At 42.9% G+C, this 72,089-nt stretch overlaps 1 protein-coding gene and 1 non-coding gene across 3 annotated transcripts; one reads left to right on the top strand and one right to left on the bottom strand.

Moving 5' to 3' along the window:
- The first annotated feature begins 25,755 nt into the window (after window positions 1–25,755).
- trnag-ucc (transfer RNA glycine (anticodon UCC)) lies at window positions 25,756–25,827 on the top strand. Its single transcript has one exon. It is a non-coding gene; the product is annotated as a tRNA-Gly (tRNA).
- Window positions 25,828–27,219: 1,392 nt separating this feature from the next.
- On the bottom strand, window positions 27,220–60,409 carry jcada (junctional cadherin 5 associated a). Of its 2 annotated transcripts, none has more exons than XM_053860366.1 (5): window positions 60,308–60,409; window positions 42,326–42,844; window positions 34,893–35,813; window positions 30,912–34,585; window positions 27,220–30,088 (listed from the first exon to the last, which is right to left on the bottom strand). In XM_053860366.1, the coding sequence occupies exons 2-5, from the start codon at window positions 42,700–42,702 to the stop codon at window positions 30,054–30,056; spliced, it is 5,007 nt and encodes a 1,668-aa protein (XP_053716341.1). In that variant the 5' UTR covers window positions 42,703–42,844; window positions 60,308–60,409; the 3' UTR covers window positions 27,220–30,053. The 2 variants fall into 2 exon arrangements, with proteins under 2 accessions (XP_053716341.1, XP_053716342.1); XM_053860367.1 differs by lacking the exon at window positions 60,308–60,409 and adding an exon at window positions 60,071–60,176.
- Between the last annotated feature and the right edge of the window lie 11,680 nt (window positions 60,410–72,089).

Below are 72,089 nucleotides of genomic sequence, written 5' to 3'. Positions count from 1 at the left end.
CAGAATGAAAGACAAGAATTTATTTTTTATTTATTTTTTACATTATTTATTGGCAGTGTTTCTACAGACTGTCCTTTGCGACGATGCTTATTTTTGGGAAAAAGTCTGGAGAACGGCCAAATGTCTTACAGATTCATCTTGTGAATATTTATAATCTGCCTCTGAAGTTTTGTTTGTGAACTTGTTGGGTGCTGCCAGCATACATCAGCGCCGTGAGATAACAAGGAAGCTCAGATTCCCGCAGCGCATACTTCAGTGTCTAGACTCCCGACAAACGTGATATCTGCTCTGACATCTGACGTGGTCCGAGCTGTCTGTTTTCTCATACGCAGCCTGTTTAGGTACCGGAGGCTGGCACTCACCCGGCAGGAGGCCCGGGACGCCCCTGAGGTGGGAGGTGTGAAGGAGCCTCTGTTGCGACCCCCTGACCCTTTCCTGTCTCAGGACCTTCCGTCAGGTTTTGGTCAAAGGTTGTTTCTTCCTTGATAAACTCCCGGTGCGCCGCCAGAGTGGAGATTAGCCGCCCTTTGATAGATTAGCCTCCGGCAGGAAGCGGTAGGAATGAGCCGTAGGCTGTAAAACTGGATCGTGTTTTATATTTTATTAGTTTTCCGGCAGCTCTGATTTGTGCCTGTTGAAATGACTGCCAATATCCAGCTATTACATGGAATTGAATTAACATGAACAGGGCTCAGCCTTGCCAAAACCATCAGAGTGGAGCAGCGGCAGTGAGCCAACACCACATCAGAGCTGTCAAAGCTCACTCCCATCTCCTTCACGTTCTGCAGAGGTGATATATGGATCATGTTTCAGTCCCCTGCAACTGCCTTGGATAAACAAGGTCCGCTTATTACAGCGACCATCAGACCAGAGACCTCAACTGCGTATAGGTATTGCTCTTCAACGTTGAGGATGGATTATGTATATTTATTAATTTTTATTTATGAAAAAAGTTTGTTATGATTTGTTATGATTAGTACTATTATTACTATAGTACGATTATTACTATTATTATTATTATCATAATTCAGTGCAACGCAATAAAGCAATAAAACAAAATGTAAAATCCTAAGAAAAAAATTCATTTACCAGTAATTTCTTTTAATCATAATCCATAATAGTAAATCAAAATTGAAACTGTAAATTTAATTATTGTTGGCTAAAAATAAATGATGCCAATCATAACCATTTTCTTTTTAAGTAGTGACAATATTGGAAGTTAACTACGAGCAAAAAAAAAAAAAAAAAGATTTAAGGTTGTTTTGTTTAACTTTTATTTATGTAGTTACTGTTGTCATTGTTCTGTGAAAGACGAAACGTAACGTAAAAATCCTCAGAAGAAGTTTTATTTATCAGCAGTGATTTCTTTTTGTAACAATTCAAAATAGAAGAAACTCACATTTGAAATTATAAATGAAATTATTGTTTGCTACCTGACAGAAAAAAAAATCTTCATGATGCATTGTACAGTTTCACCAATCACAAGGGGCGGCAGATAAATAACAACAACAATAATAAAAATAATAGGTTAGAATGTTAGGAGGATATTAGACAACTGTACGCCTAAAAAGTGAGTTGTTATCAGTCAGATAAAGGTGGAGGTTCACGGTGTGTTTCAGGTCTCCTCTGGCAGATTGATCCAGAGTTGAGGAGCCCCGACAGAAGTCACCTCTAGACTTAGGGAGACCTGGCAGAGACACCTGAGACACATCTGAGTGTCCTGGATGGCTGGTCGGGTGTCAGCCAAAGTGCCAGTATCTGGTTCCCCTAGCAACCAACAACAGGTAAAGTTTTGGTTGTAAAACTTGGACTGACCGTTGGACAGTTGCCATCAAGATTGCTTCCACGAATGGCGATCTATTCCATTACTGGATATGATGTCTGACACAAAAGCAAAAACAAAGTCTGACAAATACCAAATATGTCAATATGAATGCAATCATTTCCTTCAGCCTCCTGGAGAGCTCATTTCTGAACACAGTGGCAAAATGTGAGGTAAGCTGAGTAAACATACAAAACTCAAATCTAACCACAAAAGACTTGCTTGGGAAAAGAATAAATTCCAAAGCCAAGGAATTTGAGCAAAAAAAAAAGACAAGTGAATCCAACTGGCTGCAGTAACGTATGCGTAATACATAATTCATGACAGCACATTACCAGAGGAAAATTGCACCGGCACCATTAATGTCAACTGCGGCAACATATAAAACGCCAAACCTTCAGGTTGAGTTTTTATGTTAATCTCTTGACATCCCTGTGTTGAGAAACACAGCAAGTGAGTTGGACGTGAATGGGACAATAAGAGCAGAAGCCAAACCAAAAACTGGCCATGGATGGATCAACTCTTGCGCCGAAAAGTTCGCTGGATTTCAAACAAATCTGAGAAAAGAGAGATGATCATCTATGCGTGTCCTTGTTGGAGACACAACAATGGCAAACACATGACCTCATTTTTTTTTTAAATCCAAGTTAAAGCCCAGATACTTACAATACATAATGCTTGTGCTTCTCGGAACAATAGATCTTTTGCCCCCAATGGCAACAGAGAGAAATGTCCACCCCCCTTCTTCTCCTGTCAGCTCTCACTCCTGCCACTCTCAGCAACTCGACAGAGATCGGAAGTTTATCTGGGACTCTGTAACTGATTTTAAACCCTCAGCCTCATCAAAGGCCACTTATGTCTTCAGCAGAGGACCCCAGGCCCTTAATGAGTTGACCCCTGTGGCCTGAGAGTGTGAGGGTCCCTCTGTCTCCTTCAGCTCCTGCCATGAAGCAGCCATTTACTGTAACAAGTCACTTCCCCTTCCACAAGCAGTGGAAATGAACATTGACCCATTTCTTTTTTTGTCTCCCTTTCACTTCATTCTTTTTATATTTGGCACCAGGGGGCGTAGCTGCGAGAGAGCGCACTGGGGTCCCTACCCTCACAGAGGTCAACAATAGAACTCAGTGGGGTGACTATTTAAAAACAGCCACTAAACTACAGTTGAATAGCAGAGTTAATTTGTTGAGTTCTGGTTCAGTACTACATGTATATAAAGTCAAAGTAGTGTTCTGACGCCCAGAATGAAGCCTTCTGATTGGTCCAGCAAACTATCACCAGTTTACGCTACGTTTCTCTTGAGTCGCCTGTATGGTCAGTTTTACATTTGTTATTTTGTTGAGAGCAGTGAAGGAAAAGCCATAGAAAAGTGAAAGGTCGAGTACTTCACGTTCACGTTCGTGACAACTTCTGTCATCAGAATGGACCAGAACAACATTATGAATCAGATCAGACTGTAGTTTTTGTTTTGTTTTGAATGAAACAACATGAAGTGTGTCATGAGAAGACAACTTTACAGTTATACGAACAGTTTTCACACAGTCCAACACAAGCCAGCCTGAGGCACAGGTGCAGACTGCTGGTTCGGGTTCCGGCAGGCAGTCTGCAGTCCTGACCCCGCCATTAGAAAACACTCCGACGCCATCACGGCGCTACTTCTGTTAGTTCAAAACAGCTTATCAACATTTGTGTCCTCAGTAAAGTGAACTATTTACATGACACTGGCCAGCTGCCAAAATTTTGTTTGACTGACAAGTCAACTAGAAACGTGTTTTTTGCGATTTTTCTGCCACACATTTGTTTTATCTTCATAATTAGACACATTTTATGAAGCAAAATACTGATAGAATTCACAGTCAAATTTGAATGAGCACAACTGGACAGCAGGAGGCAGTTGCCTTTCCTGGTACTTGCTCACACAACACACACTGCAAACAAGGAAGAAAGTTTTGTAGCTCATATGTTACTTCATAACACCAACACAATTCTGATATATAGAGTCAGTCAAAATGACATGCATCAGGAAAAGAAAACCTGCACAAATATCTTGTTTCTATAGATACTTCTACACATATAGAAACCTCTTTTGAGGGTTTTAATGAAATTATCCACACTAGACAGCGAGACCTAAGCAGTAGTTCATCGTACCCCAAAAGCCAATGGGCACTATCATGTATTGTAGAGGCCAAAGGTAACCTGTACCAATCCTGTGGTGTCTGAATAAATTGGATGCTGAGGCATGAATTAAGTTTATTATTTCTTGGGATGTATATCTTGTTTTGACTGAGTGACTCTGTAAACGCCGTGGAGTTCTGTAGCCATGTCTTTGTGCAGTTAGGTTGGTTCTGTTGATGTTTTTATTGTTGTATAGAGCAGGGTTTCTTAACCTTGTTTGATCTTGGGACCCACCTTTCCCCCAAAAAATGGGCCCAGGGCCCATACAAGTAATAGAAGTGATTCATTACTCCTTATTGCATTTGTGATCAACACCCATATTTAATCTACTTATACGTAAACAAACCAAAACCTTGTGAAATGACATGAAACCACGTGATCATCGCAAAGATATTTGTTATGAAAAAGTCCAACCAGCAGCAGAACCAGGTGCAAGTCATGTTCAACAAATTTCCGAAAGAAACAAAAAAAGAAAAAAAAAACTTGATGCAAACTGTTGAGAAAAAAGGAAAAACTGAATAAAATTCTGAATCTAATAAATATAATAAAACCATGTCTAAATATTATACATACAAATAAAATAATATATTTTATTTAACCTCCAAAGAAGCTATATGTGAAGTGTAAATAAAATTATCGCCATAAAATGTTCTAATTAATTTTCAAAAACTGCTTCAACAGGTGCTTTCATGAACAGTTTTTACTGTTGGGGACGGCGACATCACTTTCTTTATCATTTATTCTTTTCAAGAACGTCTCCATAGCTGTTAGCTATCACAGATTTGCAGCTGTCAAGTCAATTCAGTGACACACTACTGCCACCATATGTGGCTAATGTATTAAAACTGAGCGTCTCGCGGCCCAAAAGTGTAAAAAACTTTTAGCGGCCTTCTCGGAGACGCTCGCGGCCCAACCTTGGGCCCCGGCCCTATGGTTAAGAATCACAGAATCTGTCGACATATATATTTCTTTTTATATCCGACTTTGATGTCACTTTTTCAAATGTTGTAGCTTGAATGTGAGAAATGACGTAGAGTTTGGGACCAGTAGTAGCAGACAGTATTACTGTTGACCGACTTAATACTAGAGTCTAAATGAAAAATACAAAAACAAACTGTGAAACACACATTTGATAATTAGGTTGAGTGCAACCACATGTGTTCACGACACTCTCCATGATGTGTGGTGCTAATAGACTCATGTCCACTGCCTCCTGATGGTCTCACCCAGCCACTTTCTGCTATTATTTCACCTCCATCAGCAGCTGTAGACGTGACTCTGTAGCGCCATGACGCCGGATTCTCTGGCTCTTAACTCGATGAAGTCATCACATAGGAAACGCTCTCCCGCTACACAATATAGCGTCTTGTATCACAGCCATATTTCCTCTATCTTTATTGTGATAGTAAAGACTGAAGTGGAATCACAGTGTGGGATAACACCCCTTGGAATAACAAGCCCTGGATTGCTTTACCCTCCGTCCTGCCTCTGTGCAGACATGTTTATATGACATGCTAGTGAGATTTATGTTCTCCCGAGACAGCACTGCCATGACAGAATGCTACCAATAGGAGCTTGTGCGAGAGGCTCTGGACAATGCCACGCTGCCCCTAATGGATGCAAAGGAAAGTTAGCTACAGCTACAGCAGGGAACAGGCTGTGTTCGCCAGCAGATGAAATGTGAGAGGAGATGTCGGAAACTCAGGTGGGTCGCTGCGCACAAGCTAAAAGCATTCACACAAACACACATAGGAGAGTTTTTATGGTTTATGTTGCAAAAGTTGAGGCGCCCCAGCTGCCAAGGCCCCCACTACGGTGACAAGGTCTGGAACATTATCCCCCATTTGTAAAAGAAAGAGTAGGCATGTCCAACAAGTCCCACCTGCCGACCAATTCATCAAGCGCATGTTGAGTTGGGTTGGTTACGACAATGGACACACTGATGCATATGAAGGACGCTTTTCTGCAGTCATTAAATGTAAGTATAGGCAGAACTACATTCCAAATCTTAGAAAGTATATATATATATATATATATATATATATTATTTTTTTCTGTCCCAGAACTGTCCTGCGATCACACATGATCACAGAAGATGACGAAACATCGTAGTAACCAGAGATCGGAACATGTACGTGGACAGAATGATCGCGGTCTGGGTGTGTTTTTTTAATGGCTAAATGTTTTGATCAAATCAATAACTATCAAAACTCTGCCCTTTGCTTCCTTATTTCTCCGCCGGCTCACATCATGATTGGCGAGTAGTTGCTCTCCCCGCACAACCCATTCTTCCATGGCGTAGTATTAGGGGATCAGGAAGAAGACTTTGACGTCCTCTATTGGCACCAAAGACAGACATCCCACAAGAGTGAGATTTGTCAGTATAGCAAAGCCCCTTATATGGCTCTCCTCCTTAGTGATGGTGCTGTCATGAAGTCACTGTGACTGAAACGCAGAACGGTTTGAGGGGCTCTAAAAGGCACTTGACACGTGGTTGAGTCGAAAATGAAAGCTGAGCCATCACATGCCTTACGCACTGATGCCCATGGCGTCATATGCAGCGGAAGGCTCAACGTGATTCAGTTGAAAACCTATTGTGTCACCATGCTACGCTCAAGGCTGCCTTTGGCGTCAGTATTGGACGCAAAGGTCTGGACGCTGATTTTGGCATCAACATCATACGCAGTTGTGATGCTCTCATCACCGACTTATTACACAACAAACACTCTGGTTTTCCCTTTGTATCTCAAACATTTCCACCTTCCATCGAATTCACTTTTCCTTTTATAGAAAGTAATACTTTCATGGAGGTTTCCTGATGAGTCTGTGGATCGGGGGACATTTGTATAGTGACCATAAGACTGTAGTGGTGAGTAAATGCAGGAAGGCCCACTGCGATCAAACTTTTAAATACAAAAGATACACACTCTAGTGGGTAACCTAAAACGAAAGCAGTCACACAGCTCTGAAATTACTTTCATTATTTCCGATCATTTCCGATAAAAATACGAGCGTCATTCTGACAGGTAAATGAATGTTACTTGGAAAGCCATATGTCACGACTCGCCAACATGGTGAGTTGGAGTTCACCTGCAGTTTTCTGCACAGTAGGCACAAGGTCGGATCACTGGTAAATTCCCACTAAAGCAGTGTGAGGCGGCCCCCATCAACACACTGATCCTATTCCTCTCTGGTTAATTTAACAGAATCACAAAATGCCTCTCACACATGTGCAAACACACACAGTGTCCCTCCTGCTCACACACATCTTCTCCCTCCGTATATTTAGATATGTAATCCTGTGGGAAGCGCACAGTGAATGGCTGGGCTCAAAGACCCCCGGCTGTGTGTACAATAAGGGAGACTTATTGAAACAAGGCTGGCACTGAGAGTCCAGCAGTGGGGGGAATTATTTGGAGAGCAGCGGGACACTGGCTAAACTTTGATCAGCACTCGTGCACTGCCTCCCTGTTCTCACTCTCCCAGTCAGTGACTGGCCATTGGACACGGCCCTCCGCCAGGGGTGACCCTGGTGTCATGGCAACGGGAATAAGCTTGTCCCACATGTGCACTGGAGAGATGTGACCAGTATTTATGATATGTACAAGACAGAAGAGTATATTTGCAGTCTTATGACCATCCTGCACACTACACAAACAATCCTTGACAACTGTATACATATACAGTATACATATACTCAAGGGAATTGTGTGATCACTTGCCTCAGTTGAGTCATTATTGCATCAGTAGTGTTATTATTTGTGATCATAACAGTAACTAGAAAGGCATGGAGATAGTGTGTAGTACACCACGGCCCTATCACGTGTCTGTCTGTAAACACAGCACACTATTAAATGGATTTAACAACTTCCACTTTTCCAGAACTCGACTGGGTCACGCAGTGACGGGAAAAATCAATGTCAGAGGGTGGATCTTCACACCCAGAATACACCTGACGTTTGTACCTGAGTCAAGACAAAATGAAGACTTGTTAGCAAGCAGTTCATATAAGCAGCACCCATGCAACATTTTTGGTTTTCTTCTTCAACAGTACAGAAGTAAACCAACAGCATATTTTATTGCATTGCTGTGTAGTAACCTTAATAGACACTATTTTAGGTCAGTCTTGCTCGGACTGGTGGGAGCCACCTCTTGGCCCTTCCATCCTCACTTCCATGATGTAATATGATGACATTGGGAAGTGGAATTTTGCGTCCTACACAAACACTCTCACATCAACACTCACAGACAATAAAATTAAATTTCAAATTGAAAACCGAATCCAACACTGTGTCTTCATAGCAAGCCCCATAGGAAACCATGGCGCAAATGATCCGACCCTCAAATCACCTCTAAGTTTGACTATTGCCTACCAACCCTGCTGCTGGTGCTTTCATGGTATTTAGATTCAAAACACTGGCCAATAGTCGAAGCTACTCAAAGTTTACAATGTGGGAAAAATGACCACACGATGAGTTGAGAAGAGAACCCACATGTAGCAGTGAGCAGGAGACGGTGCTCTGTGTTCAAAAATGCATTTAAACACCCATTCAAAACTTAAGAGTACCATGATAAACAAGACAACACTGTGATATATTTTCATGTAGCACCAAGTCTTATTTGTATAGTAGCTGAGAAACCAAAACTTGCTCAGCTCTAAGTCAGTTTTGCCTGAAAAAAAAAGAGCATGAAGACTAAAACTTCAGTTGTGTATCTCCACGTTTGGGCAGTCACTGACCTTCCAAACAAAAGGGCCCGAATCACAAGGAACCCTGAAAAGGTGAGTCAATGTGGAGAATTTACCATACAATTTGCACATTCTTCTGGATACAAAATGAAGAACTGAAACTGATAGAGAGACGAGACTTTTTTTGAGGGGGGGGCGTCTGTGGCTTCTCCAGTTAAACGTGAATTTCTCTTCAATTTCACTCAAGACTTATGAGCGAGGGTGATTGACACAGGCAGCCGCCATTATCAACCATAACGTCCCTCTGAAAAAGAGCTTCCTCCAGCTTAGCGGTGAAGCTCCTCTTAACCTCCAGGAAAAAAAGACCCCATTGTACAAACTTGACCTTGCGAGTCTTTACCTCTGTAATCACACCCCGTCTTTTGGCTGTGGGGCAAACTCTGGGCTGAGCTTAGCTTGAGTGATACTTATGAGACTGCAGTTAGGAGAGACACTTTACATCTGGGACTTTTCCCACTGACAGAGAGCGAGGAACAGAGGCCGGGGTCAGCGGGTCACAGCACTCTGCGAGCTCCTAGCCCTGGCACCTAAGATAAAAGTCAGCCCAAATAATCCTGTAAAGTGCTCAGACCGGGTAGAAATTCCCCTGAGGGAGGTCTCTGTTAGGGCCGCACGCACTTTGTTCCTCTGGCTACAAAACACAGCACTTGAGTTCACATCTATTAGGCAAATTGGCTATTTGAGCGCTGGTGTAAAGTCGGGAAGGTGGGCGGCACAAGACGGCTTCATCCAAGTCGAAATGCTTCTCAAGTCGGACGCCACTGCTTGACTGATGAGTCACTGGTTTTGGCACGCTGCGTTTCTCTCACCCCTCCATCCAGCCTCCTCCTCTGATCTAGCCTAGATCCATAGTTAGATAAACATTCTCAGACTTATAAAAGCGCGACTTAAGAGGCTAATGGAGCTAAAAGCCCCAATGAAAAGGAACACCGTGCTAATAAACGTCATGTTTTAACAAGATGAACAAACAGAGACCCAATGACACGTCAGCTTTGTTTACTCACTAGCACTTAGAGGACGTGCGGGACGCTTGGTGCCACATGGACTCTTGCGAAACATCCCGTAAAATATCCTGAAAGTGTCAATTAACAGCCGAGTATTTTCTTTTTCCTCCACTGTTCCCATCCCCGCATTGTTGAGCAAGGAGTGCTGAGTGGAGGAGTGCACCCTGTAATTTGGCCGAAGGCTTTGTTACGAGTCATCGCTTGAAATGTGTCTCCCTGAAAAATGGAAAATGCCGCTTAGGATGGGCAATATGGACAAAAAAAGTTATCACGATAAATGTTGTAATTTCAGCGATAACAATAATTATCATGATAAATCCACTTTCATTCTATTCCATGTGTTGCACGCACTACACTACACTCTCTCTTCAAACAGTTTCATGAAAAACTTTGATGAAAATTATGATTTATGTATGTCTAAATATCATAGTTAACCAAGTGTAGAGAGGAGAAATTCAATGCTTCATGTCTCTCGTAGAACCTGGTCATTTTATTTAGGGGTTGAGACGTCTGTCTGCTGTATCTCAATAAATGATCATTTAGTCATATTCTATTCTCGAAATCATGATACAAACTGTCAGTCATTTGTCTTGTGACATTTTCACAATTCTCTCTCCTAAAATGTTTTTTTCTTTGCCTTATTGAAGACTTCATGAATCCTTTGAACATTTTAGAACATTTTAGAATTTGTCAATGTTGTTGATCCTAATGGGGACGAGGAAGAGGACGTCGCCGCCAATACCGGAGCGGAGCTCCGTCCAATATCCAACTATTTTCACCACGGTGTTTCGCTGAGGCACCAGTGCAGTGGGAGACCGACGTGTTGATGTGAACAAAGGCAGACGACCACGTCAGAGAACGTATGAGGACCACTCCATCTAACAAAATAAACACAGATCCAGAGACTCAGAGTCGACCAGTGTCATTATCAATGTTAAAAATAAGTTTAAAACTACCATGGTGAACCAACTGTCAACCAACTGCGGCGTGCTATCGTGGTCTCGGCATGTTCATGTATGCGATTCCAATGCAGCGAGTGAGCCAAATTGTCATCATGGAGGTTGTGTTTGGCGGTATACCGTGTACGATGAATTATCGCCTGTCCCTAATGCCCGCATGACAAAAGAAGTTTAAACTTTATTTTCTATTCTTCCATGTATCGCAATTTATTCATTGAGACGTTAAATGTTATTTTTGTCTCCAACATGCAGAGGCCGGCATCCTCACCACACAATATATATTCTGTAGTAGATCAATTCCCACAAAGAGGTACCAGCTTGACACGGCCTTTGACCCTAGCAGCACGTCTGCAGCCCAAACAACTCACCTCTGTTCCAGCCTCCCTGGCTTTAATTACAAGCTCAAAAAGTAGTTCAAGTTTGATGTGGACAGAAGGGTTTAGAGGGACAGATGGAGCGATGGAGAGGGGGAAGGTTTGAAATGTCGCTGTAGGAACCGGGCGACTATTTGATGTCTGCCAGGCAGACAGGCAGGCTCTGTCACTCGGGTCGACTCGGGCCTCCTTTTAGAGGGGCTCAACTTCAAAGAGACACTCATCTCACTTCTGCTCTCATTCGGTGCCTGAGACCACCAGGAAGGAAACGGAGTGAGGAAAGGGAGAAAGATTGGAGGGTGACACCAGACAAAGAGATAATCAGGAACAGTGAGCAGATGTGTCGGGGGGTCAGAAAGAGGACCTCTGTGAAATTTAGCAAGTTGATGAAGGCTACGCTATCAAAGGAACCTGATCGGGGTTGTGATACAACGGGTAAAGACCAGTGTGTTCACACACACACACACGTTCAGATTTATTATTATGACTTTCCATTCTGATTCTCCCACGTGGAAAACCTCGCCATTCCGGTGTGCCACAGCTTCCTTCCACATCCATCTCTGAAGACTGGCTCTGTCTGCTTCACTGGAGAAGAGTTTCCAGGAGGAAAGAGTAAATGTCAGAAAAACATATCAGACCCACTCTTGAGGTGAGGGTGGCAACTTGTGTCATAGCTCCTAAGCAAGTTCAACTTGAGCACAAGAGTTTCTGTTTAAAACGTTTTCGATGTGAAGAGATTTTAAATCTAAAGTTATTGAAGTGTGTGTAATCCAGTAGTACGCTGTATGGCCACAAGGGAGCCGTACCAAAGCCACAATACATCATTCGGCAGTGGCTTCTTTTATGCCAATCATTCCCGGTGTTACAGTTTAGTCACTGTACACAATGTAACTTTTAAACAGGAAGTAGATTCCAGGGAATTTATTTAATCCTACTAAGCTACACAGTCAACTCATCTGAAATATAATAAATAATTTCCATACTAAATGATGCCAAAGTTTTGCAGACATTATACAGCAGACAGTGCCATCTGGTGGCCTCCATGACTCATGACACTGTTTCATGAAGCCTCATTTACCCATCACTAATCAATAGTAACTGCAATCTTGTTTACCAGCGACATAATAAGCAGCAGACGCTCATTGTAGAAAACTTTTCAGGTGGTTTTGTCAGTGCAGCATTAGCTATGAAACAATGGAGTGAGTTCATCTGTCCAGTATTTGTCAGCAGGTGCTATTTAACTCTCTAGATATTTAACTTAGGAAAAATGTCTGAAAGGTGCCAGATTTGAATTACAAACTGATAACTAAAGGACTTGCAACCTCATTTTATGGCCAAATGACAAATAATTTCCCCAAAATGATGGTTCAGTGACTGAAGACGTTTGAGCCAATCAGAACAAACATAAATAATACAAGATTTATGGTGGATTATTACCTCCAATAATGCATTCACATTCAACCATTCATGTGCAGGTCCATTGCACTGAACTGCTCAAAACCAAAAAGCTGCAAAAGTGCCAATAATTTCACTTTCCTTTCACACATGCTCAATATTCCCCTCAAAAGTTTACCTTTAAAGCACATGTCACACATATAAGAAGTAGGGCTGGGATTCGATTTAAAAAAATAATCTAATTAATTAGAAAATTTGTGATCAATTAATCTCAATTAATCGCAGTTTAATCGTATGAGAATATCTGCCACATTTTTCAATTTGAATGAATTTGGTATATTACTGAATCAAGCGATGGACCCAAACATACATTTAAACAACAAAATATTGTTTATTTTGCATCAGTTTGACAATAGCACAATAAATCACGATGGTTTTTTTATCACCTTATTTAAACTAAAGCTCTTTTAATGTCTTGAAAATATTTGTATAAGAATTTCAATTTTATAAGAATTTCAAGTCCATTCAGAGTAGTGTAAACCCTGGCCATTGTGTAGTGAAAAACATCCCTGAACAAGACCAAACAGATGCTTTTGTTTGCTTTTGCTCAGGGATTCCTCCATGTTTGTTGTTGTTGTTATCATCCTAGCTGCGACGTGTCTTGTGCATCAGTGTGATCAACTGCACTTACAAAGGTTCTGTGTTGTGTGGAGAGAAGAATCGAGAATCGTCGTGCAGTGCAAGTGTTGGAGAAATCATCCTTTGAGCACTGACCCAGTCACGCAAAATCAAAACAAGCCACTGATGTCCCTTCTTCCGAGACGGAAACTCAACGCCCTCCGTAGGCACAGTTACATCCCTCTTGGACAACAAGCTGCCCACACAATGGCTACTTTCTTCAGATGAAAGGGCAGGCAGGGCAGGCTGGCGGGTCGGGGGTGAGAAGAGGACAAGGGGATGACAGTGGTGCTCCGAGTGTGTGTCACTTTCTGGAGCCGGGCAGGAGGGCACCCCTGAGGGACACAGCAAAGGCCTGTGCGTGGAAGACTTTGAATGCAGATTATGTTACACTGTACACGTCTCCCCTGGAGGGAGCAGCTCATTTATATTGTGGACATCATGAATGTTGGGTTTGTTTTCGGGGGTTTAGAAGAACACGGATGTTTTCGCTTCTTGCTCGACACAGCAAGAGTCCGAGAGGTGAGGTTTTATTTTGGACAGAGCAAAGCTTGGGATTAATCACTGTGTAATGTAGAAGTATTTACACTGGCGCAAAGAGCCTGTAGAATAAAATGCTGTGTAGGAAAACACCCGGGTCCCTTCAAGTAATGAGCATATCTGAAGCCCAGGATAAACCCGTATGTGTACACAGTTCAGGCTTGATGTACACAATCTGGAAATTATAGAAGGGTTAAAAGCTTTTTTTTTCCACAAGCGCAAGCAGTCAGAGGTCAGCGATAATAACCCAGAGCAGACTCGGGCCGATGAGGAAAGAAGATAAAGCCTCAGATGGCAAAAGGGAGGCCCGGTCCAGCACAAAACCAACATTATCGGTCCGTTTGCGTCTTTCCCTCTCACTACGCCACACAATGATGGCATTCAGCGCCTTTTTTTTTTTCAAGCAATATCAGTCCTATATGACCAAGGCAGATGTTGACAGACATTCCATGCTGAAAAGGGCATTTTTCCACTCCAGGCATCTCAAGAAATCAAAAGCACTGGTTTATCAAGAAGATACGGCCACATTCCACAGCGTCTCAGTGTGTTGTTCTAAAGTACAGCCAGCGAGACCGGCTGCTTTGCTTTTTAGTCGCAACTTAGAGAGCAGTATGATCCCTTTAGAGCCATCACGTTAAGAAAAAAAGCAAAAAAACAAAGTCAAACCGTAAAAGTTAGTGGAAACATTGTGGTTTTCGACATCAACAAAAAGCCCTTACAGTGACTGGGAAACTTTTAGGAGCGTTGCCTGTGTGGGAAAGTTCAGTTCTCAAAACACTCTCTCTGTTTTTGCTATAATCCTTGACATTTCACCACACTGCCAGTTCGTTCTTTGGGATTATAATCCTATTTTCCACCTCAGCGTGACTTCCCCTTGGTACAGAAATATTAATTAAACTGGCCCACAACCGGAGGAATTATCACATATCAACTTTAACATGCAACCAAGAACATTTGGCTGCAGTTTACCCTCAGCTAATTTAACACTTCAGCAGAAGACCTTTTATACAAATGCCTTGTAATTGTGCATATTTAGGACATATCCAGCAAGTAGTTGGGCTCCGTTGATTCATCATTTGACTGAATTTCCATTTGGACCCTCTTAAATGGGACAATATTCTGCGGCTGAATCAAACCCAAAGATGTGCAAGGCAACGGTACAACTTGGCACAAAATACATAACCACATAACCAACTATTTCAATTGCAACAGCTGCAGCACACTGCCTCTTCCACTGGCTAAAACTATCTCTGCAGAACAGCAGCCTCTCAGTCAAAGTACATTCATGAATCAGACCTGCTTTTAACATACAGTATATGCGTACCACAAAAAAAAGGTGCCAAAAGCCGCTCTGATACAGAACTGTACGAGGTCGATCACAATGAGGTCATGCTACGCAGCACACTAGCTGTGTGAAAATGTCCCGTAGTTTGTTCTCCCAGTCACTTTAATCATAGATGGGGTGACTTGCTCGCACCCAAGTGGACAAACGCTGGTATTTAAATGCTCCAACTGAAGAGGCACACTGTCCTTAAACAAGACGGATGCCTCATTACTAATAGCATTTCAATGGCCCACAGGACGTGACAGAATAACAGAATGTGTCTGTGTTTGGTGGACGTGTCTACATTCTTTTTTCACCGAAGACTGAATGTGTCTACTAAGCGAAAGTTCAGTATAAATTCTTTTGTGCGTGACCCTGACCTTATCCTCGGGGGCCAGCTTCAACTGACACCCGGAGAAAGAGCTTATTAAAGGATGAGGGTTGGGGGTGTGTGTGTGAGAAGATTACCTTACACACCAATGAAATAACCAAGAGAACTACAAATTTTGGAGACATTCATAAAAGAAGTGTTGAATATCTATGCACAGATCGACAGGAGGTAAAAGATATCAGAGCTTGTGTCATAAATACAGTGGCATTAAGAGGACATTTATGCGCATCACAGTAACCCAGTCTGGATGAAACACTTGAGCACGGTAGACACGCGACGATGGGGTGATTTCTTCCAGATTTTCACTTCAACAGTCCATTGGTCTGGAGTGTGTCAAGAACGAATTTGTCTGATCAATAAGGAAGCAAAGGGGGATGTCTATTGATTTGATGACAATGAAAAACTAAATCTTTTAATCCTGCGGAGAAAATTTCATTCTCAATTTCACCAGTTATGACTTTCGGATACAGTGTCCTTATTATCAGAGGCCACTAGATGGCGCTCTTGGTTAGAAATGAAGCAAGGTTCCATTGAATTAGTTGTTCAAGTCCGGACATTCAACAGCAGACAGTGCCATCTGGTGGCCTCTGAAAATTGGCACACTGTTTCATGAAACCTCATCGACCTATCACTAGCTTTCGGGCATCTTTACACCGCACATAACCAAAGACCCATGTGGAATTCCACTGACAGCTTCATACGCAGTTTACAAATTCTAAAACAAGTGACGCTCAACATTGGAAGCAAATGCTCGCTGACCGGAGGACCGGCAGCTCTTTCATGTTTCCCCATGTTTGGACTTACATCGTCCGTATCCCAGCGCATCACCGGAAATGAGTTTTCCCAAAATATACATCCCACTCAGACCCTTCAGGATGTGAGCAAGTCAGTTGACACATTTTAGGACCTTCCCCGCTTCCTCACAGGGGGAAGCTTGACTGGTTCCTGTGTTTCCCCAAGACCCCCACCTCATGGATCTGTTTGTTGGCTCCTCTGCCTGTCTCCTGCTCCTCTGTGGGATGCAGGAACTGACCTTTATCGCAGACGTAATGTATTATGGGAATGGACTGCGGTTGAATAATATAATGCAGCAGGCAGCATGTTCAGCCCTCAGCGAGGCAAGATCAAACGCCAATTCTGGTTCCCAATTTTTCTAGGGTTTTCAGATTTTTCTCAAATCCGTCTCGACTGATTTCTATCAAGACACAACAAAAAGCACCAGTGTGTCTGCGTGACCTGACCTCCACATCCTGTGGAACTGTCAGGAGTGGATGTTAGTCAGTTGTGTGTGCTGACTTTATTCTCTGTGTCCGCTCTGCTGGCCAGGATGTGTTCGACAGGCCTTTTAACTGCAAAAACAAACCCCCAGAGATATTTGGAATTGGTGAACCCATCGAGCAGTTTTGGCCAGTCCCTTCTCTGGAAACACTTGTCTGTGTCATGACAAATGTTGGTACTGTTCAGTTCCAAGGAAAGATGTAGACAGCAATTTTAAGAGTCACAATAGTGACTTTTGTTTGTAACTAATTTAGGTCACCATATAGAAGTTGTGTGATGTTGCAAGTCCATCAGCCCCAGGCTCAAGTCATTGATGCCATTGCAGTCATAATTTTATGTGTTTTATGTAGTTTATGTGAAGCATTTTCATCTTGAGATTCTGTAGTGATGTTGACTCGTGATTTTATTTACTTCACTTTTGCACTTAGTTTTGCAGTATTACGAATATAGTTTCTTCGTTCAGCATTTGTTTTTCACTTCCAGCAAGCAACTATCGAGTCATGTTGTCGATGAGGGGAACTGGTCATTCCTCTGTTGGACTGCGACGTTTAACACAAAGTCTAACTGGACTGACATAACAAACTCGTTTTTATGCACATAATATTTAACAGCATTCTCTGATTTCCCCCCTTAAAATGCTCTTGTAAACATATCACAATATGTGGCTGAACTTACAGCATCGCAGTATATCACAATCTATTGCATCGCCCCTCCTGTATCGGGATACAGGAGTAATAGTAACATCCGACTTACAACCTGCTCGACTTATGTCCACGGCCAGCAGATGCTTATTTTTTTTAATTCAATGTCTGGCACCGCAGCACGTAGCATCCTGGCATCGCTAAGACAGTTACAGCAGCACAGCATCCCAGCATCTCACTCTCACACAGCCATCTACCACTACAGTAGTAGCTATAACCCTTGTGTCGGCTATTTTGAAAAGCATTCGACTTACGTCCAATCTGACTTATGACCGGTTGGTCGGATCCGATCCCGGTTGTAAGTCGGATGTTACTTTTATATTACAAGATACCTGCCAATAAACAAACCTTAGTCCACATAGTACATTGCAGCGTTTCCATGCATGGCGTTCACACATTTGGGCAGTGGCGATGCTGCCGCCATGTTGAAGGGGAGCCACTAGAAAACGGTGGTTCACTAGAACTGTAAAAACGGATCCAAAATGGTGCATTGCTGTGAGCGTGTCTGAGTGGTTGTCTATCGAACGCCTGGTGTCATTCTGTCTCGCACTTCATTGCACTGTTTTTACTGTAGTCATTAGCTACCACCCAAGCAAGAACGTTAACAACCCCTAGAAACAAAATAAAGGAAAAAAGGTCTGACACTCAGTGGAGATGTAAGACAGGCCTGGGAGAAGGGGTACATTACTATCTGTGGGTGGAAGCACCTTAACACCTCACTGTGTCCTGCAACAAACAGAAGACACACTGGACAGGACGTCCATGGTGTTGCCTAAAGTCTTGTCCTATTTGCTTGGACATGCCCCAATGACCTCCACAATCCCATTGCCAGAATAATCGGAATGTGATGAATGACCGAATGAATAAGACTGGATAGCTGCTTTTCTGCCCAATGTTTCCATCTAGCAGCCTGCAGAATCACAGCTGGACAGTTTATCTAATCCAAAAGTAACGTTCCAAGTTACGGGACCGACGCTGTGATAGACAAACCCCAAAATGACTGAATTTTGTCACTTCTCTTGACCAAGCAAACTTGCAAACCCATTTTGTTTAAGGAAACTTAAAAAAAAATTGGTTCCAGAACACTGTCCATCACCAACGAAGTGATATTCATCTCCTGCCACATTCTGCGATTGGTCACAATGATAGATGATAGTGTTTGAAGCCAACGCAGGACCAAGAGGAGAACACTCCACTCCTCTCCCTCCCTCCATTTAAATCGTGATTGACATTGCTCAGACAAGCTCTTTGACTGAAGCCATGCAGTTTCCAATAAAAAGGAAAATACCCTAAAATTAGTAGCATTTAAATAATTGTGGTGGAGCCCGACACAATGAAAGGATGAAGCGCTTGTGGTTTGGCTGGAGAAAGAACACGGTATAAATCTTGGGCTCGGCGGACAGAGACCCCGCTTGTTATGCATGTGTACCCGGAACAATAAGCTCTGTGTGTGCGTGTATGGCGAGGAGTGTGACGCCGAGACCGTGTTCTCCGTCACAGCCTTATGACCTTCCTCATGCTTAAAGAAAAGGCAGAGCCCAGCATTGTGAGGAGAGGTCACGACCCCGCTACAATAGTCACAGCGGTGAATGTGGCACACAGTTTGCAAAGTGTGAGAGAGCGAGGGAGGAGAATAGCTGTGGTCTGACTGCGCAGCGTGCCAAACCTTACCCTGGATACCAGGCCGCCAAAGATGCTGATGAGAGAAAAACTACTGTATTAATTTTAAGAAGTTCAGTGGACGAGAGGTCAGCCAAAGTTCCTTCCACTTAAATACACATGAAAGGCAATGCAGTTCATTTGTCAGTCGGAATACAGTCATTATAAGATTTAAATAAAATAATGATTCTCCTTTTTATTGAATGTGGACTGAGGAAAGACATCAAAGGCCCTGGATGGAATTTTGGGATGTCGATGCACCTTTTATTAAGCCTCATGGAGGGTCGCTAGGTGGCGCTCCAGGCCTCAAAATATCGTGATGCTCGACTCAAATAGTCGAAGAAGCCATTGATTTCCAAGCACAGTGCCATCTAGGGGCTCGGAAATTAGGTCCAGGCTCTATGTTCCCTTCACTATTGAACAAGATCCCAAGATGCACTTGAACCCAACATGGATGTAAAGTTGCATCTCTCCTGACTCAGACTTCGAGTAGCTGATCCTCATTCCAGCTGCATTCAACTGCAGAGTGGCAGAGAATAAAGACAGTCGAATGAAACACGGGGAGGCAACTTGAAGTTATTTTCAAAACTGTGTGAATTAATTTCCGTATGTCCTGCCAGGAATATCTATATTTAAGTGTGTGATCCACGTGAACTAAAAAGATTTCTCCTTACAAAGTGCGCCACCCCGTGGCTGTCAGTCGCACTCAACGATCTGGTCTGAATGAAAACTTATATTTCCTCCCTCCCAGACAGTCGCAGGCTGCTCCTGGCTGGTCATATTAATCTGTTAAAGCAGGGTGGCGGAAAACCGTCAGAGGTGTTTACACTCTGCAGCGTTAGGAATAACATAAATCCTTCCGTAAACCTAATCTGTCTGTGATTGTAAACAGTCTGTCACAGTAATGGCCAGCGAGAACAAATGAGGACCTCATGGAGAGGCCTTGTGTGAAACATCCCCCCCAAGACTTCCACCAGAGCCTCAGCTTCAGATCCGCGTGAGGAAGAACTAGGTAGGAGCCTCACGCTGCTCCTATATGAAAGAAGTGTAGAGGGAAGCATGAACCTCACCCCCTCAAAACCCCCCAGTCGGACGATCTTCAACAGAAGAGGCACAAGCAGAGGCCTGAAACTGAAGCAGGCCTGACCTGGATCTGCATGCCAGATAAGACAGGCAACAGGAAGCAGACAACCCAGAACCCCGCACTCCCTGACGTGACAGAGCCACTATTCATTTTTCAGGAAGAAGGAAAGATAAACAACATCAACAATATCAGATGCGACATAAGAACGTGGAATGAGGGAGAGTGGGCGAGTGGAATCATCAAGGGCGACTTGTGTTTCCTCCTGTGGAATCATGCGGACTCCCGGGTTGTGTCACGACATAGGAACAATATGCTTCTTGAAAACATAAAAGATGGGAATAATGTCGGTTCTTTAAAGTATGTTACCATAACTACAGATAAAAGGGTAAGAAAAAGATCAAAGGATTGCTAAAATTGATGTTCACTAAAATATAGCAGCTAAGGATTCTCTAACTCTCACAATGTCAAGGAAAGTCATCATCCCAGAGGACAAAACTTAAAACACAGTCCAAGTTGCAGGCCAAACGATCTTTATATTTAGAAGTGGTGGGAAGATGTGGTTCCACAAAACAGTCTCCTAATTTTCAAAGGCCACTAGGTGGCACTCACTTCTCCATAAGTGAACAACTACGTCAGTAAAACCTGCCGTCATTTCTGTATTTAGAGCACCATCGAGTGGCCTCTCAGAGTCAGCGCAGTGTTTCGTGAAGCTCCATCAGTGCATCACTGACTTTGACTCTGACTTTGACTGACATGAGATTCTTTTATGATCAAAGTCAAATATCTCTGTGGTTAGTTTCAGAACTTGTTTCAACCTTCCAGTTCAGGGGAATTTCCAGATCAATTCTCCTGTGCTGAAAAGGCGGTAGTAATGGGCTGATGAAGTTTTACAAAATACTCTATGCATTTTTGGCAGCCACTAGATGGCGCTCTAGTGATAAACCGATGGTTTCATATGTACAGTTGTTCAAGGTCAATGACTATAGAGAAGTGTGGAAAGTGAGGACACTGTTTCATGAAGCCCATCGCTCCTCAAAGACAAAGCTCGGTCACCTCCATAGCTAGCTGTGCACCTGAAATGTATTTCAAGTAAATATTCAGTTTGATTTGGGGCAAATAAACTTTTAAAAAGGCTGAATTTGGTCTCCAACCTTGAGTTTTTGAGGATTTTTAAACTTTCTTCCTCACCACCACTTTAGCCTACTCCGATTGAGGACCCCCAAGCTGCCTCAGACCCAGAGTGAAACGTCAAATGTGGACCACCAGCTGGCCCCCATAGTCACTCTAAAGGTTGTGTAGAGGATGCTGTACGACAGGTAGTGAACGACTAACCTCATTATGACTTGCGGGAAGCCATTTTTGGCATCAAAGAAATGTTCCCACTCCACCAAAACATCTCTCATCAACTTAAACTAAACTTTTATGGTGTTGTCATGCAATTTTTTTATGAATAATTTTTGAAATTCCACCCTTCATTTATTAGTTCTTTAAAATCATCCATTAAAAAATGTAACAATCGTACTCCTGTAGCACTGTGGCGCTATTATTGACAGGTGGAAGGTGTCAGCGGTGGAGCAGGTTATTAAGCAGATCACTTATATCACACAACAGTCAAACAAACAATGGCGCTGCAGCCGGAGCCCAGGAGTCAGCGGGACAAAAGGAGTGTGTTGGCGCCACGGCAGCCAAAACACTTGTTGTTGTCACTGCACACATTAATCACTCTATTCTCTTCGGCGTGACACAGAAGCCGCCAACAAAAGCAGGTAAACAGAGATGTCAGTGGAAGAAGAGTCTGTTGGCTCAGCCAAGTCGCACCCACAGCATTCCCAACGGTCTGTGTGTCTAGTTGGGGCGCAGATGAACCAGCGAGGCACCGTGTGTCAGCGCAGAGCAAACACTCCACAGCAGAGCGACAATGGACCACTACACACACGCGAAGGTAAACAAGCACATGAATGTCACTCAAAGGCCAAGTTGCACTCAGAACTGCTTATTCCTTTGGTCCTTGTGGACGGCTGTGGATCTATCCTTGAGAGCAAAGAGCTGGTCGCTTTGGGGGAGCTCTGACCTCCTTTTACAAGTGGTGATGGGCTGATGAAGCTTCATGAAGCCTCATTTTCAGAGCTATATGGATCTCACCGTTCAGAAAAAGAGGGTGCTGTTTCATGAAGCATGATCAACCCATCATTATTTGCAAGAGAATGAAGACCACAAGCATGCCACTATGATTGTTTTCAAGAGTTTCAGAAACTATTGTTTCTCCGGAGCATCCCGCTGGCCTCCACTGAAAGTGAACAGAAGCAGAAAACAACCCTCATCGTGGTCAGAAAGCAAAGTCAGCGAAAGCCACAAACTGAGGCTCCAAAATGGCCCCAGAGATTTTTGTAGGTGTTACCATTTACTGTTCCTTTTGTAACTGTAGGAAAACATTTTGGAGGGAAACAGAGAGCAGCAAACTGGTTTCCCACGTCAAAAAAAAAAAAAACATGTTGTGAGAGAGGCCATAAACATGAGCGTGTTCTATATGAACACGCGTCTAAACGGCTGCTAAGATGGGCGCGTGAGTTGATTTATGACCTTGGACTTTGACAGAACTTGAAGAAAAAACAAATATGCTGCTTCCTCAAACAAATTTCAGTCAACACTGAGACAGTCAACACTGTCGTCGGGTGAGGGCAAATGAACAGACGCGACTAAACAGCTACAAGACAACACGATGAAGACAGGAGCAGAATCGACTCTCAGTCAAAACGTCCTGGGTTAGTGAGGAGAAAAACTCATTTAGTGGCCCTGTAGGGACAAAAACGTGAGCTACATTCAAGTTCAAAACCAAAGCTTCATCGAGGATAGACTGCCGTCTATGAGGCAAAGAAAATGATGGCACAACAACAGTAACAGTCACTGGAAGTTATGGACTTGATGCTTCACTAAACATCCTCTTCATTTTCAGTGACCACTAGATGGCACCCTCTCTTCTAAAATATTTGGATTTTAACGACTTCTAAGAAATATAACATTATTTTTTTAACCAAGAGCGCCACCTACTGACCTCTGACAAATGAAGCTATTAGGGAAGTGAACAGTAATTGTGAGCTCAACTTTGGTTTAACCACCCCAACTATCTAAACTAAACTATATACCATCATTCATCCCATATTTATCAGCAAACTACATGTATATATCCTCACATGTGGCTGCAGAGCTCCATGTTGCAGACCCATGGTTCAGCGCTCGATGAACTGAAGTGATTCACAATACAATACTGACACCTGCTGGTAAAGGGAAGAACGACAGGGGAAACATCCTATTGCAGATGAAAACGCCAGATTAACTTGAGCTCATCTCGTATTCACATGCCTCACATTCACGTGTTTATCTCTCAGTCTGAGACGCACTTTTGTTCTGCCCGCATAAACACAACGTACCGGGATCACAACAGCATCACTCTGGTAGGAGCAAACGACAGAAAGTGGCAGTATTATTCAGCATATCAGCCAGATTTAAGGCTCTTTGGGATTTGTTATTGACCCCAAACATACCAAGTTCAGTAGTGAAGAGGTCTTCCTCTGGCACTTCATGGGTCATATGGAGTCATGTTGAGTCGGGACAGCTTGGCTTCATGCCAAAAAAGAGCACCACAGATGCAGTGTTTGCTTTAAGGATGTTCATGGAGAAGTACAGAGAAGGTCAGAAGGAGCTCCATTGTGTCTTTGTGGAGCTGGAGAAAGCGTACGACAGAGTGCCAAGAGAAGAGTTGTGGTATTGTATGAGGAAGTCTGGAGTGGCAGAGAAGTTTGCTGGAGTGGTGCAGGACATGGATGCCAGGTGTAAGACAGTGGTGAGGTGTGCCGCAGGTGTAACAGAGGAGTTCAAGGTGGAGGTGGGACTGCACCAAGGCTCAGCTCTGAACCTCTTCCTCTTTGCGATGGTGATGGACAGGTTGAGGTTAGACAAGACGCCCCTTGGACAATGATGTTTGTAGATGACGTTGTGATCTGTGGTGAGAGCAGGGAGCAAGTGGAAGATAAGCTGGAGAGGTGGAGGTTTTCCTTAGAAAGGAGAGGAATGAAGGTTAGCCGCACTAAGATGGAATACATGTGTGTGAATGAGAGGGACCCAAGTGGACAGGTGAAGTTGCAGGATACAGAGATAAAGAAGGTGGGGGATTTTAAGTACTTAGGCTCAACTGTGCAGGGTGATGGAGAGTGTGAGAAAGAGGTGAATAAGTGAGTGCAGGCAGGATGGAATAATTGGAGAAAAGTGTCAAGTGTGATGTGTGACAAAAGGCTGGTCAGGCCAGCAATTTTGTGTGGTTTGGAAAGAGCGGCACTGAGGAAAAGACAGGAGGCAGAGCTGGAGGTAGCAGAGATGAAGATGCTGAGGTTCTCTCTGGGAGCGAGCAGGATGGATAGGATCAGGAAGCAGTAGATCAGAGGGACAGCACATGTCAGGTGTTTAGGAGACAAAGTCAGAGAGGCTAGATGGAGATGGTTTGGACATGTACAGGGGAGAGAGAGCCAGTACATTGGTAGATGAAGATGTTGAGGTTGGAACTGCAAGGCAGAAGGTGGAGAGGAAGGCCAAAGAGGAGATTGATGGAGGTGGTGAAGGAGGACATGAGGTTTGTAGGTTTGAGAGAAGAGGAAGCAGAGGACAGGGTGAGATGGAGGAAGATGATCCGCTGTGGCCACCTCTGAAGGGAGAAGCCGAACGGAAAAGAAGATTTAGTCCTCCAAAAGTCCTCCATCTGGGGAAGGAGCTCATCTCCATTTGTTTGGGAGAAGAGCTGCTCCCTCATCCTGATCACAGACAGGAAGCAACCTAAATAACGTCAATAACACATTGTCTGTGAACCTGAAAGCTTGGCACCAACAGTATAGTGGAAATCGACCAAACCCCAGAGGTGGCACGTCATGTTTACTACCAAAGGAAGCAAGCAATGATGAGCATTGACTGAGAGTTAAACAGCCAGAAATCATCTGAAATGGTCAAAGAAATGGACAAAGAAGTGTAACAACTTGGTCAAAAAAATCATTTTAAAGATTAATTCCCAAGTGATTCTTGACACTGCTGTATCTAACACTACAATACTTAAAAATAAATAATAAATACATTAGAAATGATCAGCAGGGGCAGTCTGGGATGCAACACTTGGTACCATCTTCCACGTGCCACTGCGCCAGGAACATTATACTGTAGTGTGGGACGTAAACGCGTATGTTTTCAGTCAGGTGGCCGTCAGAAAGTGGCTCATGCGAATATAGGTTTGGCATTACTGAGGTGTACTGTGCACAACTTACTACGTGTGTTGGCAGAGGACTCGAGTTCCAGGACTGGCGGACATGAATCCACCACGCAAGTAATCAAAACCTTCTCCACCCACGTCGCGTTTGGCAGGACACAAAGTCACCAAGAACAATGATCACGGTTCTGTGCTGACGATGCGCATCTTCGGAAGTGACGTAAGTTAAACTGCTCGCGCTTTGTAGCGTTTAAAAAAGTGCCAAGAAACGTTTCAGTCGATGTTTTGGAGTGAGAAGTAATCAAAAATGGTAAAGATGTGTGAACCACAAACACACCTTTTTAACAAAAACCTCTGCTGTACGTTTCTTATCAGTGTCGCGTTGGTGGTATAGTGGTTAGCATAGCTGCCTTCCAAGCAGTTGACCCGGGTTCGATTCCCGGCCAACGCAGACTTTTTTTTTTGTTTTCACTCAAAGGGATATTTTCATTGTGAAAACGAATATATAGTTTATTATTATATACCAGTTTGATTTACATGTATGGATAAACGTAAACTCGACTGTTGCTAACATTCTGAAACAGCTACGTGTGACTTCTACCGGCGTCAGTTATCATCACAATATTAGTGAGGAATGAAATAATATTCATATTCAATATTTTTTTTTATTGAAATAATATTCACATGTGGCATTGTTTCTGTAGCTTTTCACATTTGGAGCGTGAAAGAACTAAGAAATGTTCGTTCGAGTGATCGCCCAATAGGTGGTAGTGTTTCCCCATATATACTTCAGGTACTGTATAATAAGCCATGTGCTATGTAAACAAATACAACGTGCAGCAAAGGCTTTATTTGGCACCGAGTTATCTTTAAACTTAGGCATAAATTTTATGAACGTACTCGACCGGCGGGCAAAACTGAACACCTACATGCAGTGAATATAGAAGACGAAACAGTTTTACTTTCCTCCAACTGTTTAATTTGCAGAGGATTGAAACCGACGGACCAGATTCTGTGCGGATGAATGACAGGCTATAAAAATGCTATTTACCTGCGGGGGACATCATGGGGGAATCATGACGTTTAGTGGAGAGAACACAATCAGCATAACAAACAGAGAACACTGTTGTTCAAGTGAATAGACTGCGCAGTGGAGGTTCTGTACCTGAGCCACTTTGAGTGTGGAGAAAACGTTTCTAATATTTCTGTCATGACATCTTGTGACTGATGGAGAGGGCAAGATCTTGACTCGAAAACTGTGCCTTTTGGCTCAGCTCTTTTTTCAACACGACGCCCTTCTGTGACATTTGCTTTAAATATTTTTCAGAGGTTAAAGAAATGCGCTGAATCACTGAAAGGGAAATGCCAAAAGAAGAATGATAGTGATGGGTTTATGAAGTTTCATGAATCGGTGGTCTAATTTCCAGAGCCCACTAGATGGCACTCTTCACTCTGCATTATTTCAACGATGTCTCCCACCATTTTTAAACAGAGATCACCACCAACTGAGGTCTGAAATGAGGGCACTGTTTCATGAAGCCTCACCAGCCTATGTCTCCATGAAGCAGTGTCCACATTTGCAGAGCCCACTAGATGGCACTCTAAACACCACAATGTTTTGCTTATAAAATTAAAATTCATCAGTTTCAAATCAAAAGTACCACCTACTGACCTCTGAAGTTTTGTGAAGCATCACTATCTACACTTTCTACATTGGGAATTTGATTTGATTTTGAATGTGCCTCAGTTAAACACTGACAGAGGTGTCTCTTCTCTTAGCAGCACTTGCTGGTTCAAAATAAAAACAAACCCAACCGATTCATGCAAAGACTTTTATTCATGAAGAGTCTACAGTCCTGTACAAGAGCACTTGTCTTTATTCATGGTCAATCACAGACAACATTTGTGCCCCAACAGTTCCCTTTTGACAATGATCTGAAAATACCTTGTTCTGATTTAAATATTTAGCTTCATCTCTGAAAATAAAATATACATTATATGAAACAGAGCGGTTGCTGTTATAGGTTAGACTATATGGTACCAAATGTATTTGCAAACACAACTTCGCTCCGTCCGCCCCTCTGCCTCTCCCGCACATAAACACAAATAAAGACGTGGTGGGTACAAAAAAGCTGTACATGTATGAAAATAGATATCAAATCAAGATGTGCACCAGTTCGTCCGGAGCGTTACGCAGAGGGTGCAGTAGAAAAGAACTACGGGAATGACCAGATAAAAGTTTACCTGATACACAGAGGTTCCAAGGAGACAAACGCCCACACACACCCGGACAGACTCTACGACATCTGAACACCCACACACACACACAGGACATCCGCAGAGCTACAAACAAACCAGAAGTTGCAGTTTTGGTATTAAACCCGGTAAATGTTGACGTCTAATGCATAGCACAAAGTTCAGTTTGGTATGATTTTGAATGTCTTGTATTGCTGGAGGGTACATCGGTAAACCAATTCTGTCCTTGAATGATCCGTCGGGTTCTCTACAGTATCGATATTAAGCTTGCTTGGCTTAATATTTCATATTATTGCCAAAAGAGAAAGGATGAGATGAGATGAGGGGTTTCACACACAGATAGGCACACCGTTCATCCGAGCTACGTCGTATTCCTCCGAAGACTTGCTCAGTCGCACATGACCAAAAATAGACTCTTGATGCCACAAAACATTCTTGGCGAACGATGTTTTGGATGACACTGAAGCTGCATCCACACACCAGGGTTCATTATTTTACAGCCATTTTTGGCCTTTTCTTCAGCGTTTATCTTCCAAACTGAAATAGTGGAATAGTCACCCCAAATCACTGCTTTGATACGAGGGAAATGTGTTTTGATAGAAGAGGTTTGGTTTGACGACAGCGCTACCAAAAATGTACGTAAAATAAGAAGGAATTAATGTGGCACACAGGCAAATTCATAGGGGCCACGTTCACCTTCTTCTTCACAGTCTTCAAGGTTCGTATCTGGTAACTTTCATTTGACAGACAAAATGTCAAATAACAATGACACACTTATTGACACATTAGGAGTTGACATCACCAAAAAAATATATGAGTGCATTTTGGTGACGGGAAGTGGATCGTATCTCCCTCTCAGTTTTCAGGATTTCCGGTTAAACCCAGGTCTAAAAATTTGGCTTGAACACTCACTGATGTTGGGCAGGTACATGTTTATGCTGATGAAATTCATGCTCTTCTGTCAGCAGGCCTCTCCTGTACCTTGACAAACAACAGTATTCCGTCTGTCATACTTCCAAATGTGCACAACTAAAGTAGTTTTGAGCATATGCGGCTTCATGAAACAGTGTCCTCGGCCTGAGCACCCACTAGGTGGTGCTCTCTGCTCTAAAATGTTCAGACTTGAACAGTCATGTCAATGACACATGACATTACTTTAAAACGAGAGCGCCACCTACTGAGCTGTGAAAATGACAACACTGTTTCATGAAGCCTCATCATTATTTAGCTGTATGTTGACTTTCAACTCTTAAGAACTTAAAATGCGTCATGATATTGAGTTAAACTCCTTTTAAGTTTCCCACAGTCTTCAACGCAGCTTTGCTCAATAACAACACTGAAGTCAACAATGTAGAATAATGATTCAGTAAAAGTTGGCGATCAAAATGGATGAAGGGACCTGGGTTAAACAGGGAAATTCATTTGATTTGTTTAACTTATAACTGTTGCAGTGCCTTATGAGACTCCATCTGCCTTCAGGTCATGAATAAAGGCATCAATTTGAGTTTGTTTTTTGTTTAAAATGAAGCCGCTGGAGTGTGGATGTGACTCCTGTGACTGGAAGCAGCAAAGATAAGAAGGTGCAAACACAGATGATGGGAATAATCTCTGAGTACGTGAAAGCGTGATCAGGTGCTCTGCTGGTTCACATGAAGACAATAATCTCTGGCTGTGCAAATCAAACCACTGTACCGAATTAAAAAAGGCGCTGCGACGCAACACAGTAAAATGCGATTAGCTTGTACGATCCCAAACACCCCACAGAGACAACGATATTGCTGAGTGTAACTATTCGAGGATCACAGTGTTTCTCATTGCAATCCACACTCTCGAGTACATTCTACATGACAAAAGTATAAGAATAAAGAGCCGGGGGTCATTAGCTGTTACACACCCAAAGACTACGTGTCAAAAAAACTATTCTCTTCTAAACATTAATAAGAAAATATACATTTCTTTAGCAATAAATGTTTTAATTGATTTATTTTATACTCTAAATAAAATCTAGTATTTTCTTATTTACATTTGGTTAATACTGATTGTAATGCAATACTGTTGCTTTTTGTTGGATTATTTTCCTGTTACATTTCTTTTTCAACAGAAGTACTTATACATTCATAAGTCAACACTCGGGAAGGAGTGCAGACTTGAGTAATGAGATGAGCACATCATCAAAAAGACGTCTGCTTGAGTGAGCAGATGAACGTCCAAGCTGTGAGTTGGATGGACGGTCCGAACGATGGCACACGCTGTGCGTTTATTTGGCTGTAAAATGCTCCAGCAGCACCAGGACGGGCGGTTCCACGATATTACAGCGGTCACGTCCGACTGACTCTGAGGTGAGATGGAACTCTTTGTCACTGGAAAAGCAGTTAACTGGAGAAAGACAGATTTCCAGAGCGCTGAAGATGGAGTCAGAGGTCATACTCTTTCCACTCGACTGGGGTCGTAGGCGTCTGATGAGAAAAGAGATGAGACAACGCAATCAGAGAGGAGCAAGAATTGTCCTTGAGTGAAAGGGCAACAGTTTAGGTTTATCCAATTTTTGCTTCTTTTATAATTGGCCACCGACTGTTTACACGAGGGCCGTAACACCCACACAAAAACTGTAAACCAGGCTCCAGATAAGAGCAAATATTGGGATTGGGGAGCAAAATTGCTATCTTTTAATGCCCTGTGGGACCAAACTGGACCAACTAACTCCACATATGAGCTCATGTGATGGATGCTTGGGTTGAGTAATTCTAAAACCACAATTGAATACTCAGTAATGGGAACAAAGGTGACTGGAATGGGTAGTTTGGGATTAACTAGTGATGGCCTTACGAGGCTTCATGAAACACTGTTTACATTTTCAGAGTTCACACACCATTTTTTAAACCCAGAGCACCACCTACCGAGCTCTTAAAATGAGGACACTGTTTCGTGAAGCCTCAGAATTCACGTGTAGCAGATCCTCAGAATTTGCCTCGTGTAGCAGATAGTGATGGGTAGATGAGGTTTCATGAAACAGTGGCCACTGGCCACCAGATGGCACTGTCTACTGTAAAATGTTTGAACTTCGACAGCTAGCTCAAAGAAACCTTGCTTCATTTCTAAGCGCCATCTAGTGTCCAGTGAAAATTAGGACACTGTATCATGATACCTCATCTATCCATCACTAGTAGCATCAAGCATCAAATCATTGAGGATCAAATCCTGAATAGTATAAAACAAAAGAAACATTTTAAATGTGTCCAAGGTCAAGCTGCCTGATATCTAATAGCTGTTTATATTTACCTGAGACTGGTGGCATCTCGTCATTTTCCACATGGGAGGTGTCACAGGTCCCACTGCTGAAGCTGAGTGGCAGAGTTATTTCCCTCTTGGGAACGCTACGAGGTTTAGGGAGCAGAGGGGGCTTCTGGAGCTTTGTCCGCCGCTTTGCTTTGGGCATTATCTGTCCTTTTGAGTCCTTTGTCGCCTCTGATTTTCTGACTTTGGTTGAATTAGTTTTGACGTCCGTCGCTCTGATCTTGGAATCTGTAGTGATTTCAATTCCTTTGACTTCTGATCGATCTAATTTGATTTCCATCGACACTTCAGTTTCTTTAGCGTTGGTTGTATCCAAAGAGACATCAGTAGGTTTGACATCTGATGAAGTCATTTCAGTTCCTCTTGACTCGATTTCATTGATTTCAACCGTCTCCGGAGATTCTTCAGATATTCCATCAGTTAACTGTGGCGTCACTTCTGTTCTGACTTCAGGAGAGTTTTCTGTTTCTCTGTCCACAGATGAATGAATAGCACCTTCAGCTTTTGGCAAATGGGGAGAAACCTCAGTCTCGTCCACGTTTGACTCTAGGTTGGCTTCAGTTTGTTCAACCTCCGAATCTGTCCCCAGATCGGTTTTAATATCGCATGCCTTCTCCATCAGAACACTGGAGATACCTTTCTGACCCATAAGCTCCTCTCGCTGATCACCTTCTCCCCCTTTTTCTCCCTCGACTTCTCCTCTCGCCTCCGTTTTAAAATCTGTCTTACCCTCCTGAGTTTCATGTTCATTCTCAAAACTACTTGCGCTGTTCTCCTTGAATACATCCATGTCAGCATTCTGTATCACTAACTTCGCAACTTCTTGAGCACCAATGATCTGAGCCTCCAACTTTGTCTTGCTCTCCAAACCATTGAGGCTTAATTGTCTGATTCGTGAAACAGAGTCCAGCTCTTTGAGTCTAGCCATTCTGCCTGGTGTTGAGTTGCCCCGAGACATGGAAGAAGACGAACACAATTTATCCTGAAGAGATTCGATTAGCTTGCCATGACCATGCCCTTTCTTTTCCCCACCAAGGATATCCAGCGTTCGCTTATCCTTGGGGTTGACCTGTATTGTAGGGGCAAGTTTTGTTGGTGAGAAGTCGGACTGGTCTAGCGAAACCTTTGTCTCGGGATCAACATTGCCTTTGCAGTAGCTTATACTGCTTCTGTGCTTTTGTCTTTCCCCTTCTTTGGGATCAACTGCTAACCCTGTTTGCTCAACTGTCTTTTCAACACCAGCCACTTTGCCTTTCCCTTCAACCTCCTCACATCCACTAACCTGCTGTGTCTCCTCCTTGCCGTCCGACTGCTTGTCATCCCCTCCCAAAGCCCCCACTGGAACCGCAATGCCGAGAATTCTGGCTGCCCTCTGCTCAATCGACTCATTCTCAGGGATTCCCTGAGCGCTTTGCACCTCATACAGGTTGCTGAGGTCTTCTGTGGGAACTGCACCAGCTTTCTCTTGGTTCAGCAAGTTTTCCAAATGCTTGTCGGCAATTGTCGAATCATTTTTGTAAGTCAGTCGCTTGGAAATTGCGTATCTTTCATCACTGTCATCGTCAAACACAAAGGTAAGCTGCTTTTTTGTCCTGGTTACGCTGAGGAAGCTGTCGCTCTGTGGCGATCTGATGTCATCCCTCCTTTTCAAACACACTGAATTCAGCTCCTTCATAGACTGCGACTTGGTTACGAAGTCAAACTTCTCCTTTCTCCCCTTACCAGCCACAACGTGAGGTCCTTCATTTAACTTGTGCTCTGAACTGCTGCCGTTTACAACGAGTACTTTCTTGGTTTCCCCATGCTGAGAGAGATCCATGTGGACAAGCGGAGATGGGACGGAGAGGGAACGCTGCAATGGCTCACCAGGACCACCAGGTGTCTCTGTGTAGACAGTTAGTCCCACATCTTTCAGTAAGGACTCCTGAGGAACGGGAATATCTTGTCTGTAGTGGCAATTCATTTCATTTTGATGGGGCAGCGTGGATAGCGGCCCATTCTCTTTCAAATCATTGCATATGCCATTCATTGACGTCACAGAACTTCTCATGCAGTCAAGATCATTGGCAGAAGTGAATGACTTGGACCTGACTTTAATGCTCGGTTTTTCTGTGAGAATATGAGGAAGACTTATGGCCTCTCTGCCCGGCTCTGGTCCATCACGAAAATGTGCCTTCCGTCTGTTCTTCATCCCATCCAGGTCATCAAATGACCGTACAAGAATGGGTCTCTTGCTGATCATGTCATCCATCTCTTTATTGATGCTCTCCAGCTCACCAATGGCATCACAAGGTCTTCTGTTCACTGGCTTCAGAAGGAACTGACCGAAGGACTGTTCAGCAGTGTCCTCAGACGTGGGACTGTTCTTTTTTGGGGAGGATGGTTTTGGTTCCTCCTGATCCTGAGCCTCGTAAGTCGACAACGCAGTTTGCAACGGTGATGACGAAGGACTTTCTATTGGGCTGACGCTTAGACGGGAGAAAGCACTGTTGCTGGATGGATGAAGGTTCTTTTGGCCAGTCATGGGGTAGCCATACAGAGAGCTCTGGTCTGCTCCCAATCCACTGTCTGTGGTTGTGTCGGAAGAAGACTGAGCCAACTCAGGACCCTCTGAAGGACTCTGGAGTTCAGGACTTTTGACCAGAGGTGAGCCAGTCTGGGTCTCTTGGTTGCGGTACTGGTTTCCTGGCCAGGATCTTGCATTACATAACTCTTTTTCTTTACTTGCTTGAAGAGCCCATGCGTCGATGATCTCTTTCCGTAGCGGAGCCCTCTTGTAATTCCTCATAGAATTTGTGCTGGTGGTGTGGTAGTGGGAGTAGTGGTGTTTGATTGGCATTTCATTGACTGACTTGCTTCGCACCTTGTGGGTCTCTTTAAGGCCTACAGCAAACGTGTCAGTGGAGGTAAGAGTCAAACTCGAAGGTGTCTCGTTGTTATTCTGATCAGAGTCTTTGTTAATGTTGGTGGGTGTATGAACTGGAACTGACACCAGACAGAAAATGGTCTCACTCACTCGTCGCTTGCTATTTCTGTGGATTTCGGTCCCTGATTCTGGAAGAATGGTCTTGACTTGTGTGATGGTTTCTGCAAAGTGAATAGTGCTCCCTGGGCGAGATGCTGTTTTGGAGACTTGGAAGGAAGAAGAGGGAGATGGTGGCGGTCGTTGATTTTTGGAGTATCTATTGTTGCAGTTTTGGTCAGTTGCTGGGAAGTTATCGACAATCTCTTTGTGCAAATTGCTGTGCCACCTGCCATTGTCATTGTCAAAGAGCCTTGAAGACATCTGGCTGGCGTCATCGGCCAGTTTGGCAGAAATAAAAGGCCCCATTGGTGGGGGCAAAAAGGCACTGTTTTCAGATGCAGGCTCTGAAACGGTGACACTCGGAAGCTCATTGCGGATGTGGCGAATTTTGTCAGCATCGGTCAAGGAGTTGTCCCCCAAAGCGGAGGATATGTGTCGAATGCGGGGGTCATCGAAGGGGATGTATTGGATCCCGCCACCTGGATGCTCTTGGGATGTATAAACGGGATAAAGCTGCTTCTGGCCCGACAGTCTTTCTCTCTGAGGGTCATGCCAAGAAACTGCGGGATGTCTGGTGTACCAACGAGATCCATCTGGAGCCACGTGTATTTGCTGGTATACGTCGCCTCTGTACCTGAGAACAGAAAAACAAGACTCAAAGGCTTGACACACATGAAAGACTACGCTAAAAGAGAAACAGGTCGAAATAGTCTGGGGCAATAATTCAGGGTTCTACTTGGCAGTACATGACCTGACCATGTGTGTTGCTTGAGCTATGTTGTGGCCAAACGTAGGGAGCATTTTGTGTTTCAATCATTTCTCATTTTTATGTCATTAAAATCAATTTTATAAGGGAAAGAGACCAAAAACAGGTCCAAACAAAGGTTCCCACCATCTTGCATCTGTTCCACAATCTGAAACAGCAAAGATCAGTTCAGTACCTGTAGTCGACAGCTATTTCACTATAGCCACGGCGCCCGCCGACAATAACAGGGACTCTCTTGTATGAAGGGGGTGGGATGTATCCTGGAGGTCCAGAGTTCTGTGCAAAATAGTCCAGTTGGGTGTCAGCGGCGTTTGATATGGGTATTGGTGTCCTGTCTCTGGCGTGGGAAACAACAGAGTCTCTTCCAGACAACACCTCACAGCTTCCCCTGATCTGCTGGTGCATTTCATAAGATGGAGGTCGGGGGGGTCGGGTAAAGCGGGGCTTTGGTGTGGTTAAAAATGGATTTGCACTTGCCGGTCTACCATTCTCCGGCCAGCGGATATGCCTGTAAAAGTCTTGAAGTGACTGCGGTTGGCCATTGCCTCGCCTATATAGTTCCTGCCCAGATGAAGGGATGTCCACATAATGCAGGCTGTCTGGATGCACCATCCGAGGCAGGGACTGAGATTTGGCCTTCGTCCTCGGGTGTACCACCATGCCGTCTGGAGTCCTGGCAAGTAGCCGTTGCTGCTCCTGAGCCCAGCGTTCCCTCTCATTTTGCGACAGTTGTCTAAATGTCACAGCTGGGTGCCAGTCATCATTCCCCAAGCTTTGGCACTTCCTCTCATTTGCCATTCTCCACTGATTCAGAGCTGCTTCCCTGTCTCTAGACCGAGCCTCAGCCTGTGCCTGCACCTGAGCCTGGGCTGCCCAGCGCTGTCTCTCATGCACGGCCCTCTGACGCTCTTCTGCAGACATCTCTTGGCCTCTCGCTTGTTGAGGCCTTTCTGTCCTGCTGACACCAGCCTGGCCTCCTCCTTTGGCCTCCTTCAGGTCAGAATAATCCAATAGTACGTTGAAGTCCTGGCCTCTTCTTCTCCAGTAAGACATGTCCTTAGGAAGAGTCTGTTGACTTTTGGCACCATCGCAGAACCTGAAAAAACAAAGAAAGTTAATCCCATTTACAAAACTTTTGTTATGTAGCTGAGTACAAACTGCCATGTGAACACATGAAAAATATTGTTTGAATACTACAAATGACAATGAGTGTTAGATACTTCCCCAGTTCCTATTTGCAAAATCAATAAACAATATCAGAGCGTGTGCAGTTGTCACTTTGCGAGGCTAATGCTCAAAACGCCCAATTACATGGTCAGCCATGAGGTGACCTTATATTAAATTGATTTTCAGAACAGGGGGATGATTTATGGGCTACCGTCAAATGGTACCATGTTTTTTCAGATAAAGGGCAATGAGAATCAGTTGCAGCCCATAATGTGATAAAATGAATGTAAGGGCCAAAAAGAGGAGGAAATTGCATGTTGCTGTGAGTCAGACCTGTTTGATACACTGTGACTCCAGTTTTAACATATGTCTTGAGGGCTACATGCTGGCCTTCCACCTCAATCATTGAGTTCTTGCAATGTCAATGATGAAGTGTGAAATTACCCACGGGAAGTTTTCCACTTATTTCAATCCATGTTTCGGTTTTATATCTGATGTGTTGTGTTTCAACTGATGAACATGATGATGAACAAAGCATTTCGTAATTTTTTGCCATGAACACATTCCCCAACACATCCTCACTCCCTGGGCGTCACAAAGCAGCTGTGGCCAAGTAGATGTTCCTCCATGATGCAGTCAAAGTCAAATGTTTCCCCTTGCACTTGACGCTCATAAGTGATGTATAGACCAGGTATCATGAAACAGTGGTGAAGCGGTGCACTAGATGGTGCTCTAGGTTTACAACTCATGTGAGGTTTCATTGCATGAGTTGTTCAAGCCCTAACATTTAAGAGTGAACAGTGGCATCTGCCAATAATGGTACTGTGTGTATGGAACCACATGTGGCTAGCTGCAAGCTACTCTCCAGTGCGTACTTGGTACTGTGAGTGAATCACATGCAACTCATGGCTTGACCCGCACCCCAACACCGTCTTCCCTTTAAATGAAGCGGGCTGGAAAATCTCCGCATAAGGGATCAATATCCCAGCACAGGGAGCCTTGAAGCTGCTGAAGAGCCAGGGAGAACCCTGACGGACAGAGAATAAGTTGCTGTGCCAGTTCTTTCTCAACATGTTTCAATATGCTTGTTTATATAGGATATGACAAATGTAATTCAAAATATATTCTTCATTCAGCATATATATATATATATATATATATATATATATATATATATATATATATATATATATATATATATATGCTGCATATATATGCTGGATGAAGAATATATTTTGAATTACATTTGTCATATCCTATATAAACAAGCATATTGTTTATATAGGATATGACAAATATAAACAATATGATGTCATTGACATCATGTGATGTCAATGAATTGCAGTTTAATGGTATGAGAATATTTGCCACAAGAAGCCACATTTTTCGATTTGAATGAATTTGGTACATTACTGAATCAAATGATGCACCCATACATCCATTTAAACAACAAAATATTGTTTATTTTGCATCAGTTTGACAGCAGCACAATGAATCACAATGGTGGCTATATTCCCGGTTTTATATCACCTTATTTAAACTAAGGCTCTTTTAATGTCTTGAAAATATTTGTATATGAATTTCAATTTTTGAAGTATTTGAAGTACATTCAGAGTAATTAATTAAATTAAATTAATTGTTTAACTTGTTAAAGTCCCACCACACACACACATATTGTAGCTACTACATTTTTTCCTCAATATAGACAGACAGAAAACGTCCTTCGAATCAGTATAAAAAAAAAGTCACATAATCCACTATGTGGAAAACGAGGCAGCATCCCACTAGATGGAGACACATGACAAAGAGCTGCCTTTGAATTTGGATTTAGCATGGATGTCAGGGGAACACATTACACAATGAATGCGTCTGCTTCAGCATCAAAGAAAAATGACATCCTGCGAGAGCATGTTTGATGGTGGCCCTGATTGACAGTAACAAGGTACACCGCTCTTTCATTCAAGTTTGATTTGGACTATTTGTACAATGACAGCCAAGGAGAAAGACATGTGACAGCGCTGGCAAGGCTGAGGCCATCCATGTTCGAGCCTTGATGTCAAAGGATACTGAGGGTGAATGGGCAGTTGTGCGAATCAATAAAATTTGACGCATCTCTTTGTCTCATTAGTTTAATTTGGTTCAAGTACTAACGCCCGATGGGAGGATGTGGATCGGCACAAGCCTTATCTATGCTACAGCTGGATTTGGATGCGGAGAGGGAAAGAAAAGAGGGATGAACAAACAACCGAGTAAAACCTCAGAACATATGTCTTTGCAATTCCCACATTCCCAGCAGAATGCTCTGACAGCACTGGCAACGCTGCGACACCAATACGTGGATTAGTTCTCTTCACTGAGGAAATACTGACACACCAACCATCTTAATTCAAGGTCATTTGTCTATTTGAGGATGCTCCGTCGCTGACTGCTGGCAGAAGGGATTAAGAGAAAAACAGACGGCCAGTAGAACACAGCGTAAGAGCAGATGAGCAGCACAGGCCAGTCTAACAAGCCCATCTAATTGTGCTGATATGAGAGCGGCTCTATTGACTTTGCCTTTGTTACATCACCAAAACCCCCATAACCGCTGGTTATATGCAAACTACACTCTGTTTTTTAGGGGTGGGAACACAGATTGGCTGCAGTCAGATTATATCAGTGGAATCATACATTGCAACCATCTACCCAGGGGGGTCTCAATTGCATAACTAAAGACAAAGCTATATATAGCTTACGCTCCCTATACATATTTAAATGAACCATATAAAAGTCATCTTTTATTGATACCTCATGCATTATATAATAGGTTATGAAGTATGTGAAACTGTGGAAAAATGCTATCATGGGGTTGTTTGTTGGTCACTGTTTACTGGAAGACACCTGGAGACCCGAGTCACAGAGTTGTTTTTTTCCTGACTGCCACTATAAGCTAGCAAGTTCCATTTTATTTCTCCTCCACTGTGTGTTAAGGGTTGGATATGTGCGACTGAATATGAAGAAGGTAAATCATAGAAGAAACTTGACTGACATGTCATTTGGATCCTGACCATTTCTTATTCTGCATCCCCCATCTGGGGTTGCCGAGTCAGCATCCTGCTCCTGAGCCTATCTTGTGTGTCGTCACTCGTCATATATGTCCTTTAAAATTCGATCACTACAATAGATATGTCCATCTATATCATCGTGTTCTGTTTATTATTATTATTATTATTATTATTATTATGTCCTTCACGTGCCCCACATGATTATTATTATTATTATTATTATTATTATTATTATTATTAATAATAATAATAATAATAATAATAATAATAATAATAATAATAATAATAATGGAGTAGCCAATGTCTTTCAAATCAGGAATGTACCACAACAATGAGACGCAACAAAACCACCTCATCATGTCAGCTGTTGATAAAACCCCAAATATGATATGACATAATATGATATTCCTTATATTCACTGTTCACTGACAGAGTGAAGTGAGATTGAAGTGAATAAAGTGAGTAGACTCAGTCAGGGATGACAATGTCAACATTATAAATAGATTTTCTCCTGCGCATAATTTGAAAATATAAAATCGGAATCACTGTAAGACACATTTAGGGGTCGCTAGCTTAACCAAGTGTAAGTTCAGCTAAATGACCTTGAAAACTTTATACAACGCCTTCAACAACTGCAATTCTCTTTCCTACGTCTCCAGCTTGATAAAACCATGTGTATTTGCCCTGGAATCATTGCTTCCTGTTTTAACAAGACCTAAAGATACCTTCAATGTTTGCTGTTCCCATCTTGGAGGAATAAACTACATGACCAGGGTTGGAAGTTCCATCTTGCCACTAGAGAATCTGGAATGAGCAGCTGAGGTAATTCACCTGCACTCCTTTTTTTCAGGCACATTAAATTGGGAGACGATATGGAGCTTCTTTTAAAGCCTCCAGTTAGACGCACCTGAGGTGGCCATGGAAAAGTCTCTCTCAAGAGACCCTTAGACCAAAATCTATTTCATTTCATTTTGCTATTTTCATAGCTTCAGAGGGACACGGCAGAGCGGTGGAAGAACCACGTGAGCTCAGATCCTGGTTTAGGAGCATTATCTGGGGTATATAGGAGGCTCAGGGATACACAGGAAAGTTGTAATGAAAAGATACAGCACAACTATAGAATTCTTTAAGACCAGTGTGTGGCTACCTACAGTACATGACTCAGGACCGGTCTGTGCTTGTTGTCTCCTCCATCACCTGCCAGCTATCAAGACAGCAGCGGTGACACATACGCCATAGGCACTGCGGACTGCTGGATAGCAGAGCACAGAGAGTGCTTCTGCAAGTCAAATGAGTGGACTGCATGTTGTTTCTGCCTGGTAACACACTTCTTCCATTAAAGTGGTGTGTAATCAATGCACTGGAGAAGTGAGAAGAGGCAGTGTGCAGGAATAACTTGGTTCTTTAACGTCCATCTGGTGCAGCAGGGAACACTCAAAACAGAAGCTAAATAAACCATTCTTCAAAATGAATGTTACATGTTTTTGACAAGGCGGGTGACTGATCGCATGAACACAAATGCTTTTCCAGTCATTACTAAACTATTAAGCAAAACAGTGAAGATGAACAGAGATGATGAATCATGCCATTATCCAGCTGTGGAATTACAGTCAGCCATCACTCTGGTGATATACACACATTTCTCTATTGGAGTTCAACTGCGTGCCCTTTGATCCAACTGAGGGATGCAAGTCTCTTCCTAGTAAACAGAGCCTTACACTTTCTGTAGGCTGGGTTCATTGACCAAACGTCAATGGTTGTAAGTCCATATAACAAAGATCTCAAAAGCATAGGATCATATTTGTTACACAAACTAAATGCTTTTGATGTGTGTGCAACAATCGAGAACGGTCCATCATCTACCACTTATCCGGGGTCGGAACAGCAACCAAAGCAAAGAAGACCAGACGTTCCTCTCCCCAGAAACCTCCTCCAGCTCTTCCAGGGGAATTCCGAGGCATCAACCAAGACCATTAGTCTCTGGATCTGCAAGGAGCCTCTCCATAATTGGACAAACCCAGCATGTCTTATTAGGAAGGCATTCTAAGACGGTGGTCCAACCGTGTTAACTGGCTTCTCTCCATGTGGAGGAGCTGTGGTTCCACTTCCAGTCACTCACACCCAGATGATTGAACTCCTAGTCTTATCTCATGGCACAGTCCAGACATCCCTCAGAGAAAACTCAATGTGGACGTTTGTATCTAAATATTGTACTTTTGGTCACTATCCGAAGTTCATCACCAAAACCATGACAGACCAAAGAAAGAGTCCTGATGTCGATCTCACATTCCAGACCCGAAGACACCTGAACCTGTCCACATGGGTAAGGAATTGGATTACCTACACATGCATTTCCACCTTTTTCCAACTGAAAACCAAGGTTTCGGCTTTAGCAGAAAAGATTTTTATTCGGACTTCTGCTGAGAATCTTTTTAGCAAGAACAAATATGTCCTCCTCTAAGTGTGATAGTGGGACAGACATCTAGTCTGTTCAGGTCAAATCCTGATTCTACAATGAACTGGAAGTATAAAGTAGCGATGGGTAGATGAGGTTTCATGACACAGTAGTGAAAGATTCATGAGGTTTCATGGAACAATGTGCTGATTTTCACAGGTCACCAGATGGCACTGTCTGCTGTAAAATGTTGAACAAGTAAATCAATGAAACCTCACATCACTTGTAAACCAGGAGTGCCATCTGAAAATGAAACACAGGACACTGTTTCATCAACCCTGCAATACTGTTTCATGATACCTCATCTACCCATCACAAGTATGAAGCATTTGCGACAGTGTCATCAATGCATGTTTGCTACAAAGAATCCTGTTTGCATTTTGGATACAAAGGAAGAGAAACGATAGATGAATACTTTTGGAGTGGGCCTCTAGTCTGTTAAACAGACTGATGAAATTGAAACAAAGCGCATATTGAATAAATAACCTCTAAGATGATAAATAAATCATCATGTTCTAGTGGTTAATTAATATGTTTCTGTTGCCTTAACATTATCAGAAAAGGTCTCTCCCAAGGGAAGACCTTGATAACAATTCCAACCACCTACTGATCAGACGGAGTCGGATCCCTGATGGACAAGAGGAGGAGAGTTGAAGGGAAGTAATTGGGGGTGAGGGACACAAAAAAGAGCGACAGAATAATGGGAGAAATGTCAATGACTGGAAGGCAGGTGAAACGGTTCTGTTAATATGGGATTCAACCGTCGTAACGCAAAAATGTGATTATTTAACTTCATTAGTCGGCGTGATCCTGAAATGATCCGGAGGCGTCACGCAAATGAAAGAAGGAGGACAAAAGGTGAGAAGCATAATAAGGACACAGTAATGAGACAGTAAGTCAGACTGAAGCACATTAGTGGCCCACCACAAGACTGTGTCTTACCCGCTGTCTGAGGTCAGGGACTCCCCGAAGGAGTGGGTGTCGAGTTGGTTCCGGCTTCCGGCTTCCTGTCTGGACTGGCTTCTGTCTCGAGGCTCGGCATTGTTATTGTTGGGGCAGCTGCTGCCACCACTGTAAGCTTGAGGCTGTCTGCTTCCCCCGGCGTTCCCGTAGGTCACCCTGGACCCTCTTTCGTAGCCATTCACCGTCCTCGGCCTGTTCTCCACAATTTCATGGTGCTTGGTGTAGGCCGGCGGTGAGGACGAGGGCGCCCGGCGGGATGAAGGTGCAGGGGCCGGAGTGGGGGTGGCTGAGGTGGATGCTGTATGTTTGGGAAGCTTGTATCCATGAGAGATGAGAAGATCTTCCACGCTGTACATGGTCGCATTTGTTTATGCTGGTGTGTTTGCTCTTTTTCCGCCTCGTTCGTCTGCTATTTTTTTAGTAGGTCGCTTGTCAAGGCGTCTTTGCTTCTACTCCACGAGCAGGATCACCGGCACAGCTGCTGAACCGAGGCCATCACTGAAGAAAAGGAAAAGAAGGGGACTACATGAAGCAAGAAGAAAGACACGGAAAGTAGGTGACAGATAAACCTTCCCGTCTCCAGTTTCTCTCTTGGGTTCAAACCCATACGGACAGTTCAGAGACTCGAACAAAAAGAGGACTTAAATTCTGAGCTGCCACAACAAATCCAAGCACGCCGCCTTCTCAGCAGCCTCCGCTCAATCCCTCCCAGTAACAACCACTTTTTATACCCTAACCAAGTCTGTCTGCATTCAAAGGGATGTAAAGGTAAACAAACAGAACTCAACCCCACAATAACATGTTTATCCGTAAAAAGAAGTACCGTATGCTTCAGGAGGCTGCTCACCACAACACAGACAGCAACTGTTTACAGTCCTCTCCTTGCATTTTCAATGCAGCGGCTGTAAGCGGTGCTCATCTTTTACATCACAGAGGAGACGGGGGAATTCTCTCCCGCTCTCACATCCTCTTCAGTTCACTTTCCATCTACTTTTTCTGACTGCGAAAAAAGTGCCCCCGAAAAAAACATGGAGGATGTTAATCTAGCAGGCATAATTGATTTCTGAAAATAGAATCAATATCAGCAAAGTCAGCGTGCGAAGGTGACATGATGAGTGGTGTTAATACCCGAGTCATTAAGGGTTGTGTTTCCCAGGACTAAGTGTCCTTGAACACTGCATCACTCCGGATGAAAAACTGGTGCCATTAGAGTGCAAACACACTTCGTCTTTCGTATGCACCTTTTATACCTACAACAGTGGTGCTGTTGAAACTAAAGTCATATGGTAGATCAAGTGATCGAAGCGAATTCTTCACTCAGAGATGTTTCTACCACAGCAAATAAAGAAGGACAAGAAGCAGGAAAATGCTAAAACAAGAAAAGGACTCAAAGCGCGTTGACCTCTGGCAAGCAAGGAGACAGATCAGTTTCTTAAGGCCTGTGGTTCATAACCATTTTTCAGTCAAATACCCCACAGATTTTGCATTATGCACTTTGCATAATGTTTACGTTGTTGTACTTGTAGCAAAGCTAACGGACAATATGTTTGTTGTGTTGCAGCATTGGGCATGGCGTCGTCCAGCGCACATAAAGCGCAGAGGTTTTCCACTGGAATTGACCAATACCAATAACGTAAAATAGAAACTAATCCTCTTTGCTTGTTTGCATTCTCAGTAAAAAGCTTAGAGTTCCAGCTGAGGAGCAATTGCTGTCTGACTATATTGATCAAACCCAGAATTCATCTGCGTATCATTATGTAACTGCCTTGACGTTGGCAGCCTCCTAAACAGGACAGATGCAGCAGCGGCCCTCTTATTCAATGCTCTCCGCTGGAACAGACGGCCAACAACCTGACTGACCTTAATAAGAAATGGCGTTCAGGAACCGCCGCGTGAGTCTTGCTGCCAGAATTAGACGGTTGCTCGGCCCGTTCAGAAACCAATCACATTACTCTTTAATGGTGGAGCATAATTGCTGAAACAGATGGTTTAAATGGACAAGGCTGAGGGACAGCCACAAACAGATCAGCAATTGTTTTTTGCAATAGGCCCACTTAGTAAAAAAGCAACCTCACCAACAACATTTCCCTCTCCTCCCTCTACCTGAACACCAGAGGTGATTAACAGGATCCAAGAGTGTGAAATGCTCCTCTCTTTATACGTCTAGCTCTCTAATACGATGATCTTTTTTCATTTAAACCCTTAAACCTGTTAGTTTTGGAGGATTGACTCTTGGTGCTTATCCAGTTAATGCTTTGAGTTTTAACTCTTTCATTTGTGTGATGTGTAATCTCCTCAAGGACGAGCTGGTTGCGTGAGTTGTGTAGCTACTTTCATAGCAAGCAAGATCGAGTCACAAGAGTTGTCAGCTTCTATCTTTTTTTTGCAAACACCCTGCCTCACTGACCAAAATGCCACGAACTGTTGGTGAACTTCTCCCGGGCAAAGCGCCAATGTCGAGGTTTAGTAAATCACACATTATCTCGGAGACAAATGTCAGCGGAATGGGCAGAAACTGTGGTCGTTTGTCGCAACAACATGCACGCAGAGATAATTTGATAAATGGTGATCAGTCGTTCCCGAAAGAGAATCGAACACAAGGAAGACATATTTCTCAATTGGGGAAATTGAATAAGAGAGATTAGTTTATCGAATAATGAGAGATGGGCATTCTTTAATGTTTAGTGTCACTGTACATAAATTTTTTGGACCGTCCCAGTTATTAGCAATAAGGAAATAGCTCATACATCAACAAAGTCTGCTGTCAAAAACTTAAAAATGAGAAGGGCAAAATGAAAAAGATAATAAAAAAATGGGACAATTCAAAAAATGGCACCGTAGAATCTTAAAGGTGCCTTCTGGTTTGTCTGTGTGTGGGTACTTTATTTTTCCTACTTTGTGAGGACCAATTCATGACATAACACTGGTCCCCGTGATGTTAAGCTTCAATTTGAGGATGAAGACTTCAAAATAACTGGGTCACTGTAATAGTATATTCCTAACTATTGATGGATAAATGACATATCATATCAAACAGTATTAGCGGATTGATGAAACTGTCTCGCAAGTTTTCTGAGGTCACGAGATGGCGCCTTTGGTTGAGAAATGATGAGTGGTTTCAATGAATTAGTTGTTCAAGTCCAAACAACGGCCTCTGAAAACCAGGCCACTGTTTCATGAAATCACATTAACCCTTTAACAACTGTATCATGAAGGATGTTATGAGTGAGAAATGGGATTGGGCCAAAATCTCATCAATGGATCACTATTGCTAACTTAACAAAATGTAAAGCTGTAATGTAAAAATTAAAAAATGCAAAACCTCAGTAAATGTATTTGATGCCGCATTACAATACATGAATCTGAAACCACATGACATCACACTTGCGCGCGACTGAGATTGGGATTTGGTGAGCGCTATGTTTAGGACCAATGGTAGGAAAAGCTACTCCATTATACGGAGAGTCAGTTACATTGACACACTTGGTGTGGTTGACGTATCAAGATCTGTAGGCGAACGAATCTTATGGAACATAGCATATCGTGCAGGCAAATTTTTAAAGCGAAATTCCTCAGAAAAGCACAAATATTATTTTTTCACATTCCAGTGTTTGCTAAGGTGATGTTTCATATTGCTAGCACTGACGATAACTCTCAGACATGGAAAAGCATAATAGGAACCCTATAAATAGTGTTTTTGTTTTACTCTAGCAAAGTAATTTTTTTGGTTTGAGCCGCTTGAGTCCAGTCCACACATCATCCACAAATCAGTCACAATGACGAAAGAGCTCTCCAAAAGGAAAGGATTAAAGTAGCCCCATTTCAATAGCCTTGTTCATTAATATGATAATTCACCTTAATATTATTGCAGGATTAACCTGTCGTAACTCACCAGCCGTATGCTTTCTGATCCCGCTAAGACCCTTAATCTGTGACAGTTTCTCTTAGTGTCATCACTAAATGAGGATTATCTCCATCATCATTTAAAGTGAGGATTTCCTCTTGTATAGTGACCTCGCCATCAAGCTCCCGTTTAAATACTACTAATGCTGTTACGCAATGGAATTTCCTGCTTTAGACAAAATAAAACTGTGAATTCAAGAAACGCCATGCGACGAATGTTGGCTTTCATCCAGACAGAACAGAACAATGCTGTGCTTCTCCACAATACCTTCATCTGTGTGGCACACTGGCTGCACTGGTGCTGGAATTTGGGAAGGAGTGGGAGAAAAAAAGTGCCGATCTGTTTTGTTTTTAATTACACCACTGACTCGAATGGGAAATAATGATATAGTTTATGGATAACATGCGCTGCTAAGGAAGCTAAAAATAAACAGAACCACATGAAAGCTGGCATTCCCTCCAGACAACCCTCACTGCCGCCTCCACATTTCCTCTCATCAGAACACCAGAGCTCCGACTCCATCCGCCTATCTTTCGCTGTCAAATATCAATTTTCAGGTCAAATGACTGTCTGTCAGGGCCATGACTCGTGTATGAAATAACAGTAATAAGCATTTTAGCCATGTGTGGAGAGAGGGGGGGTTATTAGGCTGCAGGGGCGCCGGTGCCAGCGAGTTGACAGTTTGGTGTCAGCTCTTTATTCATGGGCCGCTAAGATGAGGGCACAACAGGGGATTCTGAGAAACAGAGGGTCAGTACAGGTGGAGTAACATCCACATCTTCAAAGCATTCTGAATCAAAATGCATGACAGCAGATGAGAATTGTTGTACCTAAATGCTACACAATCCACAATAAGAGGAGAAATGACTGAGGCTATGGCGATCCATATGCTATGAGACCTTTTCGCAAAGGACATTAAAGGACACATGGCGGGATTTCTGCCAGAATTTTTCTAAACAGATCCCTCATTATGAGGTTCCTTTCGGAATATAACACCACTATGATCATGTTCACCTCCATCAGGCGTCATGTGTTCACATCTGCTTGCTTCAAAGTTTCCACTTCCTTTTATTACGTTTGATCACGCGAGATTTCATCTTTAAAAAATGCTTCTGAAGCCATGGTGGCTCTCATTTACGCAGTGGTAGTGCACTGCGCTTGTTTACATGGAGCGGAAACCCTGCATACCATTCACACTGCATTTAGAGCAATTCTAATTGATATCTAAACTTTCAAAACATCATTGTAAAAGCGTTCTCAGCAATTTTAAATAATTTTTTTTTCATTGATATTCTATTTACAACACTAGTATCTGACATGTTAGCATGTTCGTCAACCTGTGCATGTCGTATTCCAACAAGTCAGTCATTAAAGGTCCCCACCAATCTATCAAATTTCACATCTTAGCAGAGTAGTTTCACATCAAAATACAACTTGAAATGTTAGTAATTACAATGTTATAACTACCGGTAGTTAATGTCAGCAAAACGGCTGCCTCGCTCAAAACCATTGACTTTGAATGACTGACTACAAACATTGGGTACTTGTGAGTCCCTTCTGGTTTCAACAGCTCAAAAAACGTCAACCATTTACAAAGAAGCTTCAACAAAGTTGTTTGTTTACTATCACAAAACTGACGCGTCATCTTGGTGAGACCACCCTTCAATACATAAGTTAGTCTCACAGCTAAGCCATGTGACCAGTTTACCACTGTTTACCGAAAAGAGTTTATTGGTGTTTTAGTATGTGGCAAATGACAGGAACTTTTCACAGATTGCAACATCATGTTTCATATACAGGTTGGGTCTATGAAAAACCTACTTGACTGGTTGTCAACAAAACCTGTTCCTCATGTCTGTCAAACGGTCCTCAGGACTGCGCACATTTTAATGATGGATTAAAAAGTGGACATTAAAAAATTAATGCAGTTTTACTTTACTTTAGTTCGTAGGTCTGGATTTTTTGTTGTAAGAAAAACTAGATGAAAAACTCGTCCCACCTCACAACTGTCATATCATGTTTTGTCCATTAAGATTTCCGTACAATTTGAATGGAAAGCAGAAAATGTGAGCATGGGTCAGCACAACCAGGCGCCCGAGGAGGCATCCCGCGGCATTGTGTCTCCTCATTAACGGGAGAAAATCACAATGACTCAAACATCATTTGCCCTTTTAACAACAGCCAGAAGTCAAACATGCATCACACATTATTTATAAAACATTCTAAATCGCCAGAGGCGAAGAATGCAGTATTGGTTAGTGCATCACTGTGGATGGTGCCCTAATTGGGTCCCAGCGTAAATCATCGTGGGGGTTTTGGTGATTAGCTCGGTCCAGTCACTGATACAGAACCTGGAGCAGTGAAATGAATTCAGCATGTTTACAACTACTGATCATGAATGAAAACAATTCATGGTTAAAAACATTAACATTTAAAATGCATTTCACTTGGCAAGCTGGAGTCGCTCCTAGCTGAAGTTCAGGACCTCAGGCAAAGACAGTTGAGAATCCAGTGGAATTCTGGGCATGTAAAGCGATGAGTCTCGAAATCATTTACAGCCGACCAACTACTAAACAGACAAGTAATTAGAGAGAAACGCCAAATGCATTGATTCCTCGATGTTAACTCACTCACGGTGAAAGGACAAAGCCGAGCCAGCAGGTGTCATAACAGTAAACAGTCCAGACCTTATCAAAGCAAAGCACATGGTTCAGAAATGTTGGGTTGAATTTCAAGTCCATCAGATTCACTATTTTAATTAAGATAATTATGAATATGAATTGGTTCCAATCTCTCAAAAACTCAAGTTAATGGAACCTTGTGATCGAATGATAAAGAACCGAACATTTAATAGGTTCAAGTTCAGCATTTCATTTGCAGCACCAGCCTGGCTCTGAAATGAGTGTGTCTCTACAGCAACTCATTTTTATGACCAATTTGTTGCGCAGAAAATGGAACACCACCAAAAGTTTGACTTCCTGATCACAGGAATATGGAAGGCTGTCCAACACATATTCCCTCTATTGATATCGGACAGAACAATGGTTGACTCTTTTTTTTTTAATTGTAGTTCAACTGTTTTAAAATTGAAACTTTGTTTTTCAAAAAAATGACTTTTTACGTTGTAAAATCGCGTTTAGCTAATGGACTTACTTAAGACACATTAGCTTCTCTACTCTGTCCATTTTCGGCGTCGCCATAGACCCTCCCCAGCTGCTGTTGTTGAAAAGTTAATATTCAAAGACATTCACCAAAAAAGTCGACGACACAGCATGAGTCAGTCTAATGGAGAAATTGAATCAAGGACGCCACATGATGCCCCCGGAGCAATTAGGAGTTTCCCTTTAGGACAGCAGCACACATCAATGGAGGTCCTGACGTAAGGCGTCGTGAGCAGATGGAACATTTATGAAGTCTCCACATACATAACGCTAATTTAGGTTGTTGGGGAGAAAAACAAAGATGTGTTCAAACGGCCCGACCCGCCTGAAAAATGAAGTAACACAAACAAAAGGAGATTTGGATTGAGCTGCCTCCTCCTGCATAAATGCACGGCACTAAAAGTAATCTCGCGGGCCAGAGCCTGGAACCGAGAGGATGATGAGGCTGCTTCCTAAAAATATTCCACAAAAGCCTCGCCTATCTTACAACATTGTTCCCAGTCTCCTTGGATCAATAACAACTGACCCGAGTGGGTGTGTACGACGCGAGTCACTTTGTTCTCATCCACTTGGACTGTGTGTACGTGCGGGGCCCTCTCAGGGATGACAGCCCATCAGATTCAGCAAACAGCAGCGGCCCGCAGATTGTTTATCTGGGTGACATCAGAACGTCCACTGAAGGGACAGATTCTTCCTGAGGAAGTGCGTCGCTGTGGGAGCGGAGGGGAACCGGCCGTGTCGCAAGTGTTTCCAATCAGCCTCTCCACAGGCTCCTGTTTGTCCCGGGGAAACATGCCGAAGGTCTGCGTTCGTCTGAGGCCACGGCGGCCAATCAGATGTCGGAACGCATTTCACCAAAACAGACCTCTCTGTCTGTTCGTCGAAAAAACTTTGGTGATGATGATTTATTTGATGAAACACTTTCCTGCTGAAGAAACAGCCTTTTCGAATATTGCGTAACTTGCTCCAAATTCCCAAATATTTATCACATAAGTAGCAATTGCTTCAAAGAAAGAGTGTGTCAGAGAAATGCTAGATTAAATAAATTTAAATGCAACTGGGTCAGACAAGAGCGGTTTGTTTTCAACCACCATCAAGTTTGAAGACTTTAACTCCACAAAACAGTCTGATTATTCTAAAATTAAAAAAGAGCGGACGTATCAGTGTCATTCCTTATTATTTAAATGAGTTTCTTCTTTCTTGCAATGTCAAAGAGAGTTTAATATTTTCTTAATCTGTTGCTAGATTCAACTTCTAATAGCTACTTTTGCTTCAAGCATTTCTTTGTCACATTGCCATTTTTATTGATCACTCATAGAACTGTTCCATGAAAAACATGTTGCACAAAAAAAGCTACATATGCTGTCTCCACTTGAACTACTCCGCTTCCTGGATCTCATCCAGATCATCACAAATATCAACTGTCCGGAACAGAAAGTGAAAGATAAATCAAATTCTTATCTGTGTCAGTCTTGTTTGTCAACACAGTGTCCTCACATGAAATGTCACTCCATCAGTGACGCGTTGGGAGGACTGTGAAGATATTCAGCTATTTTGGTCTTCCAAGATCACAAAAATATCATGTCAGATATCATGTCCTGACAAATAAGTGGCAAAATGCATGTACATCATATCAGAAGAATTTTCACTCCAACTAGGACATTCATAACATTTCACTCTGGACATCGCGTAACAGCATTAGGTGAGTTTCATGGCACAGTATTGAAGGGTTGGTGAGGTTTCATGAAACAGTGTCCGAATCTCCAAAGGCCACCAGGTCACATCATTTCTGAACCAACCATCTAGTGGCCTCTGTAGAATGAGGACACTGTTTCATCAAGCCTGCAATACTGTTTAATGATACTACATCGACCCAGTACCAGTCCGGACCTTCGCCTGATAAAGCACACTGAATTTGTTGTTTGTTAAATGTAGGCTTGATAAAACCTCTACAATGTGACCTAACTTTACAAAGATTCCTTTCAAAATATTGATTGTACTTGTGCGTCATTCACAAAAACATACGGCTGATGATATGAAGATCTAAAATCTGGACGTGAACCATCCGGCTCACACCTAAAGTTGTCCTGTGCCCATCAGACAGGACGACAATTCACGAGGTTTTGTTCCGCTGTCTCTCAGTAAAGGGAAATTCTCATGAAACTGCAGCTGTTATATTGACCCAGATCTATTCTTGAGCCACAAATCGGCTTTTCCACTGACGCAGATTAGCTAAGACCCACTCCAGTTTTATATGTGCCATGGTGTCGGCTCCCGCCAGGGGGCTCCCTAGAGCAGGTAATGGCTAAAAAAAAACACACTCCACTTGCCATTAAGCACAACAGGAAATGAGTTCAACTAATGGATGTGTAGTGTAACTCACACCTGAGTCCCTCAGTGTTATCAAACAAATTCAGTCAAAAACAGTCCTTCAATTTGGCAACCTAATAGAGTGAGTGGATTTCTTGGAAGAGCTGGATGCAGTGAGAAGATTTTGAATCTCCTGCATTCATGATCTCCTCTACTAATGCCAAAGACTCCACTATTTCCGTCACATGGTGAAACACATGTTCACAGAAAGAGGCTGGGTGTGAGCGCCAAATCCACCCACTTACATTATTTTGTTGAGCATCTCTCATGGCAACAGTTGTTTTGCTTTTGTCAACGGCAGCTCACACACAATAGCATGTGGGCTGCGGAGATATTCCCAATGCATTGTCTCGGTCCAAATCTTATTACAGCCAGACACCATTGGCAGTCGAATCAAAAGCAGGATGGGTTGGGTGTTTGAGTACTGATGCTTTTATGGCAAAATATTTCAAAATCTGACAGTCCAAAACAATCCGGTCTAGTCCAGGTCGGCAGAAAAACGCCGGCTCTGAATGGAGTGAATACCGGAGGCAGGAGTTGATCAAAGCTGTGTGATTCATTTGGACTGGTCTTCATTTGAACGTCGAAGAGCCTCTCCACGCCAACTAAATGACATCGACCAGTTAAACATTTTATCATGTTTTAGCATGAGATATTAATTTATTTCAAAGCTGCAACACTTATAAAAGGCCATGACGGGGTCAACATGACGCTGGCTTGTATCGTCCAAGATGCTACAGATGAATTTATGACATCACAGAACTGAGCAGCTGCTGCGTTTTAAAGAGATGAAAGAGATTTAAATGCTGTATGAAGTGGAGACATAAACAGAGATATAAAAGCATTTTTTAAAGGAGAAAGGCTAGCAGATGTGTTGCTGTTGTGGTGGATCACTGGTGTTGTTACCACTTGAGAAATCTAGTGCACTACTACAAATAGCTAGGAGTTTTTAATGGAGTTGGTCCCAAAACTGAAGTCAATTGGCAAAGAAGTGCAAATGGAGATTTTTTTATGGCAGCTATAAACATACATAAACCATAACCAACCAACCGTAAACCATTAGTCACTGTCAATTAGTGATGGGCAGATGAGGCTTCATGAAACAGTATCCTCATTTTCAGATCTCAGTCGGTGGCGCTTCACTTATGTGACGTTTCACTGAAAGAGCAGACAGTGCCACCTAGTGGTCTCTGAAAATTAGGACACTGTTTTATAAAAAAAAATTGTTAGCCCATCACTACTATCTCTCAGTGGCATTTCAAATGCTGAAAAAGGTGTCAAATTATACCAATAGAATAACTGTGAGAGGCCTGGTGAGAGAGGTTCAAATAGCATCTTGAAACAGTATTTGCACAGAACTAAAAGTAAAGTTCATTCTTGGGGTGAAAGGAGAAACCATAAGGATCAGTTGTGTTTCGATATCTGACACTTAAAGTTTGGTTTCAAGTCTTTAACGTTCATCTAAACAATTACATTATCAATGTAGTCATTCAAGATGCATGACTGTGTTGCATGTAAACACATATGGCCACAGAGATGTGTATCACTCAAAGCATTTTAAAGCCATGGGCAAAGGAGACATCACTTTATGGACCCAGTCTACGGTGTGGTAGTATACAGGGAATTTAAAAAGGGGACTAATGTATGAGAATGAAAAGGGAAACTACAGTGTCAAATTTAAAGCATGGATGTCAAACAGGTCCACCAAAGGGCCGCAGTGGCTGCGGGGTTTGTTTCAACCCTGCATGCACAGATAGGTTAAACAATCAGGTGTCAGCTGAAACAAGCAGCACCCGACCGGCCCATTGAGGACCGGTTTAACACTTATGTTTTAAAGAGACAGATTGTTGTCTAAAATGTTTTTGTAATGTATTATTATGAATATTGTCTGTAATAATAATAATATTTTTTAGTATTATTATTATTAGAAGGACAAGAAGAACATTAAATTAATCAAGCACAGAACAAAGGAATAATAAAAATAAAATAATAAAAAGAAAAATTACATTCGACTCGGGAGCAACACTACGTAACGTTCCATAGTATTCGACTCAGTAGTCTGACAGTGTCTTGGCCACAGGGGCCGCTCTTCGCTCAGGACTGCTTAAGAGGCTCTTATGCTGCTGCTGCTGCGGAGCTTCAAACTAATCTTTATAGACAATTGTCCTTTGACAGTGGCTTCTGTCAAGACAGATGGGACGTTGCACAAAATGCACAGTGCCACAAATGAGCCTTTATGAAGCACATGAGTTGAACCTCATCTCTACAGTTGCAGATTGCATGCCTCGCTTAAAATGATACGAAGCTAATTATATAAAAGGATTTGTTTTCCATTGTGTGGAAGCCTGAGCTCGTTCCATCAGTTTGACGTCACCAGATTTTCCCCCGCTGAACGCAAACATCACTTATTCGAATAATGTGGGCCGAGCATTTGCAGCGGCATATCAACACGATCACAGAGTATGAGGGAGGAGAACAACACCGAGGCAAGGTTATTAGGCATGCTAATCCTTGGATGCATTGTGCTGCTACACAGTAGGCTTCACCTGCACTCGGCTCACAAAGCGTGCTGCGTTCTCAGCCTGCCAAACGCCATTCATGGTCATTAGTGTCTGTCAAAGTCCTGGTCCTGCTGGAGATGACAGTGGCATGGTTTATCAGCCCGACACATGCTGATCAAAGAGTTAGCATGCTCGGCCTTCCCGGTAATCACATGTGGACCTCTCATGCTTCAGAGTGGAAGGTCGTAAACAGAGGGGGGTGCTGAATGTAAACGCGGCGTCGAGATTACAGTATTTTACAGCCAAACGTTTGTTTTTGATGTTTAGACTGAGATCCAGATCAGTAACAGGTGGGCTGAAACGGTGAAGTGAGCTTGATAGGAAAGTGCCCTGCAAATAGAAGACCAAACAGTCCAGGTTAACTCAAGGGCTAAATGGCATTCAAAATGCAGACGGCTCCGCCATCTGCCAAACACATGGACATCCATCGAGCGGCATCCAGGCGGCACCATCCAACACACACGGCAAACCTTTTGCATTTAACGCTACTGATTCCCAGCCTCTCACTCAGAGGCAGGCTGGCAGATGTCACGAGCATTCACACATTTGTGGTTGGCTTCATCATCGCTGCCTCCTCCTGCCTGCCTGCCTGCCTGCTTGCGTCACTCCGGCTCTGACATCACACGTGACATCAGGCAGGACCTCCGAGGGGATCCCTGTAGCCAGGCAAACTTCAGATGACTTTCAAAGGCCTTGTCTAGAGCTAGCCAATGGCTGAGAAAGTCATTTTCTTGATGCACTTGGCCTGGAAATAATGCTGAAGACAGACAGGGAAGGGAAAAGGGAGACTGGCTCTGTCGATGCTGCTAAATCAGCCGAGAGGAACACATTATCTGAGGAAAGGGGAAGTTGGCCTGGGGTTACCAGACAGCGTGCATCACCAGGAAGACAACCTTATCGGTTGGGGTTTGGACCACGCCTCAGAGTCGGGCTGCTGTGACTCATTTCAAAGACCAGGTGGGCCTCCCGCACAAATTCGCTGACCAACCCTTTCCTCCCGCTGCTGGAAGGAATTAATGAGCTGCTTCCCTTTTAATACGCTTCCCCCTGTCCCACCACACCTCAGCCCCCCTCGGGCTATCCAGCAGGGCCTTGTGTTCACGCCGTCTCAGGGATGTGTGAAAGCCCTATCGCATAACACTCACACATCAAATTCTTCGGCTGAAGTGCTGGCCTGCGCTTTGTCCCCCCGACTGCATTCTTTTCACCGAAATACTTGCTCTGTTGTCTCGGTACGGTTATTAAACTTTTAATAAACACGCACGGAAAGTCTGGGCGAGAATGCACAGCGTACTCCAGGGCAACGCCGTAATTACTATACAAACAACACAACCAAAAATAAGCAGACCCGGGGCGTCGGCTGAAAAAACACAAGCGAGAAATAAATACAAGAGGAGATGCTCAAACACTAATGAGACACACATTCACAAATACCTCTCCCAAAAAAATGCTTTTTGTCCACGATTAGCCTCGTTTATCGAAAATACTGCGGAGAAGAACGAGAAGAAACTATTTCTGGACAGAATGCGGCGACATTCACGCAACAACCGCTTCATTACTCATCTTTTTTAAGGGCTGCCAGCTATTTAACATGAGTTTATGACCTCTGCAATTTTGTGAGAGCTGCTGACCTTTTTTAATTAAAGAAATGCTGTGGATGCACTGCAGCCTGGACGGAGAAGAGCTCTTGATGATAATTATGCCATCACTCGCTTCCACGATCGGCTAACTCACAGATAAGCAAGGCTGCAGAACTTTGATCTGTATAGTTTGGGGGATAAATGACTTCTTGTTTCTAATAATGATGGTGCAACTTTGACCGGCTCAGTATGACTTCCAAGGACAAATTTAGCATTGTATATTGGTGTTCAATTCAACAACAAAGGTCCCCCCCCACTTTCATGAGCATGTTGGAAGAAGATACCAAGGATTTGGAATTACTGCAGGGAGAGCAGAGAATATGGTATCCATATTTAATAAATAAATATATGGTTTTCCTACAATGTGGTTTTCCTTGTAACAGACAATGAGAGCTTGCTATCTGAAGGTCTAACTGGTAACGTAAGAGTAAACCTTTTTCAAGCACATATCATTGTAGGGTTTCTTTATAATGTGAGATGTTCCCCTTTAAAACACTGGCTCTCGTCAGTAGTTATAGCGCTGCAATATATTGCGACATATTGTATTGTTTACCCTGTATCGGGATGTGTATCATAATCATAAGATTTCACACAATACAAAGCCCGATAAGGCTCCAGGACTTCCTCTAAAAATGTTTCCGACACCTTTTACAGCAGTCTCCCGTCCATCATAATACTCAGGAGTTTCACCGTCTCCGTCATGACAGTAAGCAGCTTCCTTCCCCAGTCAGAGGTTCAGCACCAGAACCCTAACATGACTGGAACCTTGACACATCAGGGGTCGAAACAACTTCATTTCCCACAGAGAAAAACACAAACTCTCCACACCAATCAAAGATGGATGCAATGTGAAAAAGGCAGCACGGTGAAGGATAAGCTTGGCGGCTGATTGATGGCATCACGCTGAGCCAAGCGTCACATTCAACGGTAAATGGTGTTTCATGTATGAAATCATCATCAAAAAACAAACTCAAGCAGTCTGGGAAATATTTTGCATGTTCTACCAAGAAAATCCTGTGACTCCAAGGAAGATAAACCAGAACATGTCAGATGATCACTGTTGTGGAAATGTAAAGGCACTTTCCAAAAACCAAATGACACCATCCCTTCAAGAAAGTATTAGATCCCACAACATCTCTATGACTTCACAGAAATCACAACAAATGGGTCTGTCCAACACTATAGCATATATCCTCCAATATCGACCCACTTGACCGTTTGTAGAAAATACATACACCAACCAAATTCCAGATTACAATCTGTGGTTTAAGCCATTAATGCACACTGCTGAAACTCCTTTCTTGTTTCCAGCCATCTCAACGTTGGATTGTGTTGAACCCCTACTATATGCACATACATCACCCTAAGTGTGTTTGGGCAAGTGTGTATTCATGTGTAACATTCTAACAGCGATTGCGAATGCGGCATCAGCTGTGTGCTTCTACTGTTTGTTTGTAACAGAGCTGAGACATGTGTAAACAAGGACACATGGTCTTCTTCCACTGTATCCAGGATTTGAAATGTTTGCAGTAACACAATGATTTATTCCGTTTTGATGCTATTTTGAACTCAATTATTGCAGTGGTAGTTGTCTTTCTGTTCGACCTCTTTCAGTGGGGCAGCCTTATTGTTGTTTACATACAAGCTTTTGAGGTTTATTATTTCTTATTTATGGAATAATTACCTTCGCTTCAGGGCTTATGAGCATAATTATAGGCATTTGTGTGCATTCTTTAGGTTCATTTAATCCGTGGTGAATAGTTTATTGTAGTGCCACAGCAGAAAAAAAAATGTTTCAAAATTAAATTGGATCAGAACTGGCAGATATCTAAATTTTCATCAAACTAATTGCAGAGTGATATATTTTCACCCACACTGCACCTTGTCCATTAAATTGTAGTATATAGTACATTTAACTCATTTGCAAGTCAATGATCAGGGACCACTGGACAAGCTGACTTTGAGTAGATTGAGAAGACGTAGGCAAGTTCTAGAAGTTTAAAGATGTTGTTGATGTGTAGACATAGGGTTATAGCTTGAAGATTGTCATCACATTCAAATATTTTTAGGTGGTGCAACAATCTGAATAACTTCTGGATGTTTATGCAGGGTTTCCGCTGCATGTAAACAATGGTAGTGCACCATCATGCAAAATAAAAGCCCCCATGCCATAAGAATATATTTATATTAGATCTTAGAAATGTAAATTGTATTATAATATATACTGCAAATCACATGTATAAATATAAGGCTGGTTGTAACTGTGTTTTACGTAAGCAGTGACAAAGAGGCGCATAAATTTGGTGTTGACAGTTGACATTTATAGTGCAGTCAACTTATATAGGTCAATTGCTAAATGTTTTTTGTCATTTAAGCAAAGTTTTGAATAAAGTTTGAGCTTCCAGTATTACAGAGTCGTGGTCTCAGCTGGGGATGCACCGATCCCGATGTTGGTATTGGGTACCGACCCGATCTGGACTCTTGAAGTGGGATCGGGTATCAGCAAAAAAGGGCCAATCCTCGAGGCCGATCGAGGCATTTAAGATCTACGTTTAGTGCTCACATTGACGTTACATGCGAAGGTTAATACTTCAACACTGGTTTGGTATCTATATCAGTTACCAGTATCAGGACCATAAAAGTCGGATCTCGGCATCCCTAGTCACAGCCTGCTGCAAAAACTCAGTGGCACAGTTGGTACCTACAAACCCATATGAATAATGATTTGTCTCATGAAAACAGCCCTTCAACGGACTGAAAACATTCGCAATGGGTTTGTTATGTCAAAGGAGCAAACAATACATATGCTGCGGTCCAAAAGCTACGATCTGAACTATCAACATACAATATCTGGTAATCCAACGAGAACACAATCGGATTACTGTTGTTGACCAAGAATACACACACTTTAAATCCGGCAGCCGAAGCCGAGGAAAAGACATTCATTTTCTGATGATATAAAAGCAATGTTCCTGGATGGAGATTTAAGTGTTACATACCCTGATATAGTTGAAGTTTGGTCATGGAAAATCGAAGCTATAATATAAGACTGTGCTCCAGATTAATGTTATTGCATGACAACTACCGTCATTGACACCATAGCTCACAGGAATAGACACATTATTTCCCTTCCTGACACGTCTGGCCTCTAGAGGTCCCTTATTGACGATTAACTTGGCAGACCCTTCCAGTCTGGTAAGTCAAAGGCCAAGGCGAAGGAGATCTCTGGAGGTGGAGGAAAGCAGGTCGGTGAGATCTCACTTGTATAAAAGCAATTATCTACAGTACACGCTAAGTTCAAAGGCGTATATATCGTCTTTATGGTCGGTAGGGTGGGAAGGGGACAAGAGGTCAAGCAGCTGCTGAGCAAACATCTGCAGGTGTGACAGCATTTCAAAGCAGAGGAGGGGTCCCAGTCTTCACAGCACCTTCCCATCGCCATTTGGCGCTGGATCTGAACCCAAACGGAGGTCTGTCACACTGATGTGTTGTCATCGTGTAGTGGTGGAATTCACCGATGGCTGCTGTTGCTGCCCAGATGTGTGCGGACGGAACTCCGTTCAACATCAGCCTAATAACCGCGAACTCACAGTGACGTGTGGAAGAACATCAGCAAACAGCAGCTCCAGCAGCACCGCCGGAACAGCGCGAGCGGTGCGTGGATTCCGGGGCTGCGAATGAGCCAGCAGATATCAGAACGAGGCACCGCTCCGTAACTCCTCTTGTGTACGGTCGCGAGCGGAGGGGAAATAAACGCAGGAAATCACACAAGTTACAACCGCCGGAAATCGAACAGCTGATGTCGAGAGGAATTACAGCCAAGCCGAATAGAAGCCACGGGCCGACCGAGGCGCGCGGGTCATGTGTGGCAGGCAAACTCGCCTTGGAATATGAAACAATGCGAGTGTAATAAGAGTTTGGCCTCGGCTTGACTGGAGTGAAGGAATGGAGCTAACGTTAGCTCCGCTAGCTCCATCAGCAATATTTAACCTTCAGCTGACAGGAGCGCGGATCGAGGCGAGCACACGGGCTTCAAGTTGAGGCGGAAAAATAAACAGCACCGTCTCCCGAGTGTCGGAATTCCCAACCTTCGCCGCTCCACAAGTGACGTCCTCCATCCACGGCGGGCCGGAGCGGGAGCCGGAGGCAGCCGGGGCAGCAGGCAGCTGTCTCGGCTGGTAAGTTGGAGGAACCCGCGCGCGCAGCGGACGCGACTTCCAGCTCCGCCGACAAGCTCGCGCGCGGAGCCGCCACACCAGACACCCCCCTCAAACAGAAAACGTCTATCGAGATATGAAAGTGTGGCGACCCGGAGTCACTTTTACCTGTGAAACGCATGGCTTGGAAAGCAGCTAGTCCCCGGCGCTCACCGTCGCTGCCGCTGCTGAGACGGACTGAGCAGAGATGAGGAGGGAGCAGCAGCCTCCGCTCCACTGAGCTGCGGTGGGCTGGCAGCTGGGCGCTCAGCATTAAGGTCACCGCACCTCTCTGTCCAACCTGGCCTCAGCCACGCACGCCGCTCGCCTTCAACACGCGTGGCGTTTGCATACTGAGATTGTTATGACATTTCAGATCGATCTGGGGCCACGTGATTAATGGGAGTCGATATTTAACCGCTTGTAATAAAATCACCTCCACTCTCTGGGGAGGCGTTGTTCGACGGACTCCATGGGTGGGCCACCTCCGTCCAAGGGAGATCTTCAGGGATCCCAAATGTTTATTTGTCCGAGACAAATCAAAACTCCTAAATACTCTCCTACCGCCAACATTGACGTCAATCATCGCATCAACACCTCAGCTTTGTACATTCCTTTTACTCAACAGCTCATCCCAGCTTCACCGGGAAGACCACGACAAACTAATATAAACTGGACAGACTTATTTCGAAATATGACTTTATAAAAACAAACAAAACAACCTCCAGGATTCAGCAATTGTGTTGACTCGTGCCAAAAAAAAAAAAATTCCCAGGCGGCTCAGAGACGCAAAGTCATGACCTTGAGGTTTGTTAAAATAACTGTAACACTTTTTGTCACTCAGTCAGGTGAAAGTTGAGTTATTCTCATGACTCATGACTGGACGCTGCATTCAAGGGAACACAGAACCCTTCAAAACGTTCAGAAATCCAGAGTTAACTTCATTTAACCACACTAAACATGACTTAAACTTAACTTAAAAGAAGATTAATATATACATATACATAGTTAAATCTGCCTCAGTGCCATTAAACAAGATTAAAATTATTATTACCCCACTCCTTGTGAAAAAGTGAAAAACCTTTGTTTCAGTTTGGTTCACGGCTTCCCAGAGAAACCTGCGAACTCATCAGCAGAAAGGATTTGTCACTCTGTACACAATGTATTAGCAGATTAGCTCAGAGCCAAAGGAACTCAATATCTAGTCAAATATACAGTTGTCAGATGTCGGAGTATCCTTTACAGTCCAATAACTCCCCACTTTTTTTGGCGAATCTAAGTGTCAACATGGCATAAATATGATAACAGTTAAGCATCCGTTCAAGAACCACTTTGGCTGGGGACTACCGTATTTCGTTCTTCAACCGTATTTCATTCTTTAAAGGAGAACCAGCAACCTAAAGGAGCGAGCCAAAGTTTGCATAAGCACCATGATCCCACCTTAAGTTGTTTTTCAATTCGAGACAAGTAGATTCCCAAAACAATCTAAAGAATCCAAAATATGTGCCTAGCCAAGTTTTGAAAATGTGGCATTAACATGGAGACGAAAACAATAGTATTGTGTAATTTGGTTACATGGCGATACATCCGAATGCTACAACTTTTGAAAGTGGGGTCCTGGTGTAAACACTAAAACAAAGCCAGCACCAAAGAGTTTGGGCATGTCATCCTAATGTGCATGCGCTAACAAAAAAACAATAGAACGGAAAGCAGCCACTCAAGAATTGATAAAGACGCATCAGGACTGTTTTGACATTTACTGAATTGGTGACAGTAAAAATGCTAGTTTTCAATCACAGAAGTAAATCTGTCTCTAATCCAAACCATCCTCAAGGGGTCCGTCTCTTCAAATGTCTGGCCACAATGCATGACCTGAGTTCCACGTCATATTTTCCAGCTCCATGATGTTTTATTTGTTTTCCATTTGTTTCGATGCTTTCACATTGATCAGGTGAGATTTCATCTTTAAAAAGAGACCAGCGTGGCAGCTCTCATTTGAGCAGTGGCGGTGCACCAAACCCTGCATTATTCACCATGACAACAGCAGCTGACTCATTAATCAGTTCTCCTAATAATCCTGTACTGTCTAAAGATTCTCACCCAAAAAAAGTGCCATGTGCATAATGTAGTTTTAGTCCTTTACTTCCCTAAAATTCCCCATCACTTTAAGACCAGGCAGTTACTGCATCTCCCATTTCTGCCTGAGGCAATGTACGACACCATTTGGGAAGCTAAGGTTTCCACAATTTCATGACGTAAAGTTAAAGTTGTATAAACTCTGTAAGTAAAATTCAATTCAGACTAAAAACACTATGTGATATTCCAACGAATATGCAAAAGTAAGTGCAAGACGGCAATGTTAGCAAATAATTACAATGTCATAACTTATCAACAAGTAAAGATGGTGCAATAACACAAGCACCGCTCTTCTACGCCTGCCCTCCGGCCTTTTCACAACCCGAGCGTAAACGTAGGTTAAAGTGCAATTGGAACCCTGGCCTTTTGAAATGTAGGCAAATGACGTGTCAAGCCTCTTTGAGATGTGGCATCTAAAGTATCCAGATTTACTGATGCAACGAAGGGATTTAACATCTATGTCTAAAAATACAGAACATCAAATGGGGGTTGCGCCCTGTAATAACGGCGTTCCATCCGCTTGCAGTGTTCCGCAGACTTTGAAGTTCAATGGCAATTCTGAATGACGCTTTTTCCACCCCTGCCTGCATGACAATAGACGGGGTAATTTCTTACAGCTGGTCTATTTTCTGGTGTTGAATCCACTTTATTTGCATAATGGCACCAGTAGTTAATCAAATATTTGCGCTGTTCCTTTTTGTTATTTTCACTCTCTTGGAAGTTTTGCCAAAATCCACTTATGGCCGACTGGTTTTAAGGCGTGAGGTCGTTTCATAACCCTCATTTTATTAAAAAAAAAGTTCCCAGAACCTGCAAAATATTGACACAGATGCTGCAACAACCAGCTTCCTTCGGAACTAAACAGAGCTGTTTCAATTCCCAGATCGTCCTGTGTTTTATTGTTGTGTTAAGCACTTCCACTTATTTGTCTGCCGGGTTTTTGTGATCCCTGCAGGTACCAGATTTCCTAGGCTATTAACTCATGCAGCCGTCCCTGTCAAAGCATTGACCTCATTTATTTAGAGCCCTCCCCAGTGAGTTAGGTAAGTGTCAGAGTCGATTCCCACCTCACCCTGGGAGGCCACTGCAAGACACAGAACCACATCCTGCATGTGGCCACTGAAGAGACGCAGAAAATGTCTCCTATCAGCATGTTATAACCAACAGAATGTTTCATTCCAGTGAGTCAGCTTTGTTCTTGACTAGTGTTATTTAACAGCATGTGACTGACGAAACCTGTGATAGGAAGTTGAAGGTCACGGCTGCTATCCAACCAGCTGATGCACCAGCTGTTTCGTTTTTTTTTTATTATTATTTCAATCCAATCAAAAGCTAACCAGTTACATGTAAAAACAACAAAAAAACATTTTATGTTTCTTCAGTCTTCAATTTGTTCATTTTCTGGGTCGCAGGGGCAGCCTTCAAAGCAAAGAAATCCAGGCTTGGGCTGCTTGACGTTGCCCAGAAATGTAGATTTAGGGAGCGCTGAGGCAGTCTATGGATGGATGGATAACTGATGCTCTCTTTAAAAGAATGTCCGAATAGAGTAAAGAACATTTTCTAGCTTGTTCCTGGCACCAAAATCTTGTAACCACCGGTTCCCTCCCACATCTATTAATAGAATTAAGAGTCATCTCAGGGGGATGGTATCATGTAAGGTGTTGAGCAAACATGAAAATACATTGGGTACCTTAAGAAGGCTTCACATTACACTTTTGAAGGGGAGGCTCCAAATTCAGGTCATAAAAGCAAACAGAAACAAACGCACCCCAAATATCCCCAGGCAGGTACAAAGTAGGACATGCAGTTGCATTCATGTTGGCCACACAGAAGGAAACGTTGTGATAGTCAAACTTCCACTTGGACTGTGACTTCCTGGCATCTGCTCACCATCACTAAAGGTCAGACCGGCTGCTCCCCACTGCGCTCATACAACGCCAGCCGCCTGCGGAGCTCACCATCTGAACATCTAGCCCTGTCTGTTTTCCATTGTGCTGTATATATTATATATGCAGCTCATATGCATCCCATCACAGCGAGGAGATGGTGATGTCACTCTTCCATTTGCCAATTGTGGTTTGTGGTTCTGAGCTTGGCAAGAAGCGATGCTTACTGCTGGAGTTGCCCGATGCGTCCCTCTGTTCCTCAGGAATCAGGTCTGATTTTGTAAGTGGGGGAGGGTTTTTCTCCTTCTTTTTTTTTTTTTTAGATGAAGCTAGCTCTCAGCAATATCCAGCAACTAGACGACTCAATCTGAATTCATGAATTTAAAGAGCCACTTTAAATTTGGATGTAACATAGAATCAGCAGAGCTGAGTCGACTGGTAAATTTGTGCCCGAAGCAAAATTGTCTTTTACACTCGCGACTAACCAGAGACATCAGGGCATATAAGGCGACGGGAAACGTGATGTACTTATATGTGAAAACAGATATGATGGAGGCAGACGGTTTAGTTTTTAGCTGGAACTTTTGGTGAGGAGTGCGATTAAAAGCCCAATCCACATGCAACTAAGAAGAGGAAGGCATTAACTGTTTAGCTGAGAAACAGGCATTAGGAGGAGGGTGGGTGTGCACCCTTTCATCCCAACAAAACAAACAGTACAGGCTGCTAACTGGTTAAACCATGGTTCTTGATTCGCTGGACCAAAAGTCTGCGCACTGGTCAGTTTGCCCATCCGGCTTTTCGCCTGCCTTCACCTATGATCATGAGCTGTGTCAATAAACAATGTCTTTGACAAGTTCTAAATGATTCCGTTAGATTCCCTGGTCCCTTCAGAGAGGAGGTGCCGCATACATGCCCAAATGAAAAGGACCAGACATGCTGTGACCTGGACAATAATGAAAAGAGACTGAGGATCATTGCTTTAGCATCTTCTATATGTTAGTAAGAGCAACCAATGTCTCTCATTTACCAGCGCAACACATTTAAAACGAATAAATAATAAGTCGAAAAAACGGTATTATTCCAAAAATAAATATTGTTTTGATTTCAAGCAGTTTTCAAGAAAAAACGTTCTCTCTAAAAGTTGTGATAAGGCAGATATTGTTCCATCCTCAGCGCTAAAATGCTTCTATCTCATTAGTGCATATGCTGTATTGTATATCACCTCTGCTGAGTCGGACAGCAGCTCGCTGCCGTAGCTTTAAATAGATCAGCGTGTAATGGGCTTTGGAAGGCTGTAATTGCTGCCATCGTAATGTTGTGAGAGAGGCCACCTTTTAAAGCTTGGCAAGGGCCGCATTGATTACTATCGGGGGTCTGTGGGTGCCACCTGGCAAACATAATTCAGCGTGTGATCGGTCTGATTTACTGCCACGGGTCTTTTCAGAGCTGACGCAGTGTTTGGTCGGAGTTGTGCACCAGCAAATCCCTGACCAGAGTTTAACCTTTCATCTTCACTACACAATAAAACCACACTTGCCAGGAACTTTGAAAACAAGGTTCTGAAAGGTTTTATTTGACACTGCCTTGATCCCCCGCTCCCAGATGAGAACACGCCCGCTGCACTACTGTGGATGTTTTTCATTTTCAAAGACTCAACCGGCCGGAGGATAATATACAAGCACAGTCTGCGATTGTCTATTTCCCATCAGATTCCACTCGCAAACCTATAATTAGAATTATTCTGGGCGAGCTGGAGTGGTCACTAAACCCCCTGAATCTCTCTGGAAGAACCACAGCAGCTCCTAACAATGGAACCACACAGACTGAATCATTTCTTGGCTACATTCTTTTATCACTCTCAAGCTTCTCGATTGTGATCAACAGCAGGAAACACTTGTTGGAACTGTTTACTCCGAAGGAAGGGGGAAACGTGTGGATTGACTGTTCACACAAAAACAAACCACAGAAAAGATAACTTTCCAAATCTATTCTCATGAAACAGTGAGTCATCTTTATTCCAATCTACTCGTTTCCCCTCTCTGGAGAGCAGATATTTTTACCCAGCTGGCATCCGAACAAGCAAAAAGATGTTTTTGACTGATAGTTCAAGCGCAGAATATTTAAAATATAATCTGGCGGAGGCAGTTTTTATCAAACCTGCTTCATAAAAACATGTGAACAGCTGGGCCTTGACAGAGGTAGGTGCTTATCCTAACTCAGGACAGATGTCCAAAGAGCTGGTTCTTAGCCTTCGTGGCGGTGTCACACCACCCAGAGGCATCTGCTTAGGAGATCTGAGAGCACAAATGTTATTTTGGAGCGGTAGTGGATGGCGGTTATTGTTGTAGAGTATGAGATCTTTTCCATGGACTGCACAGAGGCCGCTCTCGACACGTCGAGATCATGTAAAACCCCCTCACCTCTGAACCAGGGTGTGAATCGTTGCTTTCATGTTGATTTAGAGATTGACTTTGATCCACCTTGATCCCCGATTCTAGGAACAGTTTATATCGTGTAAGGGAGCCGCTTTTGGAAACGGAGGCTACCTCACAGAAAATATTATTCCACCGGGCGGGATGAATAAATCTGCCCTGCAGTCTGCAGGGTTTAGACTGAGATTTTTAGCCTTTGTCTTCATCAAGTCAGTAATAAGATGCAGCTTTCGTGTTCAAAAGAATCCTTGAAAATCCTTGAGAGTTATTTTCTGTAGCAACATTCTCGACAGTTGAACACAGACATATCACCTGAGAAATGAGCAAAGGCTTGGCACGCAAACGTGACGACTAGAACTGAAACAGTCTTATAATGTTTCAATTTTCTGTCACTTCAATTCATTAATTTCATTTTAGTAGTTACATATTGAGTTTGTTGGTTACTATAATCAAACAATAATTACTTTATTCTTGGCTGTAACCATCTATTGCAATAGAACAGATATTTCTCAGATGTGTTTCAAGCATTTGGAATGAATTGACTGAGACCATTAAAAGATCACTGTCATCAATCTTTTAAAATTTCATCAATTTTCATCCACATATTAAGGTGCTGAAAACTTGAGGTGCAGATAGGCAGATAGTTCAGACGAGTCATCCGCGTGTCTTGGATTTCTTTAATGAGCAACATCTCAGCCGGAGTTTTGTCCGGTTTAAATTACCGATGAATGCTGCAGCGTAATTGCATGGTTTAAAAAGAAATGACCAGAATCATCCTTGTTTATTTAATAGCAGCTCACAGTGACATGACATTTCGAAGTGACTTCAGCGGATGTGGTTAATAAGGACTTGAGGAGGAGGTAGGAGGTGCACAATACCAAACTATGATCTGATGATCTTCATTCAAGAATAGAGGAGGGACTCAATAAAAAAAACTTGTAATTACTATCTGTATTTTCCATATAAGTCACTTTTTTCCCACTGGTCCTGCGAATTATAGTCAGCTACGACTTGTATAAGTTAAAAAATGTGTAATTTCACAAGTGCCTCATTGTTATTTTACACTGACAGACATGACTTGCAGTAAACAATGCTTGCATGTACAGTTGAGACACATGAAGGGATGTCCGGGTGAGAGCTGCAGATGACTGAGATATACTGACTTCTCAACCCACCTCACTCCTATGGCGTAATAAACTGATGTTGGGAAAGACAAAGACAAACTTCAGTGTTGCATGTTGACTTCAATGGAGTGAAAAATGTTTTCCTTCTCAGGTAGTGTTCCAGGTACAGGGTGTGGAAGACATTTGGAAACTCTCTTCACTGAATTACATTAGATGCCAATTGCTATATTTAGCCCCTGACGTGGCTCTCCTCCTTAGTGATGGTGAATGAAACTCACAGCGGTTTGAGGAGCTTTTCAAATAACAATTGACACCTTACACAAAGAACAAAAGGAGCACCATCCCATGACTGACCTAAACCCAACACTGAAGGCTGCCTTCAGCATCACTATAGCATGCAAATGTCAACTTTCCCAGCGTCAGTATATTTCACGACTGTCATCAGCAAAATAGATGTCAAAATCCCTCCATGCTTGCAGATTGGTTATGTTCTGTCCCACGTCACAGTTCGAGTCAGAAGCGATGAATACAAATGACTTTGCAGGAGGAGCTTCTTGATTTTACCGCTTCATTTCCCTGAAAATGCGGCTTTTTTTTTTTTTTCTTCGACTTATAGTCAGAAAAAAAGGGATTTTTTTTCCAGTCACCATTGAGAGAATAGTATTGATAAACTCACATTTGTTGTCAAGTGAAGTTGTGCTGTGTAGAAGCCCAGTACTGGGTAAACTCTGCTCCACTCTTCTGCGATGCATTATGACAACAGTGAGGGAGAGGAGGAGCCTCCCACCTCTGTTACACCTTAATAAAAACAATTTGCATTACCAGTGTGAAGCCAGACCGTAAACTTGGACTAAAGAGGATAATGATCCCAGGAGTCCCGGGGGTTAGCAATAAAAAGCAGGTCTGGCATTTTAAACTGCCTCACCTTTTTCTCCGAGTGGGGGAAGTCAAAATTGTGATGAATTAAATGTGTCGCCCCAAGGAATTGTTGTTCCTCTCATTTATAAGTTTATGTTGTTAGCGCTATCCCATTTATGAAATAAATTGTGTGTAGTCGGTAAATGAAGATGGACTTGAACTTCAATTACAGCTTTATTTCAAAGGACTATCACCCTCACCTTCACCTTCTTTTGCTGCTTATCTGGGGTCGGGTCGCGGAGGCAGCATTCGGAGCAAGGAAGCCCAAACTTCCCGATCCGCACAAACCTCCTCCAGCTCTTCCCAGGGGATCCCGAGGCGTTCCCAGGCCAGACCGGAGACATAATCTATGTCTTTGTGATTACATTTTTGAATAAATATTCTGCAAGGCAATTGGCTTTGTCAAAGTATCCACCTCTTCATTGCAAATAATTTGCCGAAATAGCTTTTAAACCTTGTCTGAAAGAGTTCCCTCTCTGAGACAAGCCCAAATAAGCAATGAGATCACACTCATCCAAACAGTCCGATCATGAAAGTTACTTACTGCTAGTCTAGTGAAAATATTTCCCCATCATCAAGAGCTTCACTTTTCAGGAAAAGCAAACATCCATCCAACAGTCTGCATCAACATCAGCCGCCCGTTGTGTTTGGCGTTCCAGGATGTCTCTGCAATGAAAGACTGCCAAGCTCCAGGAAAGCTCAAGAAATCAATATAACCCTCATGGTCAATTGCATGTGTCAATGAGTCTTGGATGTCCAGACAAGGACAGCATGAGAGGGAGCCCTCAGCTGAAGGACCGCTCCAGCTTCCCAGTGTTGTGGTGTTTCAAAGATTTCATTTAATCTGGTTTAAGCTGCTTGTTTAAAAGTGGCGAAATAATTGGTAGGAGGGAAGCCAGTAACACAATGATATAGCCATTCTCTCCTCACACTAATTGGTAAATTAAATTAATCCGCTCATTTTTCTTTTGCCAGCCCAAAATGCAAGGTCATAAAATCCCATTTGGAGAGAAGAGCTTTCTTTCTCTCGCTGAACGATATTCACGAGTATTTATGGTCTAATTTTACCCCTACAGCAGGGAGAGAGAAGGAAAAAGTCAAGCTGAGTGCATTTGAATGTGGATGAATAAAGGGTGGCTGACAATGACGGGTTGGTTTTTGCCCAAGTCTCGCGAATGTAATGAAAGTATTGAGGGGTTTCCTCTGCAGATAAGACGTCCTGCCGAATCATGATAAGGTTGCTGGAGCTATATCATCAGGGCAGAGTTGTTGCAGGCCCAACATACTCATAAATAAAGGTGTCCACAGAAGGTGAGATCAGTCTCCCCTCCAATTATTAGTCATCTCTGTTGTTCACCATTGACTCTACATCATGAAATAAAAGACATTCTAGTTTTTCTGTTTCATCGATAAACGGTTTCTCCCTCCAAAGGCATCCCATATTGACCATCGTCGAGTAGACTTTTACCAATGTAGACGTGGAAGTCAGCCTCATTCAATTGAGTCAAATATTTCCCCTGTTCTTGTTGTTAAAAAAAGAACAGTTGGTATTAGGATATGACTGGGAGCAGGGAGGGGATGATCATAAGCTCTTAATGTTGCCTTGCGTATGATATTACTGGGTATATATGGAACCTTGGGTGACCATGAGCTTGACTCACGGTGCAGAAAGTTGGCTTAACCCTTATTCCAACCTTGTTTTTAATACATGTTGGACAGACCAGTGAAGCACTGCCTACAGCACAAGGAAACACCACGGGTGAGGAAAGATTAGCATCAATTTTAAGTGGCTCAACCCTGGGATGTAAAAGTCTACGAGATGATTGTCAATATGTTACGCCTCAGGAGTGAGAATGTGCAATCATTCATTTCATCTTTCATAGAATTCCCTTCCATCTGTTTGTTTTTGTGCTTTTTATGGGTCATAATGTGATTGTACACTTAAAGGGATCTGTCTTTGCAGCACATTCTAACTCTAAAGGTGTTGAATATCAACTATTGTGAAGTGGACTTTTGCTTCCAACAGTGTTCACATTTGGCAAAACAGTTAACGTAAAAAAAACCCGGAATGGTTAGGATTAGGGTTAAGGAATGTAGTGATGTTGCTCTAGGGTTTGTGCTTGGAATTAAATTTCATGATACTTTGTCTATACACTGTAGCACCCCATGTGATCATGAGCCATATGAGGAAATGAAGTGAAGACACAAGGAAAGCTTGCCGTGGATTGAAACACCTGTGCGGTTTTATGGTTCATTTTGACTTTGCACTGGGTTCAATTTTGAGACCACTATATATTATGAAGTCTCTTGTGGGCCACATAAAATGACTCGACAGGCTGGAATTGGCACTTTGGCCTTTGGTTTGAAACAATAGGAGATCATCTCAGCTCTTGAGTTTCACTGACTTATACGGGAAAATTACTTTTTCACAGTGTTTGGAATAAGACTGTGTCTTGAACATGACAACGAACCAGAGGTCAAGCTGGGAAGAACAAAACCAAGAAGGTCACAAACTCTGTGAGTGTCAAAGTGTCAAAGCACCTCCAAAAAGGAAGGAGAAACAGTTTTGGTTCTTCAAGCATCCTTTAAGGATGTGATCTGTAAGTCTTCCTCTGGAAAGACGCCCACAGATCGGATAAAGAAATGGAGGCTAAACAGGCAAAACATTAACGCAGTAGCACTTTTAATATAACCAAAAGTAAGTAGGGTGTGACGTAAAACAAACGCACCATGATAAATGTGCTCACGTTGCATGGTTCGATGGTCAGTGGCAACTCCACTGCTCACTTTAAACAAATGCAATTTACATGATGTGACTACTGGACCTGGAGAAACGTGCTCTGTTGGGTTCCAGCGCGTATGTGTCAGCCGAGGATTGTAAATGAAGAGGTCTTGCTTGTAAGATGTGGGCAGTATGTTTTTTTCAACAGGATCTGGTGATGAGGAATATGTGTCTTTATTTAGGTCACTACCAAGCGAATGGCTACTTTAAAGAAAGGAAGTAACCATTTTCTTGGCAGTTTGCAAGGAAAGAAACAGGATCGACCGGAATTAGAGAGGAAAACCCTTCCACTAGTCGATAGCAGGGCCAGGTCAAGCTGAAGGTAAACCTTCGAACGTTAGTATTCATTCATTCAAACAATTCAGGTCAAATAATTCTATTCTCATGGGCTTTAAAATGACCGTCAGAAACCAGTGAAACACACTAGAAAATTTCTTTCACTTGTTGACTGGTCAAAGGCAGTGCCTGGAAACTATGATAAAACACATGACATGATATTAAATTGCTTTCTTTCACTACAATTATATCACAATAATCTGTTCCCGATATGAGATATTTGATGCAAACCTCAGACTGGGTGTAGGACCACACTTAATAATTGTAAATGAAAGTCAGTTGGAACCTGAAATGCTT

The sequence above is a fragment of the Synchiropus splendidus genome, chromosome 3 (assembly GCF_027744825.2).
Source record: "Synchiropus splendidus isolate RoL2022-P1 chromosome 3, RoL_Sspl_1.0, whole genome shotgun sequence".
In the NCBI taxonomy this organism is placed as follows: Eukaryota; Metazoa; Chordata; class Actinopteri; order Syngnathiformes; family Callionymidae; genus Synchiropus; species Synchiropus splendidus.
This window is presented reverse-complemented; position numbering and strand designations above follow the sequence as displayed.

Coding starts and splice junctions, on each gene's coding strand:
- jcada (XM_053860366.1), bottom strand. CDS start 42,702: ATGTACAGCGTGGAAGATCTTCTCATCTCTCATGGATACAAGCTTCCC. Junction 35,814..42,325: donor TCCCTGACCTCAGACAGCGG/GTAAGACACAGT, acceptor TTGTTTTTTCAG/GTTCTGCGATGGTGCCAAAA. Junction 34,586..34,892: donor GAAATAGCTGTCGACTACAG/GTACTGAACTGA, acceptor TTCTGTTCTCAG/GTACAGAGGCGACGTATACC.